This window comes from Mirounga leonina, unplaced genomic scaffold, assembly GCF_011800145.1.
Source record: "Mirounga leonina isolate KUSES-001 unplaced genomic scaffold, KU_Mleo_1.0 Mir_93, whole genome shotgun sequence".
In the NCBI taxonomy this organism is placed as follows: Eukaryota; Metazoa; Chordata; class Mammalia; order Carnivora; family Phocidae; genus Mirounga; species Mirounga leonina.
The window spans coordinates 12810394-12872467 of record NW_023270854.1 but is presented as its reverse complement, the minus strand read 5'-3'; the positions used below and the strand labels follow the sequence as shown (position 1 = coordinate 12872467).

General features: G+C 40.3%; 1 protein-coding gene and 1 pseudogene across 2 annotated transcripts; both read right to left on the bottom strand.

Moving 5' to 3' along the window:
- Positions 1-17575: 17575 nt before the first annotated feature.
- Positions 17576-48648, bottom strand: VPS4B (vacuolar protein sorting 4 homolog B). Its single transcript, XM_034996337.1, has 11 exons — positions 48375-48648; positions 41150-41261; positions 39643-39799; positions 36683-36750; positions 33121-33240; positions 29372-29528; positions 28844-28992; positions 28231-28312; positions 26635-26854; positions 23017-23157; positions 17576-21188 (listed from the first exon to the last, which is right to left on the bottom strand). Exons 1-11 carry the CDS (start codon positions 48399-48401, stop codon positions 21087-21089), a joined length of 1335 nt encoding a protein of 444 aa, XP_034852228.1. The 5' UTR covers positions 48402-48648; the 3' UTR covers positions 17576-21086.
- On the bottom strand, positions 23811-26608 carry LOC118004778 (annotated as a pseudogene). The gene has a single exon (XR_004677679.1). The product of XR_004677679.1 is annotated as an RWD domain-containing protein 4-like (transcript).
- Positions 48649-62074: the final 13426 nt, after the last annotated feature.

Below are 62074 nucleotides of genomic sequence, written 5' to 3'. Positions count from 1 at the left end.
GCGGGCGCGCGGGGCTCGGCGGCGCGGCGATCACGCGCGGCCGCGCGCAGCAGGAGCCGCTGTTTGGGTTCGCGGCCGGCGCGGGGCGGGGCGGCGGCCGGAGGGGAAGAGGCGGAGCCGGCCGAGGGCGCGACCGCGGCGGGGCGGTGCTTCCCGGAGGCGGGGGCCGGGGGGCCGGGGGCCGGGGGGGCGGGGGGCTGTGGGCCGGGACGCGACCCGGGACCTCCCGGGGGACGGGGTGTCCCCGAGCGCCCTCCCGAAGGGCCGGGGCGACGCTCCGGGGTGGGGTCGGGGTGCTTCTTAGGACCGCGGAGGCCGGCTTGCGGGCCTCCCAGAGCTGCGTCTGGGGCCGGGAGCCGCTCGGGCCCGCGTTCCGCCCTCGCGCCGGGCGGCCGCCGGAGCCGGGGGACGCGATCCCGGGCGCGCGGAGCCGCGGCGTGGGGCTCGGCAGCCCCTGTCGCACTGTGCGAGCCCTGAGATCAAGCCGACGTCCCGGCTCCATGTCGGGCCTTCTCGGCGTCCTCAGAACTTGGTCACAGCCCACTGTCGCGTTTCACAGCACCGGGAAAGCCTTGCCGTGGAGTTTAAAAAGCCACTCTGATCGAATTTCCTTGAGCTTCAGAGTTCATCTCCTTTCCCGAGGCTGCGTTCAAAGCAAAACAAAACGAAAGCAGCTTTGTTGAGCTCTGATTCACATCCCATACAATTCACCGATTTAAGGCGCATAATAAACGGTTTTTAGCGTGGTCACGGACTCCGACCACCACCGCAATCAATTTTAGGACATTTAGTTACACACACACCCCTAAGATATCTCGCACCCATCAGCAGCCACTCCCCGATTCCTCCCAACACCCTCCTCCCCCCTCCCCCCCGGCCGCCAGTCCTAGGCTATCACCCATCTTTCTGTCTCTGTAGATTTCCCTAAGCCGGATATTTCATATAAACGGAATTCTGCAATATGCAGCCCTTTCTGTCAGGCTTATTTCATATTGTTTTCGAGGTTCACCCATGTTGGACAATACAACAGTACTTCCCTCTTTGTATCACCAACTTGTATTCCCTTGTATGAATATACCACATTTCATGTACCAGTTCACCAACTGATGGACATATAGGCTGTTTCCATTTGGGAGCTATTAGGAATTCTGCTGTGAACATTCATGTACAAGGTTTTGTGTGGACATATGCTTTCATTTTAGGAGCAGAATGGCTGGATCTACGGTAACTCTATGTTTAACCAGAGCTGCCAGACGTTTCCCAAAGCAGCCACATCATTTTCCAAACCCACCCACAATGTATAAGGGTTCCTGTTTCTCCAAATCCCCACCAACACTTGTTATCATCTGTCTTTTTAATTATAGCCTTTCTAGGGGGTGTGACGTTTCCTTGTGGTTTTGATTTGCATAAGGTACATAGATTTGCTTGCTTACTTGCTTTTCCTTTCTGTTGTTGTTTTTAGAAATGTGAAAGAACTCAGGGGCAAAGGAATTGATCTAATTTTTTCTTCTTTCTTAATTTATTGCCCAGAGTTAGGCAAATGACAAGGTGTGAGGGCACAGTCCCCAAGACTTCTGACACCAATTACAAATTTGGGGGTTGCCCCCAAAATGAAAAAAAAATTAAAAATTAAAAACAAATTTGAGGGTTCCCAAACCACCTTCACTTTTGATAATCCTCTGGAAGGCCCCACAGAGCCCACAGAGAGCTGTTACTCTCATGGTTGTGGTTCACGACAAAGTCAGCTAAGGGAAGAAGTACAGAGGGCAAAGTATGGAGGCCTCCACATGCAAAGCTCCGGTTGCTGCCTCCCATGGAGTCAGGACATGTGACCCTCCCAGCATGCATGTGTGATAGTAGCATGGAGTATTGCAAACCAGGGAAGCTCATGTGGTGTCCAGATTGTATATCGGAGCTTCCATTATGTAGGCATGATTGACTGCACATATGGCTGAACTCAGTCTTCAGGTCAACTGATGATGCATGATACAACTTTCCACCTAAATCACATGGTTGGTCTTTCTGGCATGATCAGCCCCACCTCAAAGTCCAGATTGGCCTGCTGTCATCTAAACAAAGGCACTTCTATCAGGTATGGCACAGATTACCTCCAAGAAGCTAAAGACAAAGGCTAGACCTTCTCTTCAGGCAAGCCCAAATTCTTGACTACACAGGCCATTCCCTGGCCTTTATCCAAAGCTCTCCGACAGCAAAATAAATATATGCCCTAATATTTGGAGGAGGCAGGATAGAGTAGGAGGCTCTTAAATCAATTTCCCAATAGATTTGACCAACAGTATCAGTAGTACAATCTTACTGATAAGCCAATGTTACACCACATCCCACAAGATGGGCAGTAGATATAACCTGAAAAATAAGAGTCAAAAGATAGTGGCATATCACTGGAATGTCACTCAGTCATCAACAACTGGTCCAGCTCATCATCACATCACATGTCTCCCAAAGCGATCCCACTCAGGTTTGCAGGTTTCCATTCAACTCTATCAGTTTCTAGAAACAGGAGTGCTCTCCATCCCCTAAGACATCTGGTATACCTGAGCTCTCATAGGCGACAATATCATCTCTTGCTCTGAACCTCCTTCAAGGTGTTAATGTAACACTGGATTTTACTTGTTGCATAGCCCATTTATTTGTTCTTTTACCCTCAACTACTATTTCTCCTTCTCTCTGTGACTTATTTTTACTCAGACTTTTTCCCGTTGGAGGGAACGCTAGGTTCAGCCTAGTTCTATGCTGTTCCAGATTCCTAGCACTGCTACTAGTTGAGCAAAAGCCTCCCCCTTGGTCCATTCCCATTCATATAGGGTAAGGTGACACACATACACAACCTGTGGGCTTTCTCAACCGCCAGGCAACACAACTGCATTCTCTGTCAATCCCAATTTCATCAGATGGAGTGAAAGCATAACCGCCCCCACATCGATGTCTTGGAATTCTACTATTAAGGTTTAAAAATATAGTTACAGTTTCTTGCTTGGGGAGCATCCTTGATTCTAGCACCTGCATTTGAAGCCCCAGTCCTTGGACTCACTGCATCAGGGAGAAAAATAAAAGAGTTGAGGCAATGTGGAGAAAAAAAGCCAAAGGTATGGTCATCCCGTCTTCTCTCCATGGGAAGAACTGCATAGTCATACCAGCATTCTCCCTCACCCCTCTCCAGATTCCCCAGAAAGAGAAATCTATCGGAGTGAGCAACACACTCATGAAGACGTAGAAGTCAGCCCTTTATGCCTTTATCTCTCTCTCCCCATTTTATTTTATTTTATTTTTTTAAAACATTTATTTATTCATTCCAGAGAGAGAGAGAGCAGGGGTGGGGAGAGGGGCATAGGAAGAGAGAAACTTACAAAGATTTGCTCTGAGTCTGGAGCCTGCCGAGGGGCTCAACCTCATGATCCTGAGATCAGGACCTGAGCTGAAACCAAGACTCAGACGCTTTACCGACTGCGCCACCCAGTCACCCCTCCCTCCCCCATTTCAGACAACAAATGTTTCAATTGCCTGTTCCAATTCTCTGTTAGACCTTTACTCAAGATGATATGAAACATGATTCATCCATCTGATGTGATATCTCTTTGCCCATTGTTGGACACTGTGGGCTGTAAAGTGTGTTCCTTGGTCTGAAGAAATGGAATTAGTGGTCCAAATTAGTGCAATATCTTCTAGTCCAGTCCTTTTATAGTATTTTGAACATTTGCACCTACCTCTAGGCATGCAAAACCCAGTCCAGAGTGTGTCTCTTCCTGTCAAAACCCATTTGTAACCTTCCAGGGCTACCAGCATCTGTCCAAGCACCAGCTCTGTGTTGGGCCTTTCTCCCAGGGAATCTGCCCCACAGCCATCTGCAGCCTCTGTCATTTTTGGTGGTCCATAAAAAGGTTCTTATTGGCACTTTGTGCTCCAGAGGGTACAAGAGGACAATGTCTAGATTCATCCCATCTCTGCATTGCTGCACCCCGCCCCCCATATCCATTCATGTCATGGACTCAGGTGGCCACCTCAAATATGTACAAAAGGATATCCACCTGCTGGTTCCAATCACCTCCCAATCCTAAAAGAAGGTTCTTCTAATGAACAGTGACATGCCCTACTTCAGTGTACCCCTTGAATGCCCACAGCGATTTCCATAGGGCAGTGCCCCCTACAGCATCCCTTTAATAGAGGCAAGTTTTCCATTGCTCTTCTACTTAACCACATGGCTAGGACATTAGCCATTGCCCATGAGCTGGTTCAAAACCCAAACATAAGGATCACACCATGTAATTCAGCGCACTGAACTGATTTGTTTTTGTCTTCTTCTATCAGAGTGGCAGACTCCAAACACCATGCAATCTAATCATCTTGAAACTGACATCTGTAGACCAAGCAGCTCTTTTTTGGTTCATAGAGAGCTCTTCCTAGGGCACTGCCCAAGTAGCTACAGGTCCAGCAATTTCTCTGGTGGTTCCAAAGTCAGCCCTAGGGGAAAAAATTCTACCTGCTGTGAACATGCGTGCACCTCCCTTGTCCCCTGGTACCATGTTCCTGCAAAACCAGTTCCATTTTATCATGGAACTCTTCTAGACATTGCTTTTTCCATGAGAGTGTTTCTTTGACATCACCTGAGACATTATGTGTATTTCAGGTTTCCAGATTATTTTATGTCCTTCAGTCATCGGGCAGTTTCAGTTAATGTCCAGTGGCAAGCTAGTAATTGCCTCTGAAATGGAAATCCTCTGTTTAAAATCTCAGCAGTCATTGACATGTGGTGCTCACAGCCTTTTGCCATAAGCCTCAGTCTGAGTAAGGATCCTAGGACTTCTTTCTAGTGGTGTTAGTAGTAATATTTCCAGATGTGGAATATGCATCCCCCAAAATCCAAATAAACCAACTAGACCCTGGTCTTACAGCATGTTTTATTTTACCAGGTATCCCATACTGTTTAAAATAAACAACCTATGCGGGCTTGGGCAATGTTACTGGTTCCCACTTAGGAGGGTCAGTCAATCTTGCCTGAAGGACAGATTTGCCTGCCTTCCGTTTTATAAGACTAGGCAGTCAGACACAAAATCCATCCCCATAGGACATTCACATAAAGGAGATGCAAGCACTTCTCATAGAGTCTGTTCAAACGTCCCACATTTCATCCAGACTTTCACCTAATCCCATCAACACCTGCAGCTCCATATCCTCCCAGCCCAACTGCAGTCCCTGTTAGAACTTCACCTACAGGTTTTAGAACCATCTAAATGTCCATCAGTGGATGAATGAGTAAAGACAATGTGGTAAAAATATACACAATGAAATATTAGTCGGCCTTTAAAAACAAGGAAATCCTGCCATTTGTGATAACATGAATGAACCTGGGGGCATTATGCTAAGTGACTAGAGAAAGATTTCACAGAAATACAGACAAATATTGCATAATCTTACTTATATGTGGGATCGTTAAGAAAAAAAAAAGTGAAACTCATAGGAACAGAGAGCAAAATGGTGGCTTGATGGGGAGGAGATTATGAAAGAAAGAAAGAAAGAAAGAAAGAAAGAAAGAAAGAAAGAAAGAAAGAAAGAAAGAGAGAGAGAGAGAGAGAGAGAGAGAGAGAGAAAGAGAGAAAGAGAGAAAGAGAGGAAGAAAGGAAGAAAGAAGAAAGAAAGAAAGAGAAAGAAAGAAAGAAAGAAAGAGAGAGAAAAGAAAGAAAGAAAGAAAGAAAGAAAGAAAGAAAGAGAGAGACAAGAAAGAAAGAGAGAGAAGAAAGAAAGAAAGAAAAAAGGGGAAAAGGAAAGTAGAATATCAATTTCCAGAGGCTGGGAGGAAGGTAGCATGGAGAGTTATTGTTTAATGGGTACAGAGATTCAGTTTTGCAAGCTGAAAAGAATTCTGGAGGCCAAGGTCATGATGTTTGCACAACAATATGAATATACTCAATGCTACTGAGCTGTTGACTTTAAAAAATGATTAAGATAGTAAATTTCATGTCATGTGTATTTTATCACAATTGACATTTCCCCCAGCTGGATATACTGTTTAATATGCTTCTGTCAAAATCCCAGCAAGATTTTTTGTAGATATAGGCAAGAGTATTCTAAAATTTATATGTAAAGGCAAAGAAACAAGAATAGCTAAAACTTTTTTTAAAAAGAACAGGCGGGGCATCTGGGTGGCTCAGCTGGTTGACCATCCAACTCTTAACTTTGGCTCAGGTCCTGGTCTCAGGGTCCTGGGATCGAGCCCTGTGTTGGGCTCCACACTCAGCAAGAAGTCTGCTTATCTCTCTACCTCTGCTCCCGCACCATCACACGTGATCAGGCACTCTCTCTCTCTCAAGTAAGTAAATAAATAAATAAATAAAATCTTAAAAAAAAAAATCTTTTTAAAAAGAAGACTAGAGTTCAAGGAATCAGTCTACTTGATTTTCAAGACTTATTATATAGCTACAGTGATGAAGGCTGTGTCAAATTGGCAGAAGGACAGATACATAGATCGATGGGACCCAGAAACAGACCCACACAAATACACCGCACTGATTTTTTACAAAGGTGAAAAAGAAATTTAATGGAGGGAAAGGTAGCCTTTTTAATAAATGGTGCTGGGACAATTGGGTACCTGTAGACAAAAAGATGAACCTCAACCTGAGCATTCCACCTTCCACAAAAATTAATTCAGATGGCGTAATAGTTAATTTTATACATCAATATAACTAGACCATGGAGCGTCCAGATATTTGGTCAAACAGTATTCTGGGTTTTTCTGCAAGAGTGTGTATAGTGAGATAAACATTTATATCAGTAGACTGAGTAAGGCAGATTGGCCTTCCCAGTGTGGGTGAGTCCCATCCAATCTTGAAGGCCTATACAGAACCCAAGGCTGGCCCCCCACCACGTAACAGAGAATTATTTCTGCCCGCTGGCCTTTGAACTGGAATATCGGCTTTTTTTCTTGCCTTTGGACTTGAGTTGAAATCTTGGCTCTTTCCAGGCCTGCAGCTTACCAACTCACCTGTACATCTTGGAACTTGACAGCCTCCATAATCATGTAAGCCAATTCCTTAAAATCAATCAGTCAACCAATCAGTCTTCCATTGGTTCTGTTTCTGGAGAACCCTGGCTAATGCAGAAGGAATCATGGACATAAATGTAAAACTATAAAACCATTAGAAAAAAACACTGAATTTTCAAAGAATGACAACTTTGGTCAGTCAGGCAAAAAAATTCAGGTCACTTATTTATAAAAGAGATCAGGCTAGTTTCAGATTTCTCCATGGTGACATTCAACACATGAGAACAAAGATACATCTCTAAGATCCTCAAGGAAAGAATGTTGAGCCAAGGTTTTGTACCCAGCTAATCTGTATTTCACCCATTGAACATGTAATAAATAAGGAAATGTTTTTCCCATGAGTGTTTCTTGAGGAAAGTATTAAGGCTCTTAATCCATTTGGGCTGCTAGAAAACAATACCACAGACTCGGTGGCTTATCAACAACAGAGTTTATTTCTCGCAGTTCTGGGGACTGGGAAGTCCAAAATCAAGGCACCGGCAGATGCGGTGTTTGGTAAGGTCCCACTTCCTTGTTCATAGACAGTATCTGTTCACTGTGTCCTCACATGGCAGAAGGGGGAAGGGAGCACTCTAGGATCTCTTTTAGAAGAGCACTAATCCAATTCATGAGACCAAACTCACCTGTCAACGGCCCACCTCCACATGCCATCCTGTTGGACATTGAGATTTCACATATGAATTTTGGGGGACACAAACATTCAGTATGTAGCCAGCTAAAAGATGACTGGAGGGGCGCCTGGGTGGCTCAGTTGTTAAGCATCTGCCTTCGGCTCAGGTCATGACCCCAGGGTCCTGGGATCGAGCCCCGCGTTGAGCTCCCTGCTCTGCGGGAAGCCTGCTTCTCCCTCTCCCACTCCCCCTGCTTGTGTTCCCTCTCTCGCTGTGTCTCTCTCTGTCAAATAAATAAAATCTTAAAAAAAAGATGACTGGAAAAGAATGGTACTACCTTTTGAGAATTTCAGAAATGAATATATTTAACAGTAGAACAAGGACTAAAACAAATGTAGGGGCTAGGGATCAGAATACTATGTAATTGGTATATACCTTAACAATGGAAAAATAATAAAAGAAACGCATTTTAGGAGGGGAAGGAAGATGTAGAAGGGAGGAGTGACTTTATGAATGGTGTCATTTATAACTTAAATCCAAAGATACCATTTCAAGCTGACAAGTCAAGTCATAGAAGTATAAACATTTAACACCACGAAGGTAAACATGAAGAAGTATTGATTCAAATCAAGTGAGTTGGGAAGGAAGAGGAAGTATGTACATTTTATTGTTGTTTATGGGAAAGGGGCAAGACATTATCAAAGGAAGTAGAGGGATATGGAGCCAAATGAGGTATAATTATGGAGGCAAACAAAACAATACCAACGTTCCTAAATGACAGACCTGAAGAAACGAAGAGGGAAGCTAACACTCCTGACTGATGAGGGGATCACTTTGTCTCCTGCTACTACAGCACGGTCTACTTCCGGGTCATAAGCCTTCCGCATCTCGCAGGGCCGGTTGGCGCCCCTCAGGCAGCCCTGCCCTTGTCGCTCGGGGCTGAGATCAGGGCGTTCAGCAGTGCTCCTCAAACTGTGTTGAATGTCCAGTTTCCTTTCTAATTTCCTTTCTGTGGCAAACCAATGAGGAAAATGAAAAGACACCTAACCAAAGCAAACACGGGCAAAATGCAAGCTTTAATGATTGACTGTGAGAGTCCACAGACTTAAAAATAATAAATATAGTCATAATACAGAGAAAAAGAATGATGAAACTGTTAGGCTCTTTGTTAAAAGTAGGCATAAAAGTGGTTCATCTGGAGAATTATTTTTGTAGTGAACTTTATTTTCCAAAGATGGCTGCCACAACATCTCCAATCCCACACGCTCTTTTATTTTTTAAAAAAGAGTTTATTTATTTATTTATTTGACAGAGAGAGAGTGCACGCACAAGAAGACGGAGTGGCAGGCAGAGGGCAGAGGGAGAAGCAGGCTCCCTGCTGAGCAGAGAGCCTGTCGAGGGACTTGATCCCAGGATCCTGGGATCATCACTGGAGCTGAAGGCAGACGCTTAACTGATTGGACCACCTGGGTGCCCCCATGCGCTCTTTTATAATGTGACACTCATTCCATTGAGTGGTGGGATCTATGTCCCCTCCCCTTGAAACCGGGTTGGCCTTCGGACTGCTTTGACCAATCCACTGTGGCAGAAATGACACTGCAGGACTTACAACAGTAGATCCCAAGAGGCCATGTAGCTTCTCCCTGGTTTTCTTGGAACATTAAACCTGAGAACTCATCCATGATCTTCTGAGGAAGCTCAAGCAGTCTCTGGAGATGTCCTTGTGAAGAACCGAGGCCTCCAGTGCGCAGTCACGGTTGAGTTCCCAGCCAATCGTTAACACCAACTTGCCAGCTGAGTGCGTGAGCCATTTTGAAATGTCATTTGAAATGTTGACACCTCACCAGCAGAGATGAACCATCCACGCTGAGCCCTACTCCAGTTGTAGATTTTGACTTCTTTTTTGCCTAGTTCTGCTTCCACCCCCTATTGTTCATAGGGGATGATCTGTAGTAAACATCTTGCCCCCCAAACTCCTCTTGTTGGCTTCTGGAGAACTCAGCTTGTAACAACACATAACACCCAACCCTTATCCTGGCAACTTCCCTTCTTAGGTATTAAAAAATGTAATTTGTACTTTCCTCAAATTCTAGCATTTGAATTATCCAAAAGGTTAAATAAACCTGGTTAGAATTTAGACCCAACTACAAAAAAGCTTACATTCGGTGTGAGAGTTACTTAGGAAATTCCCCCAATGATACTCTTTGTTGCTACATATAGTACTAAATGGTGCTTTTCTGCACATGAGTAGGAGCTCTTTTCTCAAAAGCTGTAGTGTAAAATATGTGTGACTGTTCATTTGAAAGGTTTAGCAAAGAAAAGTCCCAGCCAACTAAATTTGATATTACTTCTGGTAACTCCAACCATACTTCCAGTCTACAAACGTGGCAGGACAAGAGAAGGGGGAAGCAACTGAGGCACTTGACTCAGGAATAAAGTTTGGTGGGATTTCAAAATAATCAGTCATCAACATAAATGATGTTTTAAGACAATTGTCAAAAAATTAATGCAAAAAACATCCATGGTGAAAAAATATCAAAATTGTTGTAAAGATCATCTTAACATGACTGACTGATGAGTAGCAGAGGTTTTTGATGGGGTTACACACCCGCGGTCATCATCCCAAATCACCTCATTCTTTGTCCTTAGAAATTGTTGATGACAACATTTTTTTTTCTGATTTGAAAAATAACAAATACACTTCCCATCCATTCGGATGACTATTAAAAAAAATTGAAACAAAACAAAAATGGACAATAACAAGTGTTGGTAAAGACGTGGCGAAACTGGAACCCTCATGCATGGGTGGTGGGAATGCAAAATGGTGCCATCACCGTTGTGGTTTCTCAAAAAGTTACACTTGGAATGACCACATGATGATTCACCATATGATGATTCTATATACCTAGCAGTTCCACGCCTAGGTATATACCCAAAAGGGAGTCAAACAGATCCTTGAATACCCATGTCCTTAGCAGCATTACTCACAATAGCCAAAGGTGGAAACAACACAAATGTTCATCAGCAGATAAATGGATAAACAAAATGTGGCATATATGTACATACAATGGCATATTATTCAACTTGAACAAATGAAGTTCTGATAACATGCGACAGCATGGATGGGCCTTGAAGATACTGGGCCAAGTGAAATAAGCCACATACAAAAGGACACATGGTGTATGAGTCCATTTATATGAGGTAGTTAAAATAGGCAAATTCATGGGCGCCTGGGTGGCTCAGTTGGTTGAGCGACTGCCTTCGGCTCAGGTCATGATCCCGGAGTCCCAGGATCGAGTCCCGCATCGGGCTCCCTGCTCAGCAGGGAGTCTGCTTCTCCTTCTGACCCTCCCCCCTCTCATGTGCTCTCTCTCTCTCTCAAATAAATAAATAAAATCTTTAAAAATAAATAAAATAAAATAGGCAAATTCATAGAGGAGGAAAGTAGAATAGGGGCTGGGGGAGGTGGGGAAGTTATTACTTAATAGAGAGTTTCTGTTCAGGTTGATGAAAATTCTGGAAATGGGTGGTGGTGATGGTCGCACAACTGTGTGAATGTACTTAATGCTGCTGAATTGGACACTTAAAAATAGAAAATCTCTCACCTCGCAAGGTCTGAGGGTTGGAACCACCCACACACACCAGTGGCCAAGCCTTAGATAGGATGGCACTGAGGCTTCCAGCCTTCTGCAAAGATTCTTCTATTGTGTCCCTGGCACGGAAGGGGATTGCTGAGGAACATCCCTGGACGTAAGCAGTAAGAATGCCAGCAATAGACTTACTTGGTACACTAGACATTTATCTCCTGTCTGAGCACCAGAGAAGCCTCTTGGCCCTTCCTGCAATCCTTTGGGGAAGAGGCGTGATAGAAAATTAACAGCAGATTTAGATTTGATTTAATGATGATGTAGAAAGATGGTATTATTATTTGCCTATTGGAATGTGTGAACCAAAATTTAGACTTGGCCTGCATGAGCGCCCAGATTTCCAACATCCCCTAAAGTAATAGAAAGATGTCAAAGGTTTTCCCTTACTTTGCAGTCAAACCTGGAGCAGAAGGAATCTGTGAGAACTAATGTTCTTAGAGGAAAGATGGTGCTCGCATGTGTGCGAGCGTGTGTGTGTGTGTGTGTGTGTGTGTGTGTACTATCCCCTTGGAGAGAAGCGGCGGCTGATAGCAGCCTGCTGTTCCGATTGGCCAGTGCTGGGCTCTGTACACCTGTTAACCATTTTTACACCACCCTATCTACCCTCATGCGGCTGCTACCAATTTCTTCCATTTTCAGTTTTAATGTTTTCCGGGTTTTTTGGGGTTTTTTTGTTTTATTTTAAAATATTTTATTTATTAATTTGAGAGAGAGAGAATGAGAGAGAGCACATGAGAGGGGGGAGGGCCAGAGGGAGAAGCAGACTCCCCGCCGAGCAGGGAGCCCGATGCGGGACTCGATCCCGGGACTCCAGGATCATGACCCGAGCCGAAGGCGGTCGCCCAACCGACTGAGCCACCCAGGCGCCCCAATGTTTTCGTTTAATAATCCAGAGCTCTGTTGCATGCTGATACTTTTCCATGTAATCCCTTTTTCTTTAATACGGAATTTTCAAAGGTTTCTCTAAAATTGTCAGTGGATTTTTAAAGGAGTTCTTTATGGCCTAAGACCATTATATGTTGCAATGAAGAATACAGAAGCCTTTTACTATTGCACTGTGTGATGTCTTAGGCCATAAATAATTCTGTTAAGAATCCATTGACAATTTTTTTAGAAGTCTTTGGGAAAACAGGATAGAAGTCTTGGAGTTCTGGCAACTTTCCAAGACACAACTCTTCCCATATCAAGGATTGCCTACATCCAAATGTCTTGCCATGACGGCTGGAATAGTGTTCAGTTGTATATAACAAAGGCAGTTCCATGATCTTGTTCATAGACTACTTGTGGGTCTGTGTTAGTGCTTGGGAAATAGTCAGTGATGGATTCTACCACTATGTGTTTTTCAAACTGGCCCCAAGCTTCACCTCCTTCAGAAATGATCTTTAATCCTTCAGTCTTATTTATTAGTCACATTTGCTCTATATGACTTCAAAGTAAGTTGTAGACTTCAGGGACTTTTCATCTCTCATCCTTATATGTGTATGTTTCGGGACATGTCATCCAAAAATAACGGTGCAATACACACCAATATAACCGCAATACAATTATCCCACCCAATATAATAACAATGCCATAATATCTGATATCTAGTCCATATTTGTATTTTTTCAGTTACCTCTTAGTTGGTTTTTACAGCTGTTTTCTGCACCCCCCCCCCCAAACCAGGTTCCAGTCAAGCTTCACATATTACATTGGGTTATTGGGTTATATGTCTTCAGTTTCTTTTAATCTAGAAGAGTTCCCCAACCTTTTATTTTGTTTAATGGTATCCACTTGTTGGAGACCAGGCCAGTTGTCTGGTGGGTGCCCTATATTCTCTTTGCCTGATTGGTTCTTCCTGATGTTATTTCTCTGTCCCTTGAATTTTCTGGAACCCAGCAGTTAGGTCTATGGCTTGATTAGATTCAGATCACACATTTTTGGTAGGAACACTTCATACGCCTATTTTGTATTGCATCCTACCCAGCAGCTCATGTCAGTTTGTCTGCTACAAGTGATACTCAATTTAATTGGACTTCTTGGGTAAGGTGGTGACAAGCGTACCTCTCCATTGTAAAGGCCACATTCCCCTCTGTAATCAGCAGGTCATCTGGGAGGGACACCATGAAATGTTGGCAGACTGTCACCAATAATTCCTCCTATTTCTGTTAGCATGTTCTGCTCCTCCCATCAAGAGGTAGAAATCCAGGGCGCCTGAGTGGCTCAGTCATTAGGCATCTGCCTTCGGCTCAGGTCATGATCCCAGGGTCCTGGGATCGAGCCCCGCGTCGGGCTTCCTTCTCAGTGGGGAGCCTGCTTCTCCCTCTTCTTCTGCCCTTCCCCCTGCTTGTGCTGTGTCAAATAAATAAACAAAATCTTAAAAAAAAAAAAGAGGTAGAAATCTTTTTCATCCCTTGAATCTGGACTGGCCTTGTAAGTCAGTTTAACTAATTATAGGGTGGTGTATATCCTTATTTTGGGCCCTAGGCCTTAAGAGGCCTTGTAGCTTCTCTTTTTGCCCTCTTGGGTTCAAGCTGCCAAGTAAAGAAACTCAGGCTGGACTACGGAACGATAAGAGACCACAAAGAGGAGAGAGGTCCCCCCAGCCCAGCTGGAGGCACTGGAGATAGGAGTGAAGCCATCTTGAATTCTTCAGCCCAGGTCAAGCCGCCCGAGCCAAAACCACGTGAAGCAGAGGCAAGCCCTTTCCATGGAGCTCTGACTAATTTGCAGTCATGAGAAAAAAAATAAATGGTATTTTAAGCTGACATTGATCTTGAGTGGTTTGTCATTCAGGAAACATAGGAAACAAATGCTGGGTAAATATTCTGTGTTTCATGCGATAGTTTTAGCATCCATTGATATTTGCCTGGGTCAATTATTTCATTGGGGTTGCCAATGAAAATTGGTTACATTCTGCTGTTCTCTCTACAGCAGAGAGAGAGAGGGAGGGAAGAAAGGGGAGAGAGGAAGAAGGAGAGAGGAAAAGCACTAGCTTTCTCTCAACTTGGTATAAATTACTCTTCCTCCTAAGAATGAAGGGTGAAATGAATGCTTAATCTTTCCCATTATTTGTTTCAGAATAAAAAGTTGAATATTCACCCCCCAAGGACGGCAAATAAGGTTCTCTGCCCCTCTACTTCTAGTCTTCTTTCAATGCTCGTCCTCCATAGTTGCATGGTCCCCCACGCATATCTGTCACTGAACTCAAAAGCGTTGTGCTCTAATTGCTGATTCATTTGTCTGTTTAGCTGAACTATGTTTCTTGAGGGCAAGCACATTAGAGGCGAAGCCAAGTATGTATAAATTCTAAGCGAAACGAGACTTCTGTCATACCCCTACTTTTTTTCTTCATGCATATTATCTTACATGGTTTCTATCTGATAATTTTTTTAACCATGCAATTGCTTTGTCTTTTGGTGATTTTGATGTTTTTTCATTTCATTTTTTAATCAAAAGAGTAACTGCCCATGGTTATAAAAACAAACAGTAGAGTGGGCCGGTTATATAAATCAGCAGTTCCTAACCCTCAAACTCTCAGCTCCACCAGGGGTAATTAGGTTTGGTTCTTGTAGATCTTTTTGAAAAACGGCCACGATATCTTTCAACTCAAATGCCTTTTTCACAGTGTTCCCTTGTCTCCCAGTGACAGGTGGGATCTATATCCTCTCCCCTTGAAACTGGAGGGCTTTTGTGACTATTTCAACCAGTAGAGTATGGCAGAGGTGACGCACTGCGACTTCTGAGACCACCACTAAAGGGAATATAGTTTCTACCTCTCTGGGATACTTGGATCTTGAAGCCTTCATCCTGACCACCCTGGGGCTGCATGCTGCGTGGAAGCCCCCACCAGCCCATGCAGACACTGCTTGGAGAGGCCCTGAGACTTCATGGAGCTGTCCCGCTGCCCCCGGCCGTTTCAGCGCTCTGCTATTCCAGCCCCAGCCCCAGCCCCTCTCTGATCGCAACTGTGCACATGGCTCCTAGCTAGACCCCGTGAGCTCCTGATCCACAGAAATCAAGGGAGAAAAATAGTGCTTTAAGCCATGATGGTCAGGCCTCTTGTTGGAGGCCAGACTTACGGAGTTTTTTGGTTATACTAATGAAGTAGTATTTACTTCATTTACTTTGGTCCCAAGGACCCCAGCATCACTGAATTATTGCTTATGATCTCTGAGGTGAAGATCATTCTGTCATGCCAGCTCTATTACCTCATGTGCTGACCAAGTCCACTTGGATTGTAATGGTTAATTGACATTACTTGACTTCTGCAACCAAAGGATCTTTCCAGCTCCGATGAAATCAAAGAGCCAGTAAAATAACTGGGAATGCATTTCTTTCACCTCTCAAAGGCTCGGTTAAGGGACTGGGTTATGGATCTTCTCTGGGAACAGTGAAGCCTTGTGAAGGTTCTTACAAGGTGAATCCACTCCAGCATTTCTATTTCCTAAAGACACTGGGTTCTTCCTTTTACATTATACATTAAGAGAGTTCCGAGTTGGGTCGATTGTCAAATTGTTTCTTCAACCAGCCGAACAATTAAAACCACTCCCAGTAGCTCAAACCAAAGTACTAAATTCAGAGTCTCTGTTGACTGAACCCACATCAATAAGATTTGATCATTTCTGAAACTAGGCTCTCCTTTTCTTGACTGATCACCAAAATACTCCATTCCCATCCACAGTGCTCCAGGTTATGTCCTGAGACTCAGAATCCTTCAAATCCTCATAAATATACACATCCCAATACTATGCACCCTGCTCTTTGCCTCCCAAACTTCCTTACCTTCACAGTAAAAAAACAAAAAAACCCCCACAAAATTGAATCTGGATTCAACTGATAACACTTGGTAACTGCACAATCATGTATTAAGTTTCACTTGGCTATTTTAGTACTGTGAATGCAAGAAATGTTTATAGTCATAGAAGATCCCTGGGTTTCTCTTCCTGCCCTGACCTCAACTAGCAGTCCTTGAAGTTCTCATGCCTTCATTTTGTTCTACAGCAGCTACGAAGGAGTTCCCCAATGTCTTGTCCTCGCTGGGCACTTCATCCCATGGGATCACAGCCCATAATGTAATTAGCTGTCCCGCCACAAGCTACCAGATTCCCATCGGGTCAGATGCTATTGATGCTGCTATGACCCTGTTTTTAATGTCCTGACATCTTTGTGGTGCTCAAGATAGACGGACCTGGATCGCAGCACCTGATTAACCACAGCTAGTCAGGTGTCCCTGTGATGGCTGCCTCGTGCTGAAGAAACAGGATGTCCCCACTTTGGTTCTGTAGTGGGAGGCTAGGGGCATTCCCCAAATCAGGAAGGCAGTCTGGATGAATAGTACTCTTCCAAAGTCCATTTGTTTGAAGAATTATCTATGCTGTCCTATTTTTTCACTCTCTTCTTAAAAGCTGTTCTGTTATTTTATAGGGCACCAAAAGAGGGAGACAAATTCCTGTGATCAGCTCTCAGCCCGACTGTAATTCTTCCCTAAAAACTTTTGCTTATTTTGGGAAATTAAAATATTTAAAGATGAAAACAAAGGAAAAATTAACAAGCATCCATACTGCTACCACCCAGATTTAGCCAACGTTAATTTCTTGATGTATTTGTTTTCATTCCTAATTTTCTTTTTTTTTTTAAGTAAAAACGTAGGAGAGGGGCAAAAATAATACATGCTTATTGTAAAGTATTCAAACTGAGAAAAACATACAAAGATTCCATTCACTCAATAAATATTTATTGAGCATCATCAGGCACCAGGCACTGTTCCAGATACTGAGATACAGCAGAGAGAGAGAGAAAAAAAAGACAGACAAGAAAATCCCAGTTCTCACAGAACATACATGTTAGTAGGAAAAATTACAAATAAGAAAAATAGTAAACTATACAGCAGGTTACATGATAAGTGCTACAGAAGAAAACAAAGCAGGGAATGGGTATAAGGAGCATCAGGAGGGATTGCAATTTTAAATAGGATGACCAGGGAATGTCTCACTGAAAAGGTGACATCTGAAAATCTACCTGAAGATAAAAGAGGTAGAGAAAATTAAAAAAAAAAAAAAACAACCAAAACCTCACTACCCACAAATAATAAAATGAACATAAGGTGAAAATAATTTGTTTCTATGTATATGTACAGATATCTGGGTGAATGATTATATAGATAAATGGACAAAAAACATACAGCTAGGAGAAATACACTATTATAAAAATGGATTCAAACTATAAAATATTTTTTCTTTTTAATCAATAAATTAAGCATCTATTTTTGTTTTTGGAGATATAGAATACATACATAGATGTACAGAGTGACCTACATATCACCCAGATCCAGATTTGAGATTACATTAAGTCTAGAATCAACTCAGTTAGAATGGATACTTTGCTAACAGTCTTCTGACTCATGAACATCTCCCTACTTAGTCGGGTTTTCCTTTGTTTGTAATGTATCCTAGTTTTTTATGTGAAGGTCTGCATATATTTCAGACTTATTTTGCGGTATCTGATGCTGATACTATTATAATTGGTATTGTTTTTGTAATTTCAATTCCTAATTGTTGCTCAGATAACCACCATGATTTTATTAACTTTGCGTCCTGTAATCATTAAATCAAGTTCTAAGTTGTTTATATTAATTTGGATTTCCTACATATACAATGTTATCTGAGAATAACAATTTTGTTTCTTCCTTTTTAATCCCTAAACTTAGAATTTCCTGTCCAAGGTTGAAGAGAAGTAGTGATAGCCGGGGAGTCAAGTTTTCCGTAATTCACAATGAAGTATGATGCCTGCTACAGTGCTGCTTTTTCTTTTTCTTTTTTTTTGGCAGATGTCCTTTATTAAGAAGCTCCCTTCTATTCCTAGTTTGTAAAGTTTTTTAAAAAAAAATCATAAATAGGTACTGGATTTTATCAAATGCTTTTTATGACTCTAAAAATGTAATTTCTGTAAATGCAATAAATAATATTAATTTTTCAATTACAGACAGACTCGGTTTTGTGTGGCACCACGCTAACTGCAATTTGATTTCTGTGGCACGAATCCTCCCACCGTAGCAGATTTCAAGCTGCCAAAACGAGCTCACGGAACTCACAGGCACGAAGAGATGGGCACTGGTTCTCCTAAGCCAACAGGAGCCAGTCCTGGCCTACCTCTGATTTTAGTCCCCAGGAACCAAGACTGAAATCGATCATTTCACTAGACCAGCAAGAACAAAGTCGCTTCAAATGATCTATTTTATAAAAAGCCTCACAGAGAATCCAGGAGGCCAAAGGTAGGACTGGGGGTAGTTTAGGAATTCTTCCTGGCAGAGACGATACAGGCCATGAGCTAGGTCTTAGTGGAAGTAATGGGATTTGGAGGAGCAGAGAAGAAAGGACAGTGTAGTACAGTAACAGAAGGCGGTAAAGGAAGGTATGGAGGCAGGAGAGCACACGACGCCCAGGAGAGCTCACAAAGGTGAGGTGAAACCGGTGTCTGTGCTGGGCACTCGCTGCTGTTCCATCTGCAACAGCCTCAAGCAACATCCGCGGCTACGGCGTTACAGAGGTGCGCCTCCACTCCTTACCAGTGCCAGGGCCAAGTGGCCGATGGTCCTGCACATTAATAATCAAATATATATACTCATTCTGTTTTTCTGCATGCTATCAAGAAACTCAAAAGTTAATTTTCTATTGAAATTCTTTTTATTAAGACTCCTATGGCTTCCGGGCTGAGGAAAAAAAAGTGTTCTTCAACATCTAGGGTACAGCTCACAGAGGTACTCCAAGTAGCCTCAGAAACCATCTACCCAAAATTTCATAATAGTCCAAGTTCAGACAGAGCCTGAACATTGTGAGTACTTATCTGTCCCTAAAGAACTCATGGGATATGGCCTATATACTACCATTTCAGAATAAGTCTAAAATTATTTGATTCCAGAAATAGGATTAGAATCAGAAATGTAAAAAATGTAGATGTAATACAGAAAATAGAGCCATGGCTGGAAGTGATATGGATACTGAGATACACTTCTCTAAGCACATGTAAGAATTAAGTGTGATAAAGTACGCATTTATCATCAACACTCTACTTACTATTGGGTCATGTATTTTGTCAAATTAAGTAAAATACCTCCTCAAAACAAATTCTGAATTTCAACTATTATATAATCATGTGAATTCGCCTAATGATATAATAGCAATACTGTATAATTCTGAGGCTGATAAAGAATATAAATTATTTTATAAGGCAGCCACAAAGAACTGTTAGTCTGCCAAGTTAACTCCCAACCCTCACATTAAAGTTAAAAAACAGAATTTTTCATGTATACATTCTCAATAATTTCTAATGATATCTTTGATCTAATCAATTTAGATAATATTCTCTCCTATACAAAAGATCCCAAAATAAAGAAGCATACACAGAATATAGCCAATAGTAGGTTATATCAATTTACTTCACATAAGAACAGCGTATTTCAGGCCTATGATTTCCATTTAGTATCAACAAAAACAATCTGTACAGAAAACCCAAAGGCAATGATAGAGCATTATACATAAAATGTGCAAATATACTTTAAAATGCAAGTTATTCTATAGTATTTGCATGGTAGAACTTTATAGTAATTAAGGAACCAACCTCATTCCAGCTAATTTAATCATCCTTTTGCATATATAGCCAATGCAAATGCACAAGGCACAACTTAGTGTTGATGCTAAAGTGTGTAAGATACACCTTCAGATTTATTTGGAGATATTAAAATAACATAATCATGTTTGTATTTTATTATTTAATGAGACATTAGCTCATTTCTAAAGCTTCACAAGCATTACACTTGATAACATATATGTGGCAAGGACAAACTGTTCCCTGGACTTAAAAGGTAAAAGACAAGACCCTTGGTAGCCTATATTAAAAAAAAAAAAAATTATATCTCTATATATATATGTACACACACACACCCACAAACTTCCCATAATTCAAAGGGAGGCCATTCCTTTTAGCAAAAGTTCCCTTATAGTATTTCATGACAGAATTATTTAAAAAGTATGTATTTATTTGCCATCTGTTTTGGTCAATCTTCCTACAAAAAGATACTGAAATAGACAATTTTCTTCCTCAAGATGAAGACAATACCAATTTAGAAAGTCTTTCTTTTGAGACTGCACAGTGAAAGGTATTATTTAATTATAGAAGCTTGTTGCTTTTAAAGAAATTATTGAAATCTACACAAAGAAAAATGTTAGCCTATCAAAAATCAATGAGACTTGGCTAGAACACAATTCAGAATCTTTCAAGCCCAATCACAGTGCTTCTTTGCTGTTTTATTGCCCATTCCTGAGAATATTCTATTATTTAAAATTTTTTAATTAAGTAAATAAATTTTACATTGATGAGAATTATGCTTAAGAATTGTTTTTCAAAATATAAAATAAGCCCTATTTCATTTTGGTAAAAAAGAAAAAAAAAGAAAAAGAAAAAAAGAAATGCTCTTTGCAAATACCATCAATTCCAAATATTGGTATCTCAATCAATGTTAGTCCTCCTCTTAACTGGGTAATTCCTATTTTTTGCCATTCATGTATCACTCGTTTCCTTATTATCCATTATTTTATAATTTTTGTTAACAGGAGCATTTAACTGGTAATGGAGCAAAAATACATATAAAATTAAAGGAACTCTGGAGTGAGATCTGTATTTCCCTGTGGTAAAAGAGTTTTACTGGAAATAATCTGAATGCCATTCAAGAAAGGCAAAAGTACCTACGAAATAAAGAACACACATGGTAATGTCTTCCTCGTTGTCTTTGGTTTAGCCTTCTTGGCCAAAATCTTCTGTAAACTTCTTTAATTTCAACAAGTCATGTTCATTGACTGTGGGTTTTGTGTTAGATAGTGACCGTAACATATCCGACTGTCAGGGAAAAAGAAGGGAGGAGTATTAGTAATAGATTTAATCAAATAAAAATCATTGTATTATTATTAACTAACTTTCCACCTGAGGTTAAATCTAAGTATTTGCAGTGTGCCGTAAGTTACTAACAATAAACTCTTATTCCTTCTAAAGGACATCTTTGATCCTGCTCTTCCTTTGCACAGTAACTTTAAGCTGCTTGCCTAGTCCTGACCACAACTTTTGATGGCTCCCATTACCTATCAGGAGTATAATCCTTTTCGCTTGAAGATCAAGGCCTTCCAAAATATGTCCCTGATCTCTTTTCTGGTCTTACTTGTTTTTTTCTTAAAACAAGAGAGTTCACCAAGTGCAATTCAAAATGAATTTAGTCATTCACTTACAGAAGTTATTCACTTATACTTATGTGAAACACACCATTTAATTAAAACCAACTAATCAGAATTTTTAAAAAAATATTTTATTTATTTATTTGAGAGAGAAAGAGAGGGACAAGAGAGTACCAGTGGGAGGGAGGGTAGAGGGAGAGGGAGAAGCAGACTCCCTGCGAAGCAGGGAGCCCAAGATCATGACCTGAGCCAAAGGCAGACACTTAACTGACCAAGACACCCAGGCACCCCCAGAATTTTTAACTATTAATTAAAATTATGATCAAAATGGGAAGAAAATAGGCTAACATCAGGGATTCATTAAAAGATTAACTTCTGGGCTATGTCTCTTATAAAACAGTATGAAATATGGTTAAAGAACAAAATCTTTATAAAAAATAACATAGTGGGGCACCTGAGTGGCTCAGTTGGTTGAGCATCCGACTCTTGATTTCGGCTCAGGTCATGATCTCAGGGACCCCCATGATGGGTTCCATACTTAGCAGGGAGTCTGCTTGAGATTCTCTCTCTCCCTCTCCCCCAATCCCCACCCACACTCACGCTTCTCTTTAAAATAAATAAGTAAATCTTAAAAAAAAAATAACATAGCAAGGACTGAAACAAAAAAGGGCTTTTGAATAACTTCTCAGAGAAGCATAATTAACACGTAAATATATCTATATACATACTATGTACTTATAGAGGTATGTGTACGTCTATAGGTCTATGTGTACATATCGCATAAATAAGTTTCTCCTCTGGAAGTTACTGTTAATTCTGACATAAAGCTCTTTGAAAATCTGTAACTGAAGCAAATTTTTAAAAAACTGAGCATGCACCAATAAGAAAACATAAAAATAATAAATGTAGCTTTTCACAGTAAGCTTCCTATACCTTACAAAATAAGTCTTAAGAATTATAAATCCCTCCAATATAAACTCTAGAAATGTAATTTTTTTATCATAAAAATTTGGTTTCAGGACTTTTTTTTTCAAGCACTACATTAAATTTTCTACAAAACTTGAAGTAAAACAGAAAAACACCATTATGATTACTATGATAGATGCATTAAGGTTTTTGGATATTTTATAAAATCTTAAGATTCAGAAAAGAAATTTCACCAATTTTACTTTTTGGTCAAGTCTTGACAATAATTTATGCCATATAAATAAGTATTCTGTTGATAGTATCCCAGCCATAAGACCTAATAAAAGCTTAGAAACCTGTTTTTTGAAAAAAAACTTTTCACTTAAAATTTTTCTTAAAGCCCAAGAACCTACTTTAAAGATAATTATTTTTTATATTTTAAGTTCAATTAACTTCACAATTTTTTGAGTAGTATTACATAAACATGCTTGATCATACTGATATTTTCTAGCTCATCTTATATAACTAAAAATGTTTATCTTTGTCTCACAAATGACAAACTGTAATGTTTCAAATTTTTTAAAATGTCAAACCATGCAAACAATTGGCTCCAAAAGTTTATCCCCAGGAACGTCCATCCATGTCATTTCAATGGCCCCAGGGTCACCGGGAGAACAGGGTGTTAGCAGGTCATCTATTATTTTGTTGGGATCATCTCGTGAAGGTCCGCGCACCTGGAATAAAAAGTAATCTGAAATATTTACTTGAACAAATTAACTAAGATTTAGGCCATTATCAAGACATTTGAAAATGTACTACTCTGTACTTGGTTAAAATGTTTACTTCTAAAAATAAACATGAATATACAATAAAATGTAGTTATCTTCGGGTGACGGGATAGATTTTGTTTGGTTTTGATTTTTTTCCTGTTGCTTTCTTGTATTTTGAAATTTCCTATATTACTTACATGATCAAAGGAGAAAAGGAGTTAAAATTAAAAGAAAAAAAAAAAGAAACATCTGTGGTTAAGAGTTCTCTTTTCTCTAATGCCTATTAAATGGTCTTAGAGTCCACAAAAAAGGCATCCTCAATAAGTCTCTTAAGTTTTCTCTATTTTCCAAAACTGAGAAAGTTCTGTGATATTTGGAAGATTTATAAGTGTGAAATCACTGAATCTTTCTTTCTCAACAAAAATTCCTTCTTTAAGAATAAGTACAGGGGCGCCTGGGTGGCTCAGTCGTTAAGCGTCTGCCTTCGGCTCAGGTCATGATCCCAGGGTCCTGGGATTGAGTCCCACATCGGGCTCCCTGCTCGGCAGGAAGCCTGCTTCTCGCTCTCCCACTCCCCCTGCTTGTGTTCCTGTTCTCGCTATCTCTCTCTCTGTCAAATAAATAAATAAAAAATCTTAAAAAAAAAATAAAATTAAAATAAGTACAAAATTAAATGCTAAGTGTAATTTCAGTGCTTATTTTGAGATTCATAACTGATTTAAAATAAAATTTTAATAACACCCAGAGACAAAACTTTGTGACTCAGAGTCACATGCGAGTATTTTTTTTTTAACATTTCACCTTTTATTAAGGCAAGTTTGTGAAAATAATACAACCAGATCTCTTCATGAACTTCCAGCTTAAAACGTTTTTTACGTAAGAAACATATAAAAGAATTCTGTTTTATAAAAAGCCACCTCAATACCAGAAAAGAGTAATGAAGCATTTTGAACCCAGTTTACTTTTTAAAGGATGTTCTTCCCTTGTCTTCAATTCCAAGTACTATTCATCATCTTTAGAGCCAGTTTGCTTAAATGCTTCACCACATCAACCCAGTTCCATCCTCGAGGCAGTTCTCCTTTGTGATCTGTTTTATCTGCCAGCTTACGTTTCTGGGTTTTTGAAAGCTGTTCTTTTTTCTTACTTGGTAGGGCTGTATTAGGGGTTTCAACGGAGATGATAACTGCTTATGGGTATCATAGAATTCATGGGCTGGTGATTCTCATGAATTGCTCCTTACTGTCCTTGGCATTTTCAAACAATGTGTAGGTCATGGCAGTCCCGAGATTGACCTCCACTTCTTCCTGTAACTTGGCTAATATGCTCTGCTTTACAGCAGATGATATGGTGTTGTTCAAAAAAGCGTTCATAGATATAATTGGAAGTGTTTGGGGTATGTTTCTGTCCAGGAAATCTCTATTAAGAAGGCTTTGGGATCACCATTTTCACCTATCCTGTATTGAAATGACACTGGACTTAATTCCCGGAAGCTTTCATCTCCTTCATAAACAGAATGTAGAGCTTCCAGTTCCATATCTTGGTCCTCATTGGCACTCATTGCGCCAGTTGTGGGATGCCCCCTGGGAGGGTGTCTGCGACAACAAGAAAGCGAGAGCAGTGGCCCCGAGCCCGGGGCCTCCCCCTTCCGAGCCCTGGGCTGCGGGAGGCACACCCCTCACACAGGGGACGAGAGTCACGTGCGCCCCTGGTCTCCGGGGGTCTGTGGGCGGGGAGCCTGAGCACATGCAAGTATTTTATAGGTGGCAACAGATCTATGCTAAATTGCGGGCTGCTTTCACATTTAATATTTATTTGACAATGATCAATCTTAAATATTACGTCAGGATTAGGGCAGGTACAGAAAAATAAACATTCTAGCTTTACTTATTATGTGTATTTTATTGTCTGTCTTTCCCCACAAAAATTTCAGCAGCAGGGATTTTTGTGTTTGATTGTAGTACTTTCTGACTTATCTCTAGGCTCAGAGTAGTACTTTAGACATTTGATAAATACCCAAACAGGCAATCTTGTTCTTGCTAATTGAAATAATCAGCCTTAAAATGGGAGTAAAAGATGGAGCCATTGAGATATCTACTAGCTGGTGATGCAGGAGGCCAGATGTTAACATTCATTTGGCTGCTTCACCTTTATCCTCCTAAGAAGGACCCAGCTTCACGGTCACAGAAGCTGTCCCTGGCAGTCATATGGAGAACCGAATGAAAAGTTCTGGGTAGGAAAGGACTGAGTTCCTAACAATCAATAGTTTCTAAATGCAAAGAGAATTTAAAAGAAAATACAATGGCTGGGACATAAACTTGACCCTGAGCCTCCTATATTTCTCCCAGTAATGAAGTGGCTGCAGAAGGAAAGGGCTATTTCCCGGGGCTACTCAAGTGCTTTCCGAGAACTACTTCATTTCGTTTCCACAATTGTACTTGGAGGCAGTGCTACTGTCTCCTGTAGAGATGATACAAACAAGACTTAAATGGGTAATATAATTTGCGCAAGGAGATATAACAAGTAAGTTGTGGAGTCCGGCTTTAAATTCAGGTTTTAATTCAAGCTCATCATTTTTTAAAAAACTTATTTCATTGTGGGACAAGACATACGTATGTAACTTAGTCATGATACATCAGTCTTGTCATATTGCTGGATTAAGTTTGCTAATCGTTTTTCAGGATTTTCACATCGATGTTGATGGTAATATTGGGTACTGCTGTCCTCAGCAACAGCGTTGGTACAAATTACCTACCCCACTGTTATTTAAATATCTCGGACATCCCAAGACCACAGTCTTTTTACAAAATGCTATATGCTCAACCCATTCATGCAGACAAAACAGTGCATGGGAAGCAGGGACTCAGATTCTGAAGTACATGTAACCTAGAGAAAAATCACACGTCTGTACCTCTCTGGTTGTACCTTGGCAAACCGTGTTAGCAGCCAAATCCCAGTTTAATCCTGTTAACATCTGAGTCTCAGATTAATGATCAACAGGTGGCAACAGGCACCTCTTGTAGAATTTTTGTGAGGAACAAATGAAATAGTGAGATATAGAATAGAACACAGTGAAAATTTAAATATCAGCTATTGGTATTTTTACTTTGTTAATGAGGTGTAAATGCACCAGATTCAGCTTGAGGATATTCTAGTTACATCAGTGGTAACTACATATTTAAAGTTTCTATACTTACATCAAAATAATAAATACTTCAAAAATCACTGCATAAAAAATTTTAAAATACATTAAGACTATTAATAATAGCTATTAATAAACTTTGTGGGAGAATGTATTTTCAAAGACATGGAAATGTTTATTCTATAAACCCATTATTTATTATATAAAACAGAAACCTTCCTGAAATTCTTCGAAGACAAATCAATGATGGTCTCAAAACCTGACTTTAAAAGTATCTGAAAGGATGGAACAAAGCTCCTTACCTTTTTAAAATGAGTAGCTGACTGCACTTTTCTAACAGGCTGCATCAGCGCATCGCGCACAATGACACTTATGTCTGCCCCCGAATAGCCGTCTGTTTTCTTCCCGAGTTCTTGGAAGTCTGTTTTTGTGAGACTGTTCTGAGTGGTCCCCAAGTGCAGTTTAAACATCGCTGCTCGGGCCTGGGCCTCAGGCAAAGGAATATAAATTCGTTTCTCAAATCTTAAAACGAAAGAAATTTACATCAAAAATATTACTACACATATTTAATTTCAATTGAAAATTCAGATTTCTCAAGAAGAAACGAGATGCTCAGATATTCTCATTTACATAAAGCTAAGCTGACTAAGTTAAATGAGCCCATTGTGTCAGAGTTAAACATGTATATTTACATTAAATAATGGGAAAATATCCAGAACACATTAGCAACTAACAAGTAAAACCAAAATAGCCAGAGAACCAGTTTGGAGTGATTTAATCTTTCTCACATGATTTTTGGGTTATTTTGGCCATAGTGTTTATAATGTCTAGAATTCACAACATGATATGTCCCACAAGATTAGCTTCTCATAGAATCATACTCTGAACTCCTGATCCAGAGATTAATATGGTTAATCATATGAAATAAGAGAGGGCAAAATAATTCTCTAAATTTAAAATGGTAAAGCTACTCAAAATCTTATCTAATAAACATATGTTTATATGTTTATTATTATCTAATAATACACAAAATGTCCACTTTATTATAATGGGTACATTCAGAATAAATAATTCTAATAGTTCATAAGTAAACACTGTTTTATTAACAGTAACTTTGCTTGCCTTCTCAGAATTTCAGCATTTGGGTAGGGAGGAAGCAACGAGGGAAAATTTAAGTGGCTGTGAAGACTTCGTTCTTTAGGTAACTCTCTGTGGCTATGAGAATTTTAATTTTCCATTATTTCTAGAGATGGGTTTAGAATTAGGCCATTTTTCAAAAATAACCAGCAGATCTCCTTTCTTAATACTGGATGGTAACCTAGCATCCCGGCAAACCATCAAGTGAATGGATAAAAGTGGCAAGAACTGGTGCTAATTTTTACCATGCAAAATTCAATGAATGAAATAGGGAACGGTGTGCATGAAGAGTAACGAGTCCATATACCTTTCCTGTAGCTCAAGTTCAATATGTAATTTAAAAATTATAGACATAAACTTTTAATGAAATATATCTTGGTTATCTATCATACTTTAACTTATATGATTGTCATTTTGCTAAAATTTTATGTGAAAGTTTCCCACTGAAATACCAAGCTACATTTGTACATGAAGCATCAGTGCCTTACACTAAGCTTAATTAGAATTAAAAGTAAGCATTAGGTAATATATTTTCCAATGTGAAAGATTCTGTATACGAAAATCTCGTATCTTCAATACAGCAAGCAAGTAAGCAAACAAATGCCTGCCTCTCTTCCCCCAACGCAGGGGGCAACAGGGTTAGAGTACATCAAAAAAATTCTGTAAAGTTGTCAGAATGCCTCTTCAACGAACAAAAAGGGAACTGTCACTGACTTGTTACATCTGCAGTGAGAAATAAGATCTTCATTGTATCATCATACCTTCTTCTAATGGCAGAATCCAGAACCCAGGGTATATTTGTAGCTCCCAGAACCAAAATTCCATCATTGTCTATACCAACGCCTGCATCAAAATACGTAATATTTTAAGTAATTTGTCATTTTAGTGCACTTTTCAACCTCATCTATATGTTCTGTTAAGAATGTGGTGTTTTAATGTTAATAAAGTGCCTCATATTGAGAGTCTCTCTCTGAAAAAACTGTATTTAATCAAATATCACATTTATTCAAATATGATGCAAATATTTCCAAGAGTCAAATTTGCTAGACTATGGACAAATACTATTCATATTCTTCTCAAAAGATTTCATTTGAAGTCTACACATTCTTTTACTGATAGTGTTCCTGGTATATATAAGTGAATATATATAGTTATAAGTGAATATGCGCATCTCCTTACTGTTTATGCCAGAATCCTACAGATGATTACAACGGGGTGCAGACTTTGTGTGCATGTGCAGGACAATCAGAATGAAACATGGCACAGTGAGAACAGTCTGCTAAAATGGAGAAATTCGACTTGAATTTTTTCCATTATTATGATAATAGCAGTTATAAAATAAATAGAAACTATTTTAAAAGTCAGTACCCCTACCTTGCATTTGAACTAGGAATTCCGTCTTAATTCTACGGGCAGCTTCGCTTTCATTTTCACTTCTTGAGCCGCACAGAGAATCAATTTCATCAATGAAGATAATGGAAGGTTTACTCTCTCTAGCAAGTTGGAATAAGTTCTTAACTAGCCTAAAAATAAGTAAAAGCTTTCAGTTTCTTAAAAAAATAGTAAATGACACATGACTTAATGAAAAAAACTAAAATAGAATATATACAGTATTTTAAGAACTCTGAAGTCCAATCATGTTTTGGTCCAGAAAATAAGAATCCTACAATTAGATGATTCAGTTTATGATTTACTAAACTATACTATATGTAACTGTACATATGCTATCTTTTCCCTATGAAATGAATTTCAAACTAGGGACTGATCTGACACAGAAATGAATACTTAATGTCACTTCTCTGAATGTCTATGAATGATATAAGCCTATTACTTTATAGACTGATATAATGATTACCAGGCAGAGAGAAACTTAAAAAAAAAAAAAATCAACTTACTACTTACTTTTCACTTTCACCTAGCCACTTTGAGACAAGGTCAGAGGAAGATACTGAAAAAAACGTGGAGTTGTTTGCTTCTGTTGCTACAGCTTTGGCTAAATAGGACTTTCCTGTTCCAGGTGGCCCAAATAACAGAATTCCCCTCCAAGGCGTTCTCTTGCCTAAAATTTGCATTAGAAAAATAACATGAGAATCTTTTTTTTTTTTTTTTTAAAGATTTTATTTATTTTGAGAGAGAGAATGAGAGACAGAGAGCATGAGAGGGAGGAGGGTCAGAGGGAGAAGCAGACTCCCTGCCGAGCAGGGAGCCCGATGCGGGACTCGATCCCGAGACTCCAGGATCATGACCTGAGCCGAAGGCAGTCGCTTAACCAACTGAGCCACCCAGGCGCCCTAACATGAGAATCTTAAGACTGTTAATTTCTGTTACCGGAGACATCATCCCTACTGAAGAATACTGTGAAGAGGTTTTCACTCTACAGCTATCAGAATAAAAAAATTTTTTTTTTAAATAAACTAACATAAATATGTCTTAGAAGTAGCTCATTTACTTTTCTTTTAAAGATTTTATTTATTTATTTGACAGAGAGAGAGAGAACGAGAGAACACAAGCAGGGGGAGTGGGAGAGGGAGGAGCAGGCTTCCCACAGAGCAAGGAGCCCAATGTGGGACTCAATCCCAGGACCCTGGGATCATGACCTGAGCCGTAGGCAGACGCTTAACCGAATGAGTCACCCAAGAGCCCCTCTTATTTGCTTTTTCTAGGGAACACTTTGTCAAATGTGTTTACACAGATATAATCCTTCTAACAGGAAGTTCATTTACTTCACTCATTCATTCAACTACTATGTACTAAAACCACAATGTATGGACTGAGAACCTTGAACACAAAAGGATCTCTGCGCTCCATGGGCTTATAGTCTAGTAAGGGCAGAATCGTTCAGTTAAAAGGTCCTTCCTGATTGTCTGCTGTGTGCAATAATCAATATCAGAATATTGTAGGATAAATGAGATCCACAGGACAAGGGCAGCTGGAAACATTTTCTTTTAAATATTTATATTTCTTATAAATATTTGTGATTCTTTAATATTAAAATTATTAAGTAGTCTTTTAAATATTTTGGAGGAATGAAACTAACACAGTCTGGCTGATCCCTCACAAAGTTCTATTTAATTCCCGATCCACAAGGAAGCGCAAGTTACTATTACGGAGAGCATATTCTTATTCAGGTGGTTGGGTAATGATGAGGAGACTCCCTGAAATCCTAGTTTTGCCAAAATAGAACAAGTGAACAAATCAACTCTTTGTATTTCAATTTTCCTAATAAGAAATCACAACGCTGCCTAAAATAAAACAGACTTACATCTGACAAAAAAATATCAAATATACATTTAAAAAATTTCTAGGTTCAAACTGTGGATGGGTACATGGTATCTACATAAGAATGACATGTAGATTACTAATGGCAGAACTAAATACTGTTGTATTTATTGTTATGAAAGCCTCAACTTTGACTTGAGTTCTATCTTCCTATTTTAAATGTCTGCAATTGTAAGTCAGTGTTCCCTTAAGTGCGGTGTATATGACTGGTGGTATAGGAAGTGCTTTTCAGGTAGTATACAAATACTTTTTATTTAAATCATTTTTAAAATGTGTATGAGAAAAATACAAATTTTTCTATTTATAGTAGACACAAAGCAATCTTTTAAAATGATGCTACTACAGAAAAACAAGAAAGATGATTTTTAAGTTCAAATGTAGGCAACACGATCTATGGTGTTAGGGGGAGTCAAGAGTGATCACCTTTGCAGAGGAAAGATCTGGCAGAGGGACCTGTGGGTTACTGGTATCATTTCTTGATCTGTGTGATGATGATTACATAGATGTACTGACCTTCTGATAATCTGTGAAGCTGAACACTTTTAGGTTCCTGCTGGTCTCTGTATATTTATGCTGTACTTTAGGAAAAATATGCTCTAAAAGTGAGTGATTTAAAAAAAGATATTTAAAAAATAATAATGGTACACGTATACGGAAATAATCATAAGGAAGATATAGCCATGACTTGTGTTTGGAAAACACTGGCGTAAGTAACAGAGAATGAGCTCACCCATACTTTCGTGCCTTTACGGGATCACGATATCAACTTTTACACTGTTAATTTCGTATTTCTGAAGTGAGGTTGTAAGTCCTACCTGGCTTGGCGGACCCCGAGTGGCTCACAGGGTCTTTGCTCATCACTCCTCTACATGACATCACTTTCGGGACCTGTTCAGTTTGAGGCCAACACCACAGATTTGCTCTCTACATAAACCAACACAGCCTGTTTCACGGTTACACCGTGGGTATAGCCACATCACCATACAGGCAGGCTATCAGTCACAAAAAGGACAATGGGAAGGAATGGCTCAGCACAGACAAATGAGCTGCTGCTAGAGCTGGAACTTCAACCACACCCAGATGGTTGTGTGAGCAATATTCTCCTCAGGTGAGAATGAGCTGTCCCTAGAGGACAGGTACTTCGTCTGAAAATGTTAAATAATTCGTGCTCTGCTTTTTAAGAAACGGGAAAAACTGATACAACTAGTACATGGCCACTGTAAAAACTTCAGATGAAAGTTCAAACCCGGGCGCCTGGGTGGCTCAGTTGGTTAAGCGACTGCCTTCGGCTCAGGTCATGATCCCAGGGTCCTGGGATCGAGTCCCACATCGGGCTCCCGGCTCAGCGGGAAGCCTGCTTCTCCCTCTCCCACTCCCCCTGCTTGTGTTCCTGCTCTCGCTGTCTCTGTCTCTGTCAAATAAATAAAATCTTTAAAAAAAAAAAAAAGTTCAAACCCATCGTCTTATCTTCTACGCATAACATTAGCATTTTTTTTTTTTTAAAGATTTTATTTATTTATTTGAGAGAGAGAGAATGAGAGAGAGCGAGTACATGAGAGGGGGGAGGGTCAGAGGGAGAAGCAGACTCCCCACCGAACAGGGAGCCCGATGCGGGACTCAATTCTGGGACTCCAGGATCATGACCTGAGCCGAAGGCAGAAGCTTAACCGACTGAGCCACCCAGGCGCCCTAACATTAGCATTTTTGTCAATCTGTCTACATTTACTTCTCAGCACACACATTTATTTCACAAATGTAGAGTCATACTACACATGTTTATAGCTCATGTTTTGATCTTTATATACATATGTGGACATTCTTTCATGTCAATTATAACATAGATCTAAATTTCTTAAGGTAGACGTACCCTCTAACTGAACGAGTCTGTGTGTCTAAGTTCTTAAGTATCTTTTCCTTTTGGTGCTTAAGGAGAGCATTAGATCACTGGGTATTTTTGTTAAGAAAAAAGTAGTTGATCAGCCCCCATTGAATAGGTACTTTTAATACTTCAGAATCAGTGCATTCAAACATTGTAACCATTTGATGTAATGCTTGGTGCTTTTCCAGACACTCTAATATTCATTATGTCATTTGATGACTTTGCCCTACTGGTTGACATTTAGGTTTTTTGCAGTATGTGTATACTGCACTTTGCCCTACTGGTTGACATTTAGGTTTTTTGCAGTATGTGTATACTGCAAATATGTGTACGAAATAAAGACCTTTGTGTAGAGGTATATCACTGCCTTATAACAGAATTTATTTAAGGTGCTAACTTATGATATGGTGACAAAAATTCACAATGCTCTACCTCATTCATCAATGTTAATTTTAAAACAATCATCAGAAAATCTATATAACAGTCATCTCACCTGTAAAAAGATGAGGGAATTTAATAGGCAATATCACAGCCTCTTTAAGTGCCTCTTTGGCTCCTTCGAGACCAGCAACATCATTCCATTTCACATTTGGTCGCTCTATAACAATGGCACCTACAAGAGAAGTACATCATCTTTAAATTAAGTACTATTCCATCAAACGTAGAAGACAACATGAAATAATGACATTCAAGAAATACATTATAAAATTGTCTGAAAAAGTTTTATCTATTAAAAACCCTCTTGAGGGCGCCTGGGTGGCTCAGTTGGTTAAGCGACTGCCTTCGGCTCAGGTCATGACCCTGGAGTCCCGGGATCGAGTCCCACATTGGGCTTCCTGCTCAGCAGGGAGTCTGCTTCTCCCTCTGACCCTCCCCACTCTCATGTGCTCTCTCTCATTCTCTCTCTCTCAAATAAATAAATAAAATCTTAAAAAAAAAACACAAAACCCTCTTGAAACTGTGCGATTAGGAAGTAGCTGTTGGGGCGGAGTCAGAAGCTGTCAGAAAGCTGGGCTGGGTGACTGGCTAACCTAGGGTAGGTCACTTAACTTTCCGATTTCCGCTTCCTCACCATGAAATGAAAAGAATACTGTCTGCCCAAACTACTTAAGATGGGTTAGTGGAGGGATCAAATGACATAATGAATATTAGAGTGTCTGGAAAAGCACCAAGCATTACATCAAATGGTTACAATGTTTGAATGCACTGATTCTGAAGTATTAAAAGTACCTGTTCAATGGGGGCTGATCAACTACTTTTTTCTTAACAAAAATACCCAGTGATCTAATGCTCTCCTTAAGCACCAAAAGGAAAAGATACTTAAGAACTTAGACACACAGACAGACAGACAGATGGACAGATAAATAGTAGGGAGAATGGGAGGGAGGGGATGATGGAGGAGAGAGAGACAATGTGCTCCTGGAGATCTGCAATACTTTCCTGAGATTTGCCAAATTTTCTTTGGGGCCTCTAAATAGACCTACTTACAATTTTTGCACATTAAAAAGTTATTGAAATGATTTAGTTATCTAAATGATTTAGTTTTTCTATACAATATATTCAGAAGCCCCAGCAATTGTTGTAGTGAGTCTATAAAGGTTTCTTCTAATATAGCTTACTGGCAAAAGTTTTGAATTCTCTTTTATCAAAAGCTTTTCCAAAAGCTGGTTCTAAGGTGATATGGAATTGTTTTAAGTACTGCAAAACATCACCACTTACACAATTCACTGATTACCAATGAAGTTAGTTTTATGGGTATTTCTTCTTGCTTTTTACAAAACATCATTTATTATCATAAGAGTAGTTATATTACACAACCTACTTACGAAAATCTTTAGCTATAGATTAAAATTAAATGAAACCATAAATACTTCCTGCATTCTAAAAGTTCACATTAAGTATAAATTAAAGCCAATTCACTTCTTTTCTATGTTCCATTCAGCTTAGTAACCCTACGTGAGGAAATATTTACATTATCTGATAGGATTTTGTGATAGTTAAAAAAAAAAAAGTAAATTTACTTTCTGTATCAGCAGCATCTGGTAAAGTTTTTTCTAAGTATGAATTTTCTAATTATGCCAAAGCTTATCTTCACATATAACTAATACTTTTCAAAGTTTAAAAGTCACTTTGGAATGTTTAGTGACACAAGATTATTGACATAAAAGTAATATTAATAAAAGTAGTAATTAAAAAGGGGAGAGGGATTATTGGGAATAAAAGCCAAATGATATGTTTCCAATTATATAAATTTATCCAGTCTTTGATTACACTCATGTTATGAAACCTCAAAAGTCACTGAGCATCAAAACAGCTAACAAAAAACTCAAATCATAAATTCTTTAATTTTAATAATCAAATACTACACTTAAAGTCATACCTTAAAACAGAAGTAAAAGATTTAAAATACTCTTTCAGAAAAAAAGAAAGGTTCAAAAAAGGATATTATACAGTGAAATCAATGAGCAAACTATTAAATGAAAAGATGGAAAAAAGGACTCTGAGATATGAAAGGCTAGGACTCCTTTCATACTCCACTTCATCCTGAAATTCCAAATAAATTTCCTCATTTAAGTATTTTCAGCATTTGTATTTTTATACATCTCTGGTTCTTATCATTACTGATTTTAAAGAAAAATTCCCTATTAAAAATGGGCTTGTATCTTTTCCAAAACTAAAGATACACTCCAGTTTTTACTTTGTGGGGGAGAGAGGGAAACAAAACCAAAAGGACAGGAAAAAAACACCTTTTGCCTTACAACTGAATTAAGGCCACTTGGCACAGACCGCTGGGTTGTCCAGCAAAACTGAGTACGAGGCGTGTGCCCACACTGCTCCAGGCAGTGGTGGTATGGCAGCAGAAACTCAGCTTTTCCTTTTGGACTTGATCCACCTTTGAAGTTCTCATTTATAAATTATCCTCACAAACTGTAGTGCTTTCCAGATATTAACCTTATAGTATTCTCCTATATATCCCAGTAGGACTGGTAAAACAAAAAATAGAATAAAAATAAAGAGACTAGTTGGTACAGCAAGATTAAAGGACTGGCCAAGCTAGATATATTCACCATTCACTAACCCAGGCTGTGCCTCTATAATGGAAATCCTTCCCAGTTATGCATTCTATTTGGCAAAATTCAAATGAACAAAATACATAAAATTCAACTCAAAAAGTCATCAACTAACGTATCAAAAAACAAATCTCAGTACAAAGCCAGCAATTAAACAGGTGCCATTTTAGATACATACAGCTACTACTGTTTACTGAGGCCCTAAAATTTGTCGGATGTAACCTTGGCAGTTTTTACACTGTCATAACCTTCTAACTGCCCAGAAAAGAAGGTATTAGTAATTTCCATTTTAGAGCTGGGGTCTTCTACTCTGAGAGGTTCGGGAACCTGCCCAAGATCAGACCACTTTTCTGCAGCGGGCCCTGGAGGGGACTCCAGATCTGAATGGAACCAAAATCCATGCCTCTCATCATGTCACTATACTACACGCACAGGAGAATGAAAGACTTTTAGAGTTCTGGAAGGTAAAAACAGAAAGCTGGAAGAGATAAAGGTAAGTGGCGACACTGAAATATTACAAAACACAGATGAGAAAGGTCTGGAAACATGAAATAAACCATCAATGAATCAGCTACAGCAATAGCAATAAAAGTCAAGTGTGAGTCCCAATTCATTCTGTTCCTCTGACAATTTGGAAATTTTAATACTGTCAGATTTTATAATGTGGCTAGTAGTGTAAATGCTACCTTCTCTAAAAGGGGGCAAATAAGACAAAATGAAAAAGAGTAAGTTGACTGACAGGTTTTTTAAGGCACATATAAAACCAAACAATGTTTTTACTACATGGGGAAAACCAACCTAGTAGAGACCCTATACAGCAAATCCTATGAAAATTGACAAAGTCAGCATGTGACCACTGGGAACCAAAGCCAGTTCTTGAACCTCATTTGAATACAGAGGGGAAAAAACAATTCAAATAGACAATTCACTATAAGGTTTTTAAAAAAATAAGATAGTAAATTTAAAAATGAAATCTAAAGCAACCTTGAAGTTGATTCTGTAGTTTCTTTTTTTCAGGATCATCAGTTTCTCCTTCCCCATCACTGTCATTCCTAATAAAAAGAATTTAATATATTCAAATGATCACTCATTGCTATCAAAATAAGGCAAAAATGAAGGAATAATTAATCTGAAATCCGTAACTTAAGTGGCAAAATAAGACATTCACATTAAAAGTTATGCTTATTTTATTACTTTTAAGAGTATATTAAATAAAATAGTAAGCAGGCATATTACCCATCAATATGGAATCATGAACAGGAAAGGAGCAAAAAGACCAGAATGAAGTCAGGAACCAGCTCCAAATTCCCACGAAATACCGATGTATGTACAAATTCATAAACGTATGCCCACACACCTCATTCCACAAAAGACTTAAGATGAGTTACAGGAGTGTTGTGAATAACATAAAAACATCAAACCAGGCAAACTATGTATGAGAACGAGAAGCCATAACCAGGAGAGAAAAACCCTGAATATTAATTATTTAAGGTATAAAGGTCTATAATCCTTAGTCTGGGGGTTCCAGAGAATAGATGAAGCTATTGATGAAAATGAACTGAGACCAAAAGACAAGTAAATCAACCCAGATATTTCATATCTGAGAATTTATTCTGAAAAAATAATTTAAAAGGCATTCAAATATTTGACTACAAGGAAAATCATGCCCACAGTTCCCAAAAGGGAAAAATTAGAAATAAAGTATGTTCAGTTATGGGGATAGACTACATTGCATATGATAGACTACGCTGCAATCTTTAAAAATGATGTTGTAGAAATAGTTTACTGAGATGTTTATAATACAATGTTGAATGAAAAAGTGATAAAGTAAAAAATATGGCATTACATCATTTTTTACATAGAATATATAAAGGGAGATTTAAAAGCTTGACAGATTTTCCCCCAAAATGGGATTGGCTTGTTCATCATAGGATAGTGGGGTTATGGGTTGGGCAGAGACTGCCAACTGATTCACTTGATATTCACTCCGACCTTCTTCTACCAGGCTTTCTTCTACAATGAAGATTGTACTTACAAAAAGTTGCCCTTTCCGGGCTTCCCTGCAGCTAGGGCCCCACACCAGACCAAAGTTCCTCCAAGAAGGTGGAGGCAGGAACTGAGGTGGCAGCTGCATGCGAGGAGACCATCCCTTCAAGCGAAAGCCGTGATGTGCTGAGGGACCTGTGGCAGACGTCCTACTGGCCCCTGCCTGGCATCAGAAGGCCTTGACAGCGGCGTTGGCAGCAGCGGGATCCCTACCAGAACCACCCTGGTGGAGGTGGCCATTTCTCCTAACGATACGGAATCCAAGCTTGATTCCCTGCCCCCACCCCAAAATCTATAAGGTCAATACTCTATAGTAAGCCCCTTTTTGTTAAATTACCAAGGTGGGTCCTGGTATTCAATACAGAATTGGCACACACACAACCCCCCCCGCTAGGCAGCCATCTCAGGAAGGGAGAACACAGGGTCTTCAAGCAAGACCAGAGACCAGAGAAGCCTCCACTCACAAGGAGGAGAGGACATTTCTGCTGGCAAGGGAGTCTCAGGAAGAGTAGGGGGTCCAGGCACTTGAGGTTAATGAAATTTTTCACAAGTGTTTCATTTTAATTTTGCAGACCCAGTCTTCCAAATGGCCCAACCTTCACATAAGAAACCCTAAAGTTGACTCTATGTTGAAATTCAACAATCTGTAAGATCAGGTGGGGTCTGATTTTTGTTATGTCAATGCTGTAGGTGCAGAAGATAAAAATATTCTTAGGTGTCACAGGAACTCCCTGGTTTCCTGACCATGTCTTGAATAGAGAATATAAAATCTTGAGCTTTTAATTCTCTTCAAACTCTCCCATGTGGTCAACTCTAGGTTTTTGTTTTTTTTTAATTTTTTATTTTATTATGGTATGTTAATCACCATACATTACATCATTAGTTTTTGATGTAGTGTTCCATGATTCAGTTTGCGTATAACACCCAGTGCTCCATGCAGTACGTACCCATCACCAGGCTAACCCATCCCCCACCCCCCTCCCCTCTAGAACCCTCAGTTTGTTTCTCAGAGTCCATCGTCTCTCATGGTTCGTCTCCCCCTCTGATTTCCCCACCTTCATTCTTCCCTTCCTGCTATCTTCTTCTTCTTTTTTTTTTAAACATATAATACATTACTTGTTTCAGAGGTACAGGTCTGTGATTCAAGTCTTACACAATTCACAGCGCTCACCATAGCACATACCCTCCCAATGTCTATCACCCAGCCACCCCATCCCTCCCACCCCCCAACACTCCAGCAACCCTCAGTTTGTTTCCTGAGATTAAGAATTCCTCATATCAGTGAGGTCATATGATACACGTCTTTCTCTGATTGACTTATTTTGCTCAGCATTAATACCCTCCAGTTCTATCCACGTCATTGCAAATGGCAAGATTTCATTCCTTTTGATTGCTGCACAATATTCCATTCTGTCTATATACCACATCTTCTTTATCTATTCATCTGTTGATGGACATCTTGGCTCTTTCCATAGTTTGGCTATTGTGGACTCTAGTTCTTACATTCCTCTGTCCTTCAAAATGGCCTTTGGTAGTAGCCACAGAGGCCCTGAAGCACTGCCTTCAAAAGACACTCCATTCCTAGTGACCACAGGAGGTTATCTAAGTGCTTTGTGCCACTGCATCCCATGAACTGTATCACATCCACTAACGCGAACCAGAACCTCCTGCCTTCAAACCCAACCAGGCCCGATAACCCCATCCCAGAGTTTCATTTTTTAGACATGAGAGACTATGTTCCAATAAAACTATTTACAAAAACATGCAGCAGGTCAGATTTGCCTATGAGTCATGGACTGCCAACACCTTGTTTAAACAAAAGAAACTGATTTCACAAATTAAATGTAATTTTATCTTTTCATTAGATATAGTAAAATCTAACACTCTAAAATACATACCCCTTCTCGTCAGCTGGACTTGGCTGTCCCACTTTCACTGGCTTCTGTGGATTTTTCTCTTTCTTTTTCAGGTACTCCTTTAGTTTTTCTGCTCTATCAAGATATTCTGTACACTTTGCCCTGATACTTTGCTTGGCTTTATCACCCTGCGCTTCATCTATTAAAGGGAAATGAGAGAGATTTTTCCATCAGTATTCTAGGTTTAAACAGGTTTAAACCTAGACACAATTCTGAGACAAGGACAATCTATTTTGGGGGAGGGAGGAAGAGCATCTCTAGCTCATCGTAACCAATGATCATCAACTCTTCTCTGCTGTCTCCAGCATGGTTGGAGGCCAAGAGTGGGTCTGAGTCAGAAAAGAGATCTGAGCAAGACACTAGGATATTAAGTTAATGTTAAATAATAAGAAATTGTTTAATATTCTTTGGGTTTTATATTCTTCCCATAATGTTTTGTGCAGATAGCTGAAAGCTACTTGTCTCATACAAAACCAATTACAAGACAAACAGAAGTAATATTAACCATTTCCATTAATGTCTACATAAACTTTATTTCATAGCAAAAAAAATGACAGAAATCCCATATATTATATGTACCACTAATATTGTAATTTTACTACATAAAGGTCTCTGTGAGAGCAATTTCAAAAGCAGACTTCGGCAGGATGTGCAGCACATGGGACTACCCCACGTATGTTATGATTCATTCTTAGTTTCACTTTTGACAGAAAAACCTCAAAATGAAATGGAGGAGCTCAAAAGAAAATCCTGAATTATTCAAATGCTAAAACTGTTATTTAAAAATAACTTTAAGAGGGGTGCCTGGGTGGCTCAGTCGTTCAGCGTCTGCCTTCGGCTCAGGTCATGATCCCAGGGTCCTGGGATCCAGCCCCGCATCAGGCTCCCTGCTCGGCAGTAAGTGTGCTTCTCCCTCTCCCACTCCCCTGCTTGTGTTCCCTCTCTAGCTGTGTCTCTGTCAAATAAATAAAATCTTAAAGAAAAAAAAAATCTTTAAGAAAGACACTGTTTTCAAATGCTCAGCATGAGGTTTAAGATCAAGAAAGGCAGTGTTTTTTTACTCATTTTCCTCTCACTGCTGTATTCTAGTGTCTACAACAATACCTGGCACATGGGGAAACATGCAATACATATTTGGAAAATATATGAATAAAATGTTTCCCAACCTATTTTTTTTTAATGTACTTAGAGTATTTTCAGAGATGCTTAGAAAATGTGAGGTTCATACATAATCTGAGTACATTACCAATAGAAAACTATTTCCATTGACTGTGGTATTTTAATATGCTTAGGTACACAAAGTAATAATTAACTATGGTAACTGTGCACATTTGTTTGCTGAATACTCAAAAATTACTAACAAGCTAGGGGGAATTTTTTGCAAATGGATGGTTTAGAATTTTCTTGCATTGTACTTCAATTTTTATAAATGAAATAGAATAACCTTTTCCTTTAACGTTTTAAAATAAAAAGCAAACTATGACCTTACATTTAACTACATGAAGAAAATACTGAACAGCGTGTTGGTAGAGTTGAAGAGCTTCCTCATAGTTCCCAGCTTTGTCTTCCTGGGCTGCTTTGCCAGCAAGATCTATTGCTTTCTGTTTGAAGGGAGGCAAAATCATACCATCAAAATCACATAAGCATTACTTTGAAGTAAATGATCATACCGAAAGTTTTTTTTTTAATAAAAGCAACCTTAAAACAAACCGATCTGTTTTCTCTAACTCTCAATTGCATGTTATTATAAATTGTAATGATTTATAAAATGTAAACTACATTTGTTATACGGGTAAATGCTATCTGATTTCTACTTTATCCAGTACCAATCACTAAGATTTTCATATAATTTTCATTCAACGAATGTCAAGCTTAGAGCTAGTAAGGAATAACTGAGTAATATGAAAATTCATGTTAAAATCATTCAGGGAAATTCTCAAAAATCCAGTGTTGTTATAGATAAAGTACATAACAATAGTAAAATATAAATGGTATAAAACCCCCTCAGAAGCAATGGGGCAATGAAATATCAAGAATCTGAAAATACCCAAATCTTTTAATCCAGTAATTATCTAAAAGGTTAACTGAACAAAGATAGTAACCAGAGGGGTCTTTTAAACAAGACAAAATAAAACCTGAAAACTTGAATTTTAAGCAGCAAAAAGATGCTATACAATAAATTATTATAGGATCATTAAAATAATCCTATTCCTATTTGAAAGAGCAAAAACAAACAAAAATACCACAGGAAAAGGATGAAAAGAAAATTTAACAGAGGTTGTCTTTGATAAGACTCAACTTTTTCTTTTTCTACTTTTCCACATCTTTTAAAGAGGCCTATAATGAACATAGGTTTTTGTGTAGTATTAAAAAAAACCAAACAAACAAAAACTCCTGAAATAGATCCATACAAATATGCAAAACCAAGTTAATGTTGGAAGAACCAGTGCTGGAGCAATTAGACGTCTGTAAGAAAAAAAAAAAAACAAAGACAGAGACTGAGAATCTTTTTGTTTGTTTGTTTTTTAAAGCAGGCTCCATGCCCAGCATGGAGCCCAACATGGGACTTGAACTCACAACCCTGAGATCAAGACCTGAGCTGAGATCAAGAGTCAGACCCTGGGCAGAAGACATGAATAGACATTTCTGCAAAGAAGACATCCAAATGACCAAGAGACCCATGAAAAAGTGCTCAACATCCTCGGCATCAGGGAAATAGATATCAAAACCTCAATGAGATACCACCTCACACCAGTAAGAATGGCTAAAATTAACAAGTCAGGAAATGACAGATGTTGGCGAGGATGCGGAGAAAGGGGAAGCCTCCTACACTGTTGGTGGGAATGCAAGCTGGTGCAGCCACTCTGGAAAACAGGATGGAGGCTCCTCAAAAAGTTGAAAATAGAGCTACCCTATGACCCAGCAACTGCTCTACTGGGTATTTACCCCAAAGATACAAATGTAGTGATCCGAAGGGGCACGTGCACCCCAATGTTTATAGCAGCAATGTCCACAATAGCCAAACTATGGAAAGAGCCTAGATGTCCATCAACAGAGGAACGGATAAAGAAGATGTGGTCTATATATACAATGGAGTATTATGCAGCCATCAAAAAAAAAAAGAAATCTTGCCACGACGTGGATGGAACTAGAGGGTATTATGCTAAGCGAAATAAGTTAATCAGAGAAAGACAAGTATCATATGATCTCAATGATATGAGGAATTTGAGAAACAAGACAGAGGATCATAGGGGAAGTGAGGGAAAAATGAAACAAGACGAAACCAGAGAGGGAGACAAACCATAAGAGACTCTTAATCTCGGGAAACAAACAGGGTTGCTGGAAAGGAGGGGGGTGGGAGAGATGGTATGGCTGGGTGACACTGGGGAGGGTATGTACTATGGTGAGTGCTGTGAATTGTTTAAGACTGATGAATCACAGACCTGTACCCCTGAAACAAGTAATACATTATATAAGTTATATGTTAATTAAAAAAAAAAGTCAGACCCTCACCTGACTAAGCCACCCAGGTGCCCAGAGACAGAGAATCTTGACCTAAACCACTCTGTACAAAAATTAACTCACTATATTGTTCACCCAAACCTAATATCCCCATCAGCCACTTTACATGTCTTCTCATATCAGAATACAAGCCCTGGGAAATCAAGGGTGATATATTGCTTTTATGATTCCCTAAGACTTTGCACATTTGGTCATTAGCACATTCATCACAGCACTCATACACATGGTCAACTGGTGGTTTGGTGCACCTGGTCATTTAAAAATGGATGCAGAAGACTCCGTGGCTACGCCATGCAGAGGAAATAAGTTCTTTCTTATTCTAGCTGACAATTTTCTTCTATTATTTTGAATTGCTGTGCCACTCACCTCTCCAGCTACACACTCCCCTCACTAGCAGTTAGTCCTCTTTTTGGCACCGTAATGATGGTTAAGGGAAAACTCTTACAGTCAGTATCTAATCGTCTAGTGCCAAATATGGTACTAATGACTTTAAGCCAGCCTCTCTCTGATGGTCATGACTGTATCCGGCACTGTCCAAAACGCAAGCCACTATCTATAATCGGCTTCTGAGCACCTGTGGCTAGTGTGACTGAGGAGTTTTAAATTTTGAGTAAAATTCAAATTTAAATAGCTACTTGTAGCTACTGTACTAGACCGCGCATGTTAAACCTTTAATCAAACATGACGATTTGAGAATATGCATGTTTTTCCCTTGCTGAATATCCCACTTCACCCTTGTTTCTGTTAGCATTTTTCATCTGAAATGAAATTAACTGTGTCTTGTATGGTTCTGGAGTGCCAACTACTCTTAGTCCTGACCACTTCCATCGCTACTATCCTAGCTCAATCCACTAACACATGTGTCAAAACTACCACCGTGCCTCCTAAGCGGTCAGCCTGCTTCCGCACTCAACACCTTGAAGGCCTTATGGCAACCAGTGAAGGGCCGGCCCCTTTGATGGATTTCCACTGCTGGGTCATGGTCATGGTCTACAAGGCCTTCAGTGACCCAGCCCTGGCTCCTTCTGGGTTGCATCTCAAATCCGTTAGTCCACCTTCATGCAGGCAGCCTGTGCACTGTTGATCCCTCTGCCTACAATGCTCTTCCCTGCTCTTCCCCCGCACCAATAGGTGCATGACAGTCTCCTTTTCAGCCACAGAGCAAATGCCAAGTCCTCAGAGAGGCCCTCCCTAATCTATTTGAGAGGCTGTACTCCCTCCGTCCCTGCTTTCAGTTCTCCTCTCACCCCCATCCCATCATTGTGCGTATCATTACATTTATCTGTGGATACTCACGCATTGCCTATCTCCTTATATATAAACGTGAGCTCCATCAGCACAGGGACTTCAACTGCAGCACTGTGCTATCCCCAGAGCCTGGAACAGTGCCTGGCACACACTGGGTACTTAATAAAATTGTTGAACAAATGAAAAAAATCCCCAATTGCTTTCTCAAAATCTTCCTTTTGGTTATTTTACCTCTATAATCTCTAACAATTTTTCTCCACTGGATATTTTCCTGTCAATGCTATGTCTTTTCCCTATGCTCTGGAGACCATCCCCACCTTCCTTCTCTGACATTCACCCTATCAATTATATGCCACTCTACTGCTCTCCCCAACCTAACCTTCCCCCTCCCCCGCTTTTTTGTTGGGGCCTTCCTCAGCATAAACATGTATGTAAAGTCCTACTTCAAACTCATATCTACAAAACACAAACTAAAACACACCGGGCTCTCCCCAGTTCCTAGGTTCCTCTCTAGTTACTACCTTACTCATCTTTCCACCTCCATAACAAAATCCCAAAAAGAACTCCAAGTTCATCACGGTTCCTTGATTCCTCCATGGCAATGCTTCCTGCTGACTACCAGGTCTCACACTTACCTAACTCTCTCTCCACAGCATTTAATCCTCCTAACAGACATCTGGACATGGCCTCCTCCTCCGTTAGCCTCCATGGCACCATTCTCTCTTGGTTTTACTCTGGATTATATTAATGGTTCTTTTTCAGACTCCCTTTTCTCTCTCCTTAAATGCCACTATTCCAGAATTTCTACCTGTTCTTGTTTTTCCTCATTCTATGAACTCTCCAGGATGCCCATAACCTCTGCAACCATCTGTACGCTATTAACTCTCAAGCCCTTGCTTCCAGCCTGGCCCCCTCTCTCTAGTTCTACACATATGTATCCAACCACTCATTGAACATTTCCACTTGGTTGTCCCCACAACGCATTTCAAGCTCAAAAAGTTCCAGAACACCTGCCCCCAAATATGCCCCTCTTTTTGTAATCCCAGAACCAATTCCTCCCCATTCAACTCAGGGAGCTGGGAGAAAACCCAGACTCCTCCTGCCCTCTCCTTCTAAATGCAGAGCCAAGCCTGACTGTTCTTCCTCTTCAATCTGTCTCTGATCAATCCTCTCTTCTTCTTTAACAGGTACTACACTACTCTGGCCCTCACCATCTCCCATCACACAGAACCCTGCCTTCCCAACTGGTCTCCCTGTTTCCAGGCCTGCTACCAATCAAGTTGTCCCCTGCACACAAATGGTAGTTTCCTTCTACAATAAAAACCTGGGCAGATTTCTTTCTGATTCTCCATCTACAGCAGAATGAGGACCAATCATCTGTGTGGCACACACCTCTCCATGGCCTGACTAGGCCAGTCCTCCCACCTTACACACTCAGTCCCAGTCGTACCAAACTAGGGACAACCCAGACAACTCAGACCTAAGGCCTTTGTTTACGGTGCCCTCTCTACCTGAAATATACTACCTATCTTCCAGTCAGACTCCAGTTTCTCTAAGCATCAGCATAGTCATGGTCTTCCTGCTGCAAAGCCCTCCCCCACACCCCCAGGGGGCCTAGCCTATGCTTCCTCGAAATTTCCACACAGTATCCCCATCAGCCACTTTACATGTCTTCTCACATCAGAATACAAGCCCTGGGAAATCAAGGGTGATATATTGCTTTTATGATTCCCTAAGACTTAGCAAAATGAATGGCATATTTAGGATTGAGTAAACTTGAGTTCTATGCATACTGCATTACTTGCAATTTCTCCCAACCCTCTCCAAGGTTTATTACACTTCTAGACTGAGGTATATATTCTTTGTCTTTACCTGAAATGCATCCCATTTTCTTGTCCAAAAAGGCCTAACTTCATAGTGAAAGAAAGCACAAACTTACAAGCAAATAAACCTGGATTCAAAACTAACTTCAATACTAATTAAAATCACAACTTTAATACACTTTGGTTTCTTACACTGTGAAACTGAAGTAATATTGAAGAGTTGTTTTGAAGATTACATAAGATCACACCAAATACCAGGTGGACAATTAGTGTCAGTACCTCTCACATTATCTAAGCTCACATCATCTCCTCTGTGAAACATTTCTCATTTATCCTTGAAGAGTTAGATAAGCCCTTCCTTTCTGCGCTCCCGCACTCACCTCTAATTCTATTATAGCACTACTGTGTTATTTTATAATTTTGATTTTTAATTATCTGCATTCCCCCATTAGATTATAAGCATCTGGTTATGGGGAGTCTTGCCTTGTTCGGTGGGAAAATTGTTATTTGAATATTCTTCATCCAAATTTCCTAGGTTAGAAGGTTAAAAAGGTTGAATGAGAAAGGGCACCTATGACCCAACCACAATACAATTATAACTCAACATCTCTCCCCGTTTAACACCAGCAACATGCCTTTAGTATGTGTCCTAATCTCTGATTCATTGAGGAACACCTGCCCCAATTCAAATATGATGCAAACGGAGTAGAGAATGAAAGTGCAGTTATTACAAAAGAAAAAAGGTATCAGTAAATGGATGAAAATTATGTTGTGGCATGTCCAAATTACATGCAAGGTCTTGACAAATGAAAAGTTAGTGGAATAAAACGAGTTAAATGACCAACAAGGATGAAGACAGCACTTAAAAAGAAGTCGCCTTTGATATTCAAAGGGACAATACTTTTTCCAAGAACACCAAAAAGACCCTTTCTGAATGGGGCTACAAAAAAATAAATAAATAAAAATAAAACAATGTTAAGTGGAGATTATTATATTTTTATTATATCTTACTAAATGCAAGCCTGTTGGAAAAGATACAAAATCAACATATGACTTATTCTTGATTCTAAGTCACAGCTGCAATTATGTTTTAAGATATATAAAACGTTTACTTTGATAATCTTTTGGGTCCATTTTCAAGGTAAAAGTCCCAGGAAAGCTCCTCCCTCCAACTTTTTTCTTTTTTCTTGGTGAATTTTTGAGCTCTATTTAAATGGATCTACTTTCAGCGGTCTTTCTTCAGGATCAATTGGCCTGGTTTGCGCAGGTCTTCCATTATCCTTGAGCTTGCACCAGGCACTCAGTAAATGTCTCATCAACTACTGCAAGACCAAGACGAGGATTCAACACAGGTATTTTATGTCGATCTTCCCCCCAGACTGACCTAGTGGACTGGGAGTCCTCGAGGTTAAGACACATCCTAAACCCCTCTGAAACCTCAGATCCACTCTAGGGATGGGAAGCACCATTTCAGAAATTTCTCTTCTCAAATGAATTCCATAGAGATCCAACAATTATGTCTAAAAGTTTAGAAGTCTGATTTATGTACAAAACACTGTACTCGCTGCGGTAGGGGTGGGAAGGTGGAGCACAGAGGAGCTTAAAACTACTCCCTGATTTTGAATACATTTTGGGAGCACATGAATGCACAGCTCAATGAATTCACGGATCCTTCAAATTCTGAGACTGTCCTCATAGTTCTATACACCTGACAGCTAAACGAGAAGGGCTTTGCTATACCAGCTTGAGAGACGGAGAACTAAGACCACCTTAGCTTCAACTGGCTCAGGGCTGTGCTTTGCAAACCTTACGTTCTTTTCTCTTGCATTGATTGGAGCGTCTGGGCCTCTCGTCCAAAGCTATGCCCAGTTCGGTTCAAAAGAGGAAAAAAAACCCCCACCTCAAACAAAGTGAAGATTTCCACGTAGCCGGTGGGCTCTGGAGACCCCGGAAGCTGGAGGAAAGAGCCCGACCCTCCCGCCTGCAGGTTGGGCACGAGCACCGCCCTCCTCCGCCCCGCAATAGGGGCGCGGCCGCTTCCTCCCTCCTCCTCGGCCCCCACTCCGAACCCCGCGCCGCCCCTAGGCTCCGGCTCTCCAGAGGGCGGGAGAACAGTGATACCTGGAGGTTGGGCGAGGTGGATGTCATGGCGGAGACCCGAGGAGATTCTCTGGGGAGGAACGAGGGCAGAGGAAGCCAACAGCGGCGACGTCGAATCGCGCCCGGTGTTGCCCCAAACGTGTGCAGGCTGGTGGCTCTCGGACCCCGAGCAGCGGCTTCCTCTCTGGAACTTCCAAAACCAAACGGCGCTTCGAGAGCCGCCCGACCCTTCTCACAAAACTTCCGCAATCCTAAGCCCCTCCGGGCTCTCGCCCCGCCTCTGGCCCCAGCACTTCCGCTTTCGTCATCAGCGCGCGCGCTACCCAGTCTCCAGTCACCCCGGTCTCGCCTTAGCCCCGGGATCTCGCGAGGCCTGTAGCGACATCCCTGAAGCTCCTCCTGGCCTTGGGCGGCGGTCAAACTGAGCACAAGCGCACTGAGGCTCTGGCCTAGGGGCAGAGAGGACACCTGGGGTCGAGATCTGTGCCCTTCTTTTTCCAAGTGTCTTATACTTGAGATGAATTACTGGCTCTGGCTCCTTTCACTCCACGTCACGGAGCGCGCTCGTAGCTCGATGGCTTTTGAGTGAAAAAGTCATCCCATTTCCGAGACCCATCAGTTGGGGACTTGGGCCCGTTCCTGTGCCAGATGGGGGGTGATTATAGTACCTACCTTAGGATGGTGAATAATGCTAGTGGCGTGCCATAGCACAGTGTTAGGTGAACAGAAAGATCTCGGTAGACTTCAGGGCTTATCACTCAACACTTTACACTCCATTCAACAAGCACTTTCCGAATGATGGTCACGGCTCTATGAGGCCCTGAGCATGTTAATGGAAGGCGCGTATAGCAGCTGCCCTCGAGGAGCTCACGTTTTTGCTGGGGAAGTAGGCTCCTGAACACAGGTCTTGTGAAACTGGTAGACCGGATATCTTTTAATACCGTTTCTTTTTTTTTTGTTTTTTTAAGATTTTATTTATTTATTTGACAGAGAGAGACACAGCGAGAGAGGGAACACAAGCAGGGGGAGTGGGAGAGGGAGAAGCAGGCTTCCCGCGGAGCGGGGAGCCCGATGCGGGGCTCGATCCCGGGACCCTGGGATCATGACCTGAGCCGAAGGCAGACGCTTAACGACTGAGCCACCCAGGCGCCCCCTTTTAATACCGTTTCTAAAGAAGGTTAATGACTTGAGAGGTTAAGTGCTTTATGTGAGATCACGTGTCAGGGATTAGTCGCAGAACTAAAATAAGACCTTTCCTCAGCCGTTTCTATTGTTTGCGGCCAAAATCCTCTCCTTCTTCTTCTCCCTTTCATAGTAAAACTTCCCGAAGGAAAGTGAAATAGATATTTAACCATTCCTTTCATTCTATTTCCCACTCAGTCCCTAATTCTTTCCAATCATCTGGTGTCTCCTAAATGATTAACATACGCCCCGCCCCCTTCTTACTAGGTACTGTCAACTACGGAGTTTTAATAGTATTATACTGATACAAATGTCTTAGTTTTGATAAATATACAAGATAAGATGTTAACAGCAGGGAATATCGGGTAAAGGGTATGTGGGAATTCTCTATATATCTTTGCAACTCTTTTGTAACTATTATTTTAAAAGGTTTTTTTTTTTTTTTCCTTTAATCCTGCTCTTTGGGAGCTTACATTCTAGTGGGATAGAAACTTGTTACCTTTTACATGTTTAAAAATGTAAATCTAAAAATGTTACATGTGTGATGATTTATAAAGTACTTTCTTTTTTTTTATTTTTTAAATAATTCTTTTTTTTTTAAAGATTTTATTTATTTATTTGAGAGAGAGAATGAGAGAGAGCACATGAGAGGGGGGAGGGTCAGAGGGAGAAGCAGACTCCCTGCCGAGCAGGGAGCCCGATGCGGGACTCGATCCAGGGACTCCAGGATCATGACCTGAGCCGAAGGCAGTCGCTTAACCAACTGAGCCACCCAGGCGCCCCTAAAGTACTTTCACATATATTATTTCCTTATTCTGTGAAGTCGATCTTAAGTATACCATATGAGGAAAGCTAAGCCTCAGAGACATAGATGTTCCCCAATCCATGCAGCTTTTAAGTGGCAAAGTTGGAGTTTGATCCCAGGTCACCCGACTCCAGATCGAATATTAGAAGATAAACAGTGACAAATGGTAGAACTGAGGCAGACTGCACCACAAGGCCACAGAGGAGAAACCCCTTAATTTGGATTGAGTGGCTAGGAATTTCATGGGGAAAGTGTCTGTTAAACTAAATCTTAAAATCTTAAACTGATTTTGACAGAATCTAGGCCATTTCAGCCAGAAGACAAAGCATGAATAAAGGCACAGGAGAGTAAATATCTGGCATGTGTGAGAGATGGCTAGAATGTAGGAAGCAGGAGGAGCTCTGGGGGAAGGAGTGGCAGGAGGAGAAGCTAAAAATGCACCGATGGGCACTGCCAGGTTCTCAAAGCTTTGGATGATAAGGAGTTTGGACTTTGTTCTATGGGGATTAAGTATTCATTGAAAGGTTCCCCCCTCCCTTTATCATGCCCTTCTCCTCTCCCTCCTCTCTTTCTTCCTTTTAAAAGAAAGTAGATTAAGTAGGGTCCTGATTTAATCCAATATTGGTTTTATGAAAATGGATCTCACAGTTGTTTGTAGAATGCACCAGGAAGAGAGAGGAGGTGGGAAGATCAAGTAGGAGGCTATTGCAACAGTGTTAGGTTTTAGAAAACTCAGGGTACTGAGCCAGATAGCATATGTCCCATTCCAGAAGCCCAGCACCTATTTGGACTTCGATTAATACATCCTCGCTCCCACAATTGCTTTCACCAGTTCAACCTGGTTGAAATCATACCTATTCTTCAAGTGCTAGTTCCAATGTTAGTTCCTCAAGATAGCTTCAAAACATTTCTGAACTCTTATAGCACTTTTGACCTTGAATTGTCCTTACATAATGCACGTTAAGTCCCTAATACAGTGCCTGTAGCACTGCAGAGACTCAAAAATTGTTAGCCTCACTCACACAGTGTCCATCCTTTCTAGACTGTAAAATCACAAGGACAAAGACTTCACCATATTCCTTTTTGTAATCCCCTGTGCCCTTACTCCCTGCATATACCTACAGAGTATGTGCTTAAATAGCCAAGATTTGTTGGAGAAAATGAAGTCACGTTGCTCATGATCAAGGGTTTTGGAGATTAAGAAATTTAGTTGGCTGTTAAGTGACATTTGTGGTTTCAGGCTCAGCGAGTCTCTCGTCCAGCTCATTCAGGACCAAGTCCATTTCATTCAAACCATCTTAAAGGAAATGCCTAATCTGAAAGTCCTCACAGCATGCCCTGCACAGCCACTCAAGTCCACCCAGAAGGCTGGTCCCAGCTTGTTGAGTCACCAGCTCCCTCTCTGACCTGCAGTATAATTATAAGGAAGGCAAAGCACGAACAGTGCTGATCACATGAAAGAAGTGACTCAGGCAGTTTCTGGGCAAGAAACCTGTTCTCCATATCAGGCAGCATACCTTTCTGCATGTGCCTGGGAACCCTGCAGACCCAGCCCTTCCTCAATAGCTGCTATTCGTTTTATTCATATGAAGTCACACAGAGTTTTTGGACTGATGATGTCAATGTCCATCAGCCTCATGAAGGAGGGTATGTCCATCGAAGGAGCTCTTCATGGTTGTTGATTACCTATGGGCAGGTACACTGTAAGGCTTTCGAGCAGAAGATGAGGTGCCTTTCCTCAAGAAGTTTACAGGATAACACCACCATCCCCCAGAATGTGAATACTTGGAACACGGATAATGCCCTTAGAAAGAATTGATTTCTAACTCCTTTCCCACTCCTGTTCAACCCAAGTCTTCTCCTGAACAGTTTTGTCCAAGAATGCCTCCTGTGCTTTTTTTTTTTTTTTTTTTTTGAGAGAGACAGAGCATGAGTGGGGTGGAGGGGCAGAGGGAGAGGGAGAAGCAGACTCCTCACTGAGCAGGGAACCCGACGTGGGGCTCGGTCCCAGGACCCTGGGATCATGACTCAAGCCGAAGGCAGACGCTTAACCGACTGAGCCACCAAGGCGCCCCACCTCCTGTGCTCTTGTGCTAGATTCAGTATTCAAGCGGTTGGGGCTGAAAGCTGAAAACAGTCAAAACTCCCATTTTTCCCTTTCAGAGAGTATCAGGCGTGAGCTACATTTTTTCAGTTTTCTCCCTCTTTCAAGACCCTTGGCTCAATTAATCCCAATTAATTGATCTTCAGGACACCTGGGTGGCTCGGTCAGTTAAGCATCTGGGATGGAGCCCCGCATCTGGCTCCTTGCTCTGCGGGGAGCCCGCTTCTCCCTCTGCCTGCCGTTTCCCCTGCTTGTGCCCACACGTGCTCTCTCTGACAAATAAATAAAATCCTTTTTGAAAAAATAATTGATCTTTGGCACTATAATAGGAAAAACAGCATTTTCTAATCTTATATATGCTCTCTGATACATTTACAGATAAAATGACTTGCTTCATAATGATGCAGTGTAGGGATGGGTAGGTTGGGAGTGTGTGTGTGTGTGTGTGTGTGTGTGTGTGTGTGTTTAACACACAAGAGTGGCCATGACTTACTGCCTTGATGACTGTTATAGCTGGGAATGGGTGCAGGGTGGGGGGATTGTCCAATGCACCAATCTCTCTGCTTCTCTATATGTTTAAATTTCTCCACAATAAGAGGTTTTTTTTAAAATGTATTTCCATATTTGTGCTGAACTGTGTTCAAATTCTTTGTCCAGTTTTCTGGTGTGGTGCTCACCTTTTCATCTTTCTTTTATTGATTTATTAAAGTCCCTTGTACATTAAGGAAGTTCTTTTGTTATATGTGTTGCAAATATTTTCCCACTTTGTTCTTTTCTATTACTTTTTTTGGCATGAAAATTTGTTTCAACATAGTTACATTTATCATTCTTTTCCTTTTTCTTTTTTGGTTATGTTTAGAAAGATCTTACTCACTACTAGATTATTTAAAACAATGACAATATACCTGTGTCTTTGTACAATACTTTCGACATTTTATTGTTGCATTAAATCTTTGACCTCTCTGGAATTTATTTTGGTGTAACAGTTGAGGTCAAGATCTAGCTTTGTTGTTTTACTTTTATTTATTCCAAATTGATAATCAATTGTCCCAACATTATTTATTTAGCACCCATTTTTTTCTTCGACTCATCTGAAAGGCTACCTTTAGCATGTAACAATTTCTCACAAGGATTTGTCTGAAATCTTAATTATGTTTTTTTAAACATTTATTTATTTGAGAGAAAGAGAGAGAGTGCCAGGGGAAGGAGTAGTGGGAGATGGAGACAGAAAATCCCAAGCAGACTCCCTGCTGAGCAGGCAGCCAGATGCAGGGCTCATTCCCACTACCCAGAGATCATGACCCAAACGGAAATCAAGAGTTGGATGTTCAACTGACTGAGCCACCTAGGCGCCCCATGAAATCTTGATTATGTTTTAATGATCCCTTTTCACTATCTTTTCTTATGCCAGGAAAACTGTTTTTTATTACAGTAGCTTTGTAATACACTTCAGTATTTTGTGGAACTGCCTGATTCATTCTAAGCAGAATGGAAAACTAAGGGTTCAGGCTCTGATGTTGGAATGCTTGGTTCAAATCTTGGGAATGCATATCATATAATTACTTATCTTCTCTAGGATGCTGTTTTTGCTTCTGTAAAATGAGGATGGTAATGCTACCTGTCAAATGGGGCTGTGTGAGAATTAAATGAGACTAGCATATAGTAGAATTGGGTTTGGAATATGGTTAACACCCACCAAATGTTAGCTATCCATAATTTTCAGGATAGTTATGATTTTCTTATATTTATTCTTCATGTCAACTTTGGTATCACTGTGTCAAGTTCCACCTAAGAAGCTTATTTATTTTGGAATTGAATCGGTAGATTAATTAGGGCAGGTGAACATTTTACGATATTGAATTTCCCTCAGATTTCAAAAACATATTTTTTTTATTCTTATGTTAATCCCCTACATTACATCATTAGTTTTAGATGTAGTGTTCCATGATTCATTGTTGTGCATAACACCCAGTGCTCCATGCAGAATGTGCCCTCCTCAATACCCACCACCAGGCTAACCCATCCTCCCACCCCCCTCCCCTCTAGAACCCTCAGTTTGTTTTTCAGAGTCCATCGTCTCTCATGGTTCGTCTACCCCTCCGATTTCCCCCGCTTCATTCTTCCCCTCCTGCTACCTTCTTCTTCTTCTTTTTTTTTTTTCTTAACATATATTGCATTATTTGTTTCAGAGGTACAGATCTGAGATTCAACAGTCTTGCACAATTCACAGCGCTTACCAGAGCACATACCCTCCCCAGTGTCTATCACCCAGTCACCCCATTCCTCCCACCCCACCCCCCACTCCAGCAACCCTCAGTTTGTTTCCTGCGATTAAGAATTCCTCATATCGGGCGCCTGGGTGGCTCAGTTGGTTAAGCGACTGCCTTCGGCTCAGGTCATGATCCTGGAGTCCCGGGATCGAGTCCCGCGTCGGGCTCCCTGCTCGGCGGGGAGTCTGCTTCTCCCTCTGACCCTCCTCCCTCTCATGCTCTCTCTCATTCTCTCTCTCTCAAATAAATAAATAAAATCTTAAAAAAAAAAAAGAATTCCTCATATCAGTGAGATCATATGATACATGTCTTTCTCTGTTTGACTTATTTCACTCAACATAATACCCTCCAGTTCCATCCATGTCGTTGCAAATGGCAAGATCTCATTCCTTTTGATGGCTGCATAATATTCCATTGTATATATATACCACCTCTTCTTTATCCATTCATCTGTCGATGGACATCTTGGCTCTTTCCACAGTTTGGCTATTGTGGACATTGCTGCTATAAACATCGGGGTGCACGTACCCTTTCGGATCCCGACTTTTGTATCTTTGGGGTAAATATCCAGTAGTGCAATTGCTGGATCATATGGTAGCTCTATTTTCAACTTTTTGAGGAACCTCCATACTGTTTCCCAGAGTGGCTGCACCAGCTTGCATTCCCACCAACAGTGTAGGAGGGTTCCCCTTTCTCCGCATCCCCACCAACATCTGTCATTTCCTGACTTGTTAATTTTAGCCATTCTGACTGGTGTGAGGTGGTATCTCATTGAGGTTTTGATTTGGATTTCCCTGATGCCGAGTGATATTGAGCACTTTTTCATGTGTCTGTTGGCCATTTGGATGTCTTCTTTGGAAAAATGTCTGTTCATGTCTTCTGCCCATTTCTTGATTGGATTCTTTGTTCTTTGGGTATTGAGTTTGATGAGTTCTTTATAGATTTTGGATACTAGCCCTTTATCTGCTATGTCATTTGCAAATATCTTCTCCCATTCTGTCAGTTGTCTTTTGGTTTTGTTGACTGTTTCCTTTGCTTTGCAAAAGCTTTTTATCTTGATGAAGTCCCAATAGTTCATTTTTGCCCTTGCTTCCCTTGCCTTTGGTGATGTTTCTAGGAAGAAGTTGCTGCGGCTGAGGTCAAAGAGGTTGCTGCCTGTGTTCTCCTTTAGGATTTTGATGGACTCCTGTCTCACATTGAGGTCATTCAACCATTTGGAGTCTATTTTTGTGTGTGGTGTAAGGAAATGGTCCAGTTTCATTCTTCTGCATGTGGCTGTCCAATTTTCCCAACACCATTTGTTGAAGAGACTGTCTTTTTTCCATTGGACATTCTTTCCTGCTTTGTCAAAGATGAGTTGACATAGAGTTGAGGGTCCATTTCTGGGCTCTCTATTCTGTTCCATTGATCTATGTGTCTGTTTTTGTGCCAGTACCATGCTGTCTTGATGATGACAGCTTTGTAATAGAGCTGGAAGTCCGGAATTGTGATGCCGCCAGCTTTGCTTTTCTTTTTCAACATTCCTCTGGCTATGCGGGGTCTTTTCTGGTTCCATACAAATTTTAGGATTATTTGTTCCATTTCTTTGAAAAAAGTGGATGGTATTTTGATGGGGATTGCATTGAATGTGTAGATTGCTCTAGGTAGCATTGACATCTTCACAATATTTGTTCTTCCAATCCATGAGCATGGAACGTTTTTCCATTTCTTTGTGTCTTCCTCAATTTCTTTCATGAGTATTTTATAGTTTTCTGAGTAGAGATCCTTTGTCTCTTTGGTTAGATTTATTCCTAGGTATCTTATGGTTTTGGGTGCAATTGTAAATGGGATGGACTCCTTAATTTCTCTTTCTTCTGTCTTGTTGTTGGTGTATAGGAATGCCACTGACTTCTGTGCATTGATTTTATATCCTGCCACTTTACTAAATTCCTGTATGAGTTCTAGCAGTTTTGGGGTGGAGTCTTTGGGGTTTTCCACATAAAGTATCATATCATCTGCAAAGAGTGAGAGTTTGACTTCTTCTTTGCTGATTTGGATGCCTTTTATTTCTTTTTGTTGTCTGATTGCTGTGGCTAGGAATTCCAATACTATGTTGAATAGCAGTGGTGATAGTGGACATCCCTGCCGCATTCCTGACCTTAGGGGGAAAGCTCTCAGTTTTTCCCCATTGAGAATGATATTCGCTGTAGGTTTTTCATAGATGGCTTTTATGATATTGAGGTATGTACCCTCTATGCCTATACTCTGAAGAGTTTTGATCAAGAAAGAATGCTGTACCTTGTCAAAAGCTTTTTCTGCATCTATTGAGAGGATCATATGATTCTTGTTCTTTCTTTTGTTAATGTATTGTATCCCATTGATTGATTTGCGGATGTTGTACCAACCTTGCAGCCCAGGGATAAATCCCACTTGGTTGTGGTGAATAATCCTTTTAATGTACTGTTGGATCCTACTGGCTAGTATTTTGGTGAGAATTTTTGCATCCATGTTCATCAGGGATATTGGTCTATAATTCTCCTTTTTGATGGGGTCTTTGTCTGGTTTTGGGATCAAGGTAATGGTGGCCTCATAAAATGAGTTTGGAAGTTTTCCTTCCATTTCTATTTTTTGGAACAGTTTCAGAAGAATAGGTGTTAATTCTTCTTGAAATGTTTGGTAGAATTCCCCTGGGAAGCCATCTGGCCCTGGGCTTTTGTTTTTTGGGAGATATTTGATGACTGCTTCAATTTCCTTAGTGGTTATAGGTCTGTTCAGGTTTTCTATTTCTTCCTGGTTCAGTTTTGGTAGTTGATACTTCTCTAGGAATGCATCCATTTCTTCCAGGTTATCTAATTTGCTGGTATAGAGTTGTTCATAATATGTTCTTATAATTGTTTGTATTTCTTTAGTGTTGGTTGTGATCTCTCCTCTTTCATTCATGATTTTGTTGATTTGGGTCCTTTCTCTTTTCTTTTTGATAAGTCTGGCCAGGGGTTTATCAATCTTGTTAATTCTTTCAAAGAACCAGCTCCTAGTTTCGTTGATCTGTTCTACTGTTCTTTTAGTTTCTATTTCATTGATTTCTGCTCTGATCTTTATTATTTCTCTTCTCCTGCTGGGTTTAGGCTTTATTTGCTGTTCTTTCTCCAGCTCCTTTAGGTGTAGGGTTAGGTTGTGTACTTGAGACCTTTCTTGTTTCTTGAGAAAGGCTTGTATTGCTATCTACTTTCCTCTTAGGACTGCCTTTGCTGCATCCCAAAGATTTTGAATAGTTGTGTTTTCATTTTCATTGGTTTCCTTGTATTTTTTAAATTCTTCTTTAATTTCCTGGTTGACCCATTCCTTCTTCAGTAGGATGCTCTTTAGCCTCCATGTATTTGAGTTCTTTGTGACTTTCCTCTTGTGATTGAGTTCTAGTTTCAAAGCATTGTGGTCTGAAAATAGGCAGGGAATGATCCCAATCTTTTGGTACTGGTTGAGACCTGATTTATGACCTAGGATGTGATCTATTCTGGAGAATGTTCCATGGGCACTAGAGAAGAATGTGTATTCCATTGCTTAGGGATGGAATGTTCTGAATATGTCTGTGAAGTCCATTTGGTCCAGTGTGTCACTTAAAGTCTTTATTTCCTTGTTGATCTTTTGCTTAGACGATCTGTCCATTTCAGTGAGGGGGGTGTTAAAGTCCCCCACTATTATTGTATTGTTGTTGATGTGTTTCTTTGCTTTTGTTATTAATTGCCTTATAAATTGGCCCCTCCCATGTTAGGGGCATAGATATTTACAATTGTTAGATCTTCTTGTTGGATAGACCCTTTAAGTAGGATATAATGTCCTTCCTCATCTCTTATTACAGTCTTTGGTTTAAAATCTAATGTCTGATATAAGGATTGCCACCCCAGCTTTCTTTTGGTGTCCATTAGCATGGTAAATGGTTTTCCACCCCCTCACTTTCAATCTGGGGGTGTCTTTGGTTCTAAAATGGGTCTCTTGCAGACAGCATATCGATGGGTCTTATTTTTTAATCCAGTCTGATAGCCTGTGTCTTTTGATTGGGGCATTTAGCCCATTTACATTCAGGGTAACTATTGAAAGATAGGAATTTAGTGCCATTGTATTGCCTGTAAGGTGACTGTTACCGTATATTGTCTGTGTTCCTTTCTGGTCTATGTTGCTTTTAGGGTCTCTCTTTGCTTAGAGGACCCCTTTCAAGATTTCTTGTAGGGCTGGTTTTGTGTTTGCAAATTCCTTTAGTTTTTGTTTGTCCTGGAAGCTTTTTATCTCTCCTTCTATTTTCAATGACAGCCTAGCTGGATATAGTATTCTTGGCTGCATATTTTTCTCATTTAGTGCTCTGAATATATCCTGCCAGTCCTTTCTGGCCTGCCAGGTCTCTGTGGATAGGTCTGTTGCCAATCTAATATTTTTACCATTGTAGGTTACATATCTCTTCTCCTGAGCTGCTTTCAGGATTTTCTCTTTGTCTATGAGACTCGTAGTTTTACTCTTAGATGTCGGGGTGTTGACCTATTTTTATTGATTTTGAGAGGGGTTCTCTGTGCTTCCTGGATTTTCATGTCTGTTTCCTTCCCCAAATTAGGGAAGGTCTCTGCTATAATTTGTTCCATTATACCTTCTGCCCCCCTCTCTCTTTCTTCTTCTTCTGGGATCCCAATTATTCTAATGTTGTTTCGTCTTATGGTATCGCTTATCTCTCGAATTCTGCCCTCGTGATCCAGTAGTTGTTTATCTTTCTTTTTCTCAGCTTCTTTATTTTCCATCATTTGGTCTTCTATATTACTGATTCTCTCTTCTGCCTCATTTATCCTAGCAGTTAGAGCCTCCATTTTTTATTGCACCTCATTAATAGCCTTTTTGATTTCTACTTGGTTAGATTTTAGCTCTTTTACTTCTCCAGAAAGGGTTTCTCTAATAACTTCCATATTTTTTTCAAGTCCAGCTAGTATCTTTAAAGTGATGATTCTGAACTCTAGATCTGACATCGTACTAATGTCCGTATTGAGTAGGTCCCTGGCAGTCGGTACTACCTCTTGTTCTTTTTGTTGAGGTGATTTTTTCCGTCTTGTCATTTTGTGCAGAGGAGAATAGATTAATGAGAGAACAAAATGCTAGCAGAGTAACAACGTCCCCAGAAAATATACTCTAAACAAATCAGAAAAGACCTGAAGCAGTGGAAAAAGAAACGGAAAGAGAGAAAAAAGAAAAAGAAAAAGATAAAACAAACAAAACAAAACAACAACAACAACAAAAACCAGAATGTGATCAAATATGATCAGGCTGGTATATAGATCAGTGCCACACACTAGATTTGGGGTGTATTTTGGTCTTTTAGAAGAAAGTGCCTCCCAAAATTTTAAAGAAAGAAAAACTTATATATGTACAAAAATAAGGGTTGATATGATGAAGGGATGGAATATGACTGTAAAGATGGAAATTACAAAAATTTTATAAAAGGAATTGATAAGAAGTTGTTTGAAAAAAGAAAGAAGAGGATTTGAAAAAAGAAAAAAGAAAAAAAAAGGAGAGAATGTGATCAGGCAGGGGAGTAGAAAAAACCATATACTAGAGATTTAGGGTGTATTTTAATCTGTTAGAAGAAACTATCTCAAAATTTTAAAGAGAGAACAACTTATATATATATGCCAAAAATACGGGTAACTACTATGAAGGGATAGAATATGAGTGTAAAAATGAAAAATAAAAATGTTTTTTAAAAAAAGGGATTGATAAGATGTTGGTTGAAAAAGGGAAAAAGAAAAATTCAAAAAAAAAAAAGAAAAAAAGACAGTTAAAAAAAATTAACTTTGAAAGACTAAAGAATCATGGTAAAAAAGCCATGAAGTCTACGTGCAGTAGTCCCCTAGCGCTGGAGTTCTGCCGTTCTCATTGATCGGTAAACTTGGTCTTGGCCGGCTGTTCTCGCTGCTCTTCTGGGGAGGGGCCTGTTGCCGTGGTTTCCAAATGTCTCTGCCGGAGGCGGAAGTGCCCCGCCCTTGCCCCCTCCCGGCTAAGTCATCTGCTCGGGTTTGCCCTCCGGGGCTTTCGTTCCCTGCGAGCTTTCCGTCCAGCTTTGGAGGCGGAGAGCGAAAATGGCGGCCTCCCCGTCTCCACCCCGGAGGAGCCGAGAACTCGGGCCCCGCTCCTCAGTGAGCCCCCAGAGAAAAGCCGTCAGTCACTCCCGCCTCCCCGGTCAGTCAGTGACTGTGCTCACCTGGCCTGTGACCGCGCGTTTCTATCTCTGGCACCCGACCCTGGGTGGAGTCTTCAAACCCAGCAGATCCCCGGGGTGCACTCCCGCGCGGCTCCTCCCGGGGGAGGAAGGTGAGTCTCCCCGGATCTGCCGCTTGTTGGGTCCCTGCTGGAGGAGCAGGGGCCCGACTGTGCCCGGATCACGGTTTAGGGCCACCCCGAGCTGAGAGCCCGCGCCTGGGCTCCGCCTCTGCAACCGGCTTCCCTGCTCCGTTACCTGGGAGCTCTGCCACACTCAGGCACCCCCGGTCTTTCTGTGACCCCGAGGGTCCTGAGACCACACTGTCCCGGAGGGTTCCACCCCCCGCTTAGCCACCAGAGTGACGTCCCTCGGCGGAGCAGACTTTTAAAAGTTCCGATTTTGTGCTCCGCGGCTCGATCACTTGCCAGAAGCGGCCGCCGGAGGCCCCTCCCCCGCCGTCTCTCCTCCCGGATATCGCTGCGGATTCACTTCTCCCTTGTCCGACCTTCCAGAAAGTGGTAGCTTTTCTGTTCAGAGAGTTGCTGCTATTCTTTTCTTCGATGTCCTGTTGAGTTTGTAGGTGTTCAGAATGGTTTGATCCCTATCCAGCTGAATTCCTGAGAGGAGACGAAATCCAGGTCTCCTACTCCTCCGCCATCTTGCTCCCTCCCCCCCAAAAACATATTTTTATTCAAGTCTTCTTGTATGCTTCTCAGTAAGTTTCATTATTTTTCTTTATATAGTTTCTGAGCATTTCTTCTAGGCTTATTTCTAGGTATTTTATTGTGTTATTATTGCTATCATATGTAGTATAATTTCTTCTCTTTACATTTTCTCCTGATTGCGGTTTGTATGCAGGAAACCATGAGTATATGTAAGTTAATTTGGCACATACGTTGTTTCTAATAGTTTAACAACACATCCTCTTGGGGTTTATAGATGAACAATGAAGACATCAGCAGACAGTGATACCTTTGTCTCTTTCCAGTATAATGTTGAAAGTGTCAAGAGCACTCATCCTAGCCTCCTTCCTAATTTAAAGGAAATGCTTGTAGTGTTGTAAATAATTATTTTAAACGTTATTATATACTTTTTTTATTGCTGCATAAAAAGTTACCACAAAGTCAGCAGCTTAAGACAATACACTCT

Excerpts from the sequence above, each read along its gene's own strand:
- VPS4B (XM_034996337.1), bottom strand. The coding sequence starts at position 48,401 with ATGACATCCACCTCGCCCAACCTCCAG. Across the intron at positions 41,262-48,374 it reads CCACCTCGCCCAACCTCCAG|AAAGCAATAGATCTTGCTGG; the intron begins GTATCACTGTTC and ends CCCTTCAAACAG. Across the intron at positions 29,529-33,120 it reads ATTCCCTCATCTTTTTACAG|GCAAGAGAACGCCTTGGAGG; the intron begins GTGAGATGACTG and ends TGCAAATTTTAG.